Source organism: Salvia splendens, chromosome 1, assembly GCF_004379255.2.
Source record: "Salvia splendens isolate huo1 chromosome 1, SspV2, whole genome shotgun sequence".
Classification (NCBI taxonomy): domain Eukaryota; kingdom Viridiplantae; phylum Streptophyta; class Magnoliopsida; order Lamiales; family Lamiaceae; genus Salvia; species Salvia splendens.
The window spans coordinates 9,257,451-9,327,918 of NC_056032.1; the positions used below are offsets into that span (position 1 = coordinate 9,257,451).

At 39.6% G+C, this 70,468-nt stretch overlaps 6 protein-coding genes across 14 annotated transcripts in view; 2 read left to right on the forward strand and 4 right to left on the reverse strand.

Annotated features, from left to right (window-relative positions):
• Positions 1-23,529: 23,529 nt before the first annotated feature.
• Positions 23,530-27,666, forward strand: LOC121741174 (E3 ubiquitin-protein ligase RHF2A-like). Of its 3 annotated transcripts, none has more exons than XM_042133885.1 (9): positions 23,530-23,767; positions 24,881-25,028; positions 25,113-25,159; positions 25,474-25,536; positions 25,612-25,720; positions 25,821-26,200; positions 26,288-26,392; positions 26,583-26,942; positions 27,301-27,666. In XM_042133885.1, the coding sequence occupies exons 2-8, from the start codon at positions 24,957-24,959 to the stop codon at positions 26,893-26,895; spliced, it is 1,089 nt and encodes a 362-aa protein (XP_041989819.1). In that variant the 5' UTR covers positions 23,530-23,767; positions 24,881-24,956; the 3' UTR covers positions 26,896-26,942; positions 27,301-27,666. The 3 variants fall into 3 exon arrangements, with proteins under 3 accessions (XP_041989819.1, XP_041989812.1, XP_041989805.1); XM_042133878.1 differs by having other exon boundaries at positions 23,532-23,767; positions 24,881-25,009; positions 27,271-27,666; XM_042133871.1 differs by having other exon boundaries at positions 23,532-23,767; positions 24,881-25,009.
• Positions 27,667-28,670: 1,004 nt separating this feature from the next.
• Positions 28,671-33,549, forward strand: LOC121741232 (J domain-containing protein spf31-like). The gene is made up of 9 exons (XM_042133944.1): positions 28,671-28,959; positions 30,574-30,664; positions 30,758-30,818; positions 31,894-31,971; positions 32,122-32,195; positions 32,469-32,582; positions 32,782-32,889; positions 33,022-33,060; positions 33,328-33,549. The coding sequence occupies exons 1-9, from the start codon at positions 28,835-28,837 to the stop codon at positions 33,412-33,414; spliced, it is 777 nt and encodes a 258-aa protein (XP_041989878.1). The 5' UTR covers positions 28,671-28,834; the 3' UTR covers positions 33,415-33,549.
• A 35-nt stretch (positions 33,550-33,584) lies between these two features.
• Positions 33,585-45,057, reverse strand: LOC121741195 (serine/threonine-protein phosphatase BSL3-like). 6 transcript variants are annotated; one of them, XM_042133932.1, is made up of 22 exons: positions 44,237-45,056; positions 43,712-43,772; positions 43,516-43,594; positions 43,349-43,428; positions 43,134-43,228; positions 42,962-43,061; positions 41,178-41,247; positions 40,627-40,728; positions 39,824-39,905; positions 39,247-39,426; positions 37,193-37,463; positions 36,861-37,095; positions 36,585-36,755; positions 36,086-36,324; positions 35,658-35,742; positions 35,465-35,563; positions 35,190-35,389; positions 35,032-35,107; positions 34,476-34,611; positions 34,228-34,367; positions 34,068-34,131; positions 33,585-33,983 (listed from the first exon to the last, which is right to left on the reverse strand). In XM_042133932.1, exons 1-22 carry the CDS (start codon positions 44,655-44,657, stop codon positions 33,970-33,972), a joined length of 3,000 nt encoding a protein of 999 aa, XP_041989866.1. In that variant the 5' UTR covers positions 44,658-45,056; the 3' UTR covers positions 33,585-33,969. The 6 variants fall into 6 exon arrangements, with proteins under 6 accessions (XP_041989866.1, XP_041989851.1, XP_041989845.1 ...); XM_042133917.1 differs by having other exon boundaries at positions 33,585-34,131; positions 35,190-35,563; positions 36,861-37,092; ... (1 more) ...; positions 37,347-37,463; positions 44,237-45,057; XM_042133911.1 differs by having other exon boundaries at positions 33,585-34,131; positions 35,190-35,563; positions 37,193-37,280; positions 37,347-37,463; positions 44,237-45,057.
• A 2,791-nt stretch (positions 45,058-47,848) lies between these two features.
• On the reverse strand, positions 47,849-52,989 carry LOC121741241 (GTPase LSG1-1-like). Its single transcript, XM_042133956.1, has 7 exons — positions 52,614-52,989; positions 51,762-51,863; positions 51,595-51,681; positions 50,960-51,053; positions 50,316-50,372; positions 49,259-49,338; positions 47,849-49,172 (listed from the first exon to the last, which is right to left on the reverse strand). Exons 1-7 carry the CDS (start codon positions 52,832-52,834, stop codon positions 48,167-48,169), a joined length of 1,647 nt encoding a protein of 548 aa, XP_041989890.1. The 5' UTR covers positions 52,835-52,989; the 3' UTR covers positions 47,849-48,166.
• Positions 52,990-62,373: 9,384 nt separating this feature from the next.
• LOC121741251 (glycosyltransferase BC10-like) lies at positions 62,374-66,300 on the reverse strand. Of its 2 annotated transcripts, none has more exons than XM_042133971.1 (2): positions 65,179-66,300; positions 62,374-62,826 (listed from the first exon to the last, which is right to left on the reverse strand). In XM_042133971.1, the coding sequence occupies exon 1, from the start codon at positions 66,256-66,258 to the stop codon at positions 65,191-65,193; it is 1,068 nt and encodes a 355-aa protein (XP_041989905.1). In that variant the 5' UTR covers positions 66,259-66,300; the 3' UTR covers positions 62,374-62,826; positions 65,179-65,190. The 2 variants fall into 2 exon arrangements, with proteins under 2 accessions (XP_041989905.1, XP_041989898.1); XM_042133964.1 differs by lacking the exon at positions 62,374-62,826 and adding an exon at positions 64,678-64,999 and having other exon boundaries at positions 65,179-66,298.
• Positions 66,301-70,274: 3,974 nt separating this feature from the next.
• The window catches only part of LOC121795404 (protein IQ-DOMAIN 5-like), a 4,034-nt gene continuing 3,840 nt past the window's right edge, over positions 70,275-70,468 (reverse strand). Inside the window, exon 7 of the mRNA XM_042193933.1 lies at positions 70,275-70,468. This exon is cut by the window's right edge and continues 237 nt beyond it. The gene's annotated coding sequence lies outside the window, so the exon portion shown is untranslated.

A 70,468-nucleotide genomic window follows, 5' to 3' on the forward strand; every position in this document is an offset into this window, starting at 1 on the left:
TAATCCAATTAGTTGATCTTTTTTGGAGTTTTTGTTGCACTCATTTCGTTTACCTTATTTCAGGGTAATGAACTTCATAGTCAGGGAAAGTACACATTGGCACTGGAGAAATATATGCGTGTAAGTTCATTTTGTGCATGTTATCTTTGTGCTGCACTGGTGTTCCTTTTTGGGGCTGGAATTTTAATCTCATTTTTTTCTGGGTGATATTAGGCGAAGAAAAATCTTAAAGATATTCCTACTTCAAAGGGCAGGAATCTCATTTTAGCATGCTCTCTTAATATGATGTCATGTTACTTGAAAACCAAGCAGTATGAAGAGTGTATTGGAGAAGGTACAGAGGTAAGGATAGATTCTTCTCTTTGCGTTGCATGAAGAGAAACATTTATCTTTCAAATTGATCAACCTGTGTTCTTCAACTCAATCAATAAAGCTCACCACCTTTTTTTCTTTCTTGTTAATCCATATATGCTATCATTATTATTCACCTCTTGGTGAGTTCCAACTTTCTAGCGCTAGGGCCTACAATGCTAAACATAACTGCGATGAGTACTTTTCCGGTAAAGATCTTGTCAAATTAAACATAGTTTTATATATAATTTCGAAGAAACAGTTACACTACAGTTATCTGAACTCCTGCATTGACAGCCTGGAGTAACCAATGAAGAGTAGCTAGTACTATAACTTTGCTGTACTGTAGGTTTTGGCTTATGATGCAATGAACCCTAAAGCTCTCTACCGAAGGGGTCAAGCATACAAGGAATTGGGAAAACTAGGAGTGAGTAACTGTTTCGAATTTCTTGATAAGTATTATGTATTGTAAGCTTGATAATTTATTCACTGTTGATTATGCCATCTCTTATCTTTATATACATTGAATGTTTTCAGGAAGCAGTGTCTGACTTGACTAAAGCACATGAAGTATCTCTTGGGGATGAAACTATTGCAGATAGCTTAAGGTACTGTATCTATCTTATCCAGCTTGCATGGAGGCTGGTTTTCCCCCATCCTGCATTTTGGCCTGGTTCCGCGCCTTTATGGCTGTCTTTATTGGTTTTATTGACTGTTGTTCTTTAATACCAAATATATGCAGGGAAGCTGAGGAAAGATTGAATAAAGAAGGAGGCAGAACTCATTCAAGAGGTATGCTGCTTGCTTGTACTTCAGTTTTCGTGTTTTGATTGATACTCCTGGGAATAATGTGGATTTATGTGCTATTTATCATTTGACTTTAGGGGTGGTTATTGTAGATATAACTGAAGAAGCCACAGTATTGTATGAAAACTGCGAGAATTTGACATCAGAATCTTCATTGTTATCACAAGAAGGAACCACTCAGTCTAAATCTAGGCGATCTGCTAGCATTGTGGAGCCTCAGTCATCTAATAATGACTATTTCAAGGCTTTAAAAGATGACCCGGAATCTATCAGGTTTCATTGCAGTCAATCCCTTTATGCCTTTGTCTTGTGCAAGTTGTAAAACATTGCCACAATGTGGTTGATAAGATCATCTCGAGAGGGGGGGAACCACCTGCGGATGAGGAAATGCCGGCGACGGCCAAGAAGACCGGGAAGCGAACGCAGCAGAAGAAGAACGAGGGGGGTGCGGAGGCGAGATCGTTGAGGCCAAGGGATCGAATCAAACCCCCGCAGAAGATGGCGAATTACGTCGCCAAGTAGCGACGTAATTGCGTAAAAGTTGCTCTGTTTTTTCCTCTATTATTTTCGTTTCTTTCCTTATTTTATATTTAGTTAGTTTTGGATTATTGCTTAAATTATTGTAATCGCGTCGGGCAATCTATAAGCCCCGTTCGGGTTTTCTTCGTTGATTCTTTCCCGAATGTCTAGGTTAGGTCGAATCAACCCTAGGGTCTTAGTATAAATAGGGCCATTCTTTCGATTATTATCATCATCAATATATCATAATATTTTCGGCCCAAAGCTTGAGCAACAAGAAACGCAAACCCTACCGCTGACGACGAGCCTCTCGCTCGCGTGCAGCCTCTTCACCGGAAATCGCTGACGACCCAGACCTCCTGGGCGCCAGATAATTCCCGGCCGTGTTTCTTGATCGTGTGTAATCGACGTTGAGAATTGCATTCTTAACAAACTGGTGCTTTCATTACGTACTCACCATGGACGGCTCCGATAGTGTTTTTCCACCAGCGGGACTGTTGACAGGCGGCAACGCCCAGGACATTGGAACAAATCAGCCCAGTCGTGAGGCATCAGCCGCGCGTCGCGGAATTGGCGGCCCCCGGATACGAGGCGATCCGCAAACAAGCACACAACCGATTATCGAACCAGGTGCCGCGGATCCAGTTTCGCTAGGGTTCGAGAAGATCATGCAGCGCTTTGATACTCTGGAATTTCGCTTGGAAGCAACTGATCGGAGGGTTGACGGTTTGGAGGCTCCAATCCTCCCTGATCCGGATCTACCATACTTTTCAGACGATACGGACGTGATTCCGCATCGCACTCATCGCGAGGTTATGGCTTCCGACGGGGATGCCCCCCGGTATTTCAACCACAGCCGCCGCGCTCGTGGTGGGGACGTCCGCCGACGACGAGTGGATTTTCGCGCTCAACCGCGACGGGAGGGATGGATGACTTCTCAACACCACGGCCCTGCTGTTCGTCGAGGCCGCACATACTCCAGACATGGGTCAGCATGGGATAGACCCCAGACCCGTTTCCCTCAGGAGTTGGATCGAGGTTTTAACGGGTACCGCCACTCTACATCATGGGACCCACCCTCACACCGTCATACAAACAACACGGGCAGAATGGAGACGCCGCGGGATCTTGACATGAAAGCTCCCCGTTTCGACGGCTCCGACGCTTCGAATTGGATTTCTAGAGTCGAATATTATTTCGACCATTTACAGATGGCAGATGAAGATCGCCTACACTACGTGGTGATGTTGTTTCAGCCACCGGCGGCGGAATGGATTTTTAATTATAGAGCTAACAACCCGGTCGTTACGTGGCTCGAGTTTCTGGAAGATGTCCGCCATAGGTTCGACCCACAGAGCTTCCGTAATTGTGCAGGCCCCTTATCCAAACTGGTACAAACGGGCAGCGTAGCGGAGTATCACGATGCTTTTGATAGATACCTTAATCGGGTGCAGGGTATTTCTGAGGAGGCTCTAATTCCGATCTTCATCACGGGTCTCAAAGAACCCATTCAAGAAAAGGTTGAGTTACAGCAGCCAACTTCCTTGGCAGAAGCAATGGCTTTGGCATTGAGGCTTGCATCGACACACGAGGAGCGTCACCCCCAACAATTCCGGAATAAATGGGGAGGTCGAGATTCGCGCTTCATAGGCCCTAGCAGCAGCTCAGTCGCGCCAGCCGCTACCTCAACTCAGCAGCCACCTGCCCAACCGAAAGTGACAGTTAAACCTGGGTTTCAACCGATTCGGGTCTCGAACGCAGAAAAAGCAGAGCGTTCTCGGAAGGGATTATGCTATCATTGCCCGGAAAAATGGGTACCGGGTCATGTGTGTAAATTGAAGGTCTTGTGCTACATAGGCGAGGACGAGCAGCCCGACGGGCTGGATGAGTCCGACACAGGCGAAGACCCGGACACGGTGATCACGGCGGACCTCTCCCATCTCCATACCTTGTCAGGGACCAGCACGTCCCGTCCTTTCAACGTTATAGGCACGATCGGGACGACTACAGTCAGTATCCTCATCGATACAGGGAGCAATCACGATTTCCTGCATCCGAGAGTGGCGGAGCAGTTGCAGTTATCCCTGACCCCGATCCGGCCGTTTCGAGTATATGTGGGCAACGGTGCGTCCCTCATTTGTTCACATATAGCGCGCAAGGCAAAACTTTCGATTCAGGGCATCGACTTCCTTCTGGATTTGCACATCATGAAAATTCATGGACCGGATATTGTGCTCGGTATGGATTGGTTAGAATCATTGGGAAAGATTTCAGCGGATTTTGTAGGAAAAACATTGCAATTTTCAAAGAATGGAGTAGCTGTGGTGTTACACGGGGTGCAACCATCTCCACGTCTTATTTCCTTCCAATCATTGGCTATGCTAACGGCTCATTCTACTGCCAACGAGTTCTATGAGATAGTAAGGATCGAGCCTGGTGAACAAGTGTCAAGCAATGCCAACATCGGAGAATTTCCTCAGGATACACCGCCGGCAATCCAGGCGGTGTTGGACAGGTTCAGGCCGGTATTTGAGGTACCAACGGGGCTGCCACCGCAGCGTGAGTATGATCATCGGATACACCTATTGCCTCATTCGAAGCCTATTAATGTGAGACCTTATAGATATCCCTATTTTCAAAAGAATGAGATTGAAAGGCAGGTGCGGGAAATGCTCGAACAAGGGATTGTCCAACGAAGTCAGAGTCCGTTCTCATCCCCGGTCTTGTTGATTCGAAAGAAGGATGGGTCATTTCGGTTTTGCATTGACTACAGGGCCTTGAACATGGCTACAGTACCGGACCATTTTCCAATCCCGACAGCAGATGAACTCTTTGACGAGCTGGGACGCGCGAAATTTTTTACAAAGCTAGATTTACGGTCCGGGTACCATCAGATTCGCATGCACGGAGCAGACGTGTTTAAGACGGCTTTTCGGACACACGACGGGCATTTCGAGTTTTTGGTGATGCCGTTCGGCCTCACCAATGCCCCGTCAACGTTTCAAGCGGCCATGAACGGGATATTTCAGCCATTGTTGAGGAAGTATGTGATCGTGTTTTTTGACGATATCCTCGTCTACAGCCCCACACTGGAGGACCACTGCTCTCACTTGGAACAGGTGCTCGAGTTATTACAATCCCATCAATTCTTCGTAAAGCTTTCCAAATGTTCATTCTGCAGCACAACGGTGGAGTATTTGGGGCATTTGGTCTCGGATGGTAGCCTCAAAGCTGACCCTGCCAAGATAGAGGCGATGACATCGTGGCCTACGCCTACCACTGTTAAACAACTACGCGGTTTTTTGGGCTTAACAGGATATTATCGGCGCTTCATTGCTAATTACACCATGATCGCGGCACCCCTAACCGATTTGTTAAAGAAGGAGGCTTTTCTATGGACTGACGCAGGGGACGCGGCGTTCGCAGCCCTCAAAGAGGCTATGACTTCGGCCCCGGTTTTGAGTCTACCGGTTTTTGATAAGTAATTTTGCATCGAGACAGACGCTTCGGATACGGGAATTGGAGCAGTGTTGATCCAGGATAAACATCCCATCGCTTATTTCAGCAAGAAGCTTGGCCCGCGTCGCCGTGTGGCCTCGACGTATCATAAGGAGCTTTACGCCATAGTGGAGGCAATTCAGAAGTGGCGGCAGTATCTCCTCGGCCGAGAATTTATTATACGCAGTGACCAGAAGAGCTTAAAGGATTCCTCCAACAGGTCGTGCAGACCCCGGATCAACATCTTTACATCCGAAAATTAATGGGGTATAAATTTTGTATCGAGTATAAGAAAGGGAGCACCAACAAGGCGGCTGACGCCCTGTCACGGCGCGAGGAAGGCGAGGACCATCAGCTTGATACGGGACCGACCGAGTCCTGCCCTGAGCCAGACCGGGTCGAACAGACTGAGGCAGCGTTTTTGGCGGCAGTAGCACAGCCCATTCCTGAGCTGTTACAGCGGCTACGCGAGGAGACGGCTGAGCTCCCGGATTTGCGCGCGCTGGTGGACCAGATCGGGGAAGGAACAGCCCCTGCACATCTGTCCCTTGTTGACGGCCTAATCTACTTCAATCGCCGGATCCTTCTCAGCCCCGATTCAAAGCTAAAGCGTTTGCTATTGACTGAGCATCACTGCACGCCAATCGCGGGACACCCGGGTCTTGATCGGACCTTTCGTCTTTTATCAGCGGGATTTTATTGGCCTCGAATGCGGAAGGATGTCAAAAGGTTCGTCGATTCCTGTGCGGTATGCCAATCCACAAAATACTCGACACAGAAACCCGCGGGTTTGTTACAACCCCTTCCCATCCCGTCGCAAGTATGGGAGGACGTTTCTATGGACTTCATTACGGGTCTTCCCCCGTCCAAAGGATACACCACGATTATGGTGGTGGTGGATCGTCTATCCAAATATGCGCATTTTGCGCCATTACCTGCTAAGTTCGACGCCCTACGGGTCGCTCATCTATTCATCAATACAGTGGTACGCCATCATGGATTTCCCAGGACTTTAGTTTCGGACAGGGACTCAGTGTTCTTGAATGCTACTTGGGAGGAAATGTTGCGTTTGAGCGGGACTAAGCTGCACTTCTCTACAGCCTATCTCCCGCAATCGGATGGCCAGACAGAGGTTCGGAATCGCGGCCTCGAACAATACCTTCGAGCTTTTACTGCAGACCGTCCGTCCAAATGGGGAAATTTCCTTCCGTGGGCGGAACTCGCACTCAACTGTTTTCACCATGCGGCATTGGGCACGTCGCCTTTCCGAGCACTTTACGGGCGAGAACCCCCGCTGCTGGTGGCGTCCCCACCTTCGGCTGCAACACCTCCTAAGGTAGCAGATTTGATACGACAAAGGGGGCAGTTGCTTTCGGAGTTGCGTGCAAGTCTTCTCCGGGCTCAACAACGGATGTGCGAGGTGGCGAATAAGCACAGACGGCACGTCGAATTTGAGGTGGGGGACTTGGTGTGGCTGAAGTTACAACCTTACCGACAGCATTCCGTGGCCAAGCCGCTCTCGGTTAAACTATCCAGGCGTTTCTACGGACCTTATGAAGTCTTGCAGCGCGTGGGTCCGGTAGCCTACCGTCTGCGTCTTCCGGAAGGGAGTAGAATTCACGATGTGTTCCTCGTTAGTTTACTTCGTGAATTCGTGGCGGGTGATGAGGAATCGATGCCGCGCAGAGAGCTGCCTACAACTTTCGTGGGGAGCAGACCAGTAGCGACCCCTGTGGAGTTGGTGGAGTCGCGGGTTTTATGGCACGACGGCAAACCGACGGAGCACGTCCTGGTGCGATGGTCGGACGGGACGGACTCGCCGTCATGGGAGCCAATAGAGGTGATCAAAAGGCACTTCCCGACTCTCCCCCTTGAGGTCAAGGAGGCTGCTAACCCGGGGGGAGTTGATAAGATCATCTCGAGAGAGGGGGAACCACCTGCGGATGAGGAAATGCCGGCGACGGCCAAGAAGACCGGGAAGCGAACGCAGCAGAAGAAGAACGAGGGGGGTGCGGAGGCGAGATCGTTGAGGCCAAGGGATCGAATCAAACCCCCGCAGAAGATGGCGAATTACGTCGCCAAGTAGCGACGTAATTGCGTAAAAGTTGCTCTGTTTTTTCCTCTATTATTTTCGTTTCTTTCCTTATTTTATATTTAGTTAGTTTTGGATTATTGCTTAAATTATTGTAATCGCGTCGGGCAATCTATAAGCCCCGTTCGGGTTTTCTTCGTTGATTCTTTCCCGAATGTCTAGGTTAGGTCGAATCAACCCTAGGGTCTTAGTATAAATAGGGCCATTCTTTCGATTATTATCATCATCAATATATCATAATATTTTCGGCCCAAAGCTTGAGCAACAAGAAACGCAAACCCTACCGCTGACGACGAGCCTCTCGCTCGCGTGCAGCCTCTTCACCGGAAATCGCTGACGACCCAGACCTCCTGGGCGCCAGATAATTCCCGGCCGTGTTTCTTGATCGTGTGTAATCGACGTTGAGAATTGCATTCTTAACAGTGAAGCTAAAACTTCATTAGCTTCTTATATTTTCTTATGGGATCCATGCTGTTAGGGTAGTAATGCTAATTAGTTGTTTTCTTTTGCATTAAATTTTTTTATATATTCATTTTATTGCTTGAGCTTTTAACAGTGTTGAAATTTATGCTTCCCTGAATGTGGCTTGACAGTGTTAGAGCTTGTATTATCTATTGCTAACTGCTAAGTTAAATAAGCTATTTTTTTCTTTTTTATTCTGTTGTAGATCCTTCCAGAACTTCATTTCTCAAACTGATCCTGAGACATTGTCTGCTATGAATGGTGGAAAAGTTGAAGGTGTTTCTCCTGATATGATAAAGACTGCCACTGATGTCATAGGCAAGATGTCACCTGAAGAACTCAATAATATGTTCCAGTTGGCTTCCTCCTTCCAAGGACAGAAAAATGGTGGTAGTTTCACTCCTGGACCAACTCCATCAGATCTATCACCTGACATGCTCAAGACTGCAACTGACCTTATGGCTAAAACGCTGCCTGAAGACCTTCAAAAGATGTTTGAGATGGCTTCATCTTTAAAGGGGAGCGAGGCAGCTTCATCACCGTCAGCAGGTTTCCCTGGATCAGTTCCACCAAACTTGACACCAGACATGCTCAAGATGGCAACTGATATGATGAATAAGATGCCGCCTGATGAGTGCCAAAAAATGTTTGAGATGGCTTCATCCATGAGAGGTCAGGAGCGACCATCATCAACTGCAAACAATGGATTAAGATCAGATGAATTTAAAACCCGAGATAATCTAAAAGTAAATGGCAGTGATGCTGGCGAAAGTAGTTCCTCCCAACATCTTAATTCAAGTTCTTCAGAGTCAGGCGTCCTAAATTCGGGCGGTGATCTACAAGAGCAAATGAGAAACCAATTGAAGGATCCAGCTATGCGACAGGTTTCCCACATCACCCTTTTGCATTTTCTGCTTTCTTGTCTGCCACTTTTCTCAATCCTCTGTTCAGTGTTTATCACATGAGAGTGGTATAAATGTGATAGATCCTATTTGTTTTTTATATTGTAAAATTGTACGAAATTATGATATGATTGGATTATACTTCAATTATTCTCTGTTCCAGTTTGACTTTTAATATTATCGTTTGTAGTAAAGCTTATAGTACGGCCAGTTAATTATCTTTGGGCAGTGTCTGGTTTTACATGTGCAATATGTAATTTGACTGTTCATAGCCTCATTTTTTAATATATGAAATACTTATATGCTTTATGGAAAACTAGTACTCCATATAGCTCTAATTAGACCATGTAATGGAATGAAGTCCCCAAACTCGTGTATTCCTGTCTCATACTTTTGTCCATTGTAGAAATGTGTTCTCAATTCTATTTGTGATAATATTGTGCAGATGTTCTCATCACTGATGAAAAATATAAGCCCGGACATGATGGCTAACATGAGCGAGCAATTTGGGTTCAAGCTTTCACGCGAAGATGCTGAGAAAGCTCAGCAGGCCATGTCATCTTTGTCTCCTGATACTTTGGACACTATGGTATGCACCAAACGGGGTTTATTGGTTACTTACCCGCTATGTTTCTTTGACATATTTTCTGTTAACCTGAGTGCTATCAGTTTGTCATTTAGGATCATATTCTCAAATGGAAAAAAAATTAGCTGAGAGGGGTTTTGTGTGGGTAATGAGTTGTTTGTTTCGTTACTGATTCATAATGACAATGAGTGCAGATGAAATGGGCGGGTAGGATTCAAAGCGGTGTAGAAGGTGCAAAGAAGACAAAGAACTTTTTCCTGGGAAGATCTGGATTGTTGTTGGCCATATTTATGCTCCTTTTAGCAGTCGTTCTTCATGGGTTTGGGATGGTTGGCAGGTAGATGGATGCTACTATATGTTAGGGGATCCCTAAACAGAGGGACTCAAACTCAACTGGAATTTTAATTATACTAATAAATATGTCCGATTAGTTGATTATATACTTTTTGTTCTTGAGCTCTTGGTATTAGTTTGGTGAGGTTTAGGTAAGGGCTACATAACAGTTACTATGTACTATTCATTTATAAGGAGGAAATTATTAGACTATGATATATGGAGTACCTATTTAAATGACTGCTGGAATCCACGGTAAAAATGCATATTACCAATATTTGGTCTGGTGCCGGATAGTAAGTAAACCCATGAGATTTGAATAAAAATGTCGTTCGTCTCACAGCTTAAAAAATTAACAAGAGAAATCATGGTGTTTCACATTGTTTGCCATTGTCACAAATCAATTTAATTAATTCGTGAAATGTTATGTATTATGATCAGTTGTTTGGGATTAATAAACATAATATTGATGTTTATTCCCAACATACATTGTAGTTAGTGTTTTATGTCCATATGATGGTGCATCAATTCTCACAAAATTTAATTTTACTTTTTTCGAATATCTTGAAAAAAATTTTATTACCAACTTTGTATTAATAGATGCATGCGTTAGGAATAGATGTGAGTACAATACAAAATTCAAGATTCAACTTTAGATTGTGTATTTTTTTTGAGGATTCCTTCCTGCAAAGCAGTTTCCTAGATTTTGGGATTTAGTGTTATACTAATAAATTACTCCATATTTTAAAATGCAAGTAAATAAATAGGAGTAAGTAGTTGGAGCGGATTTTGAGTTCCATATATTCCGGGGTTTCGGTTTTCACCAGTTTTATTATTTCCTCCATATAATATAACGATTCTGAATCGCATTTTGAATTAGGGATATTAATGTCGATGATAGCGACGAGCAGAAGAGGCGGGAAGAGCCGCGTTGGGCTAACGGCGGGCGCGTGCGCGGTGGTGCATGTCCTTGTCCCCGCCGGCATCTGGAGGAAGAAACAAAGGAGAAAGAGGAACAAGCATAAAATTTCAGCGGCTAGATTGGAGAATCGGCGGGAAGAGAAACAATCACCCGCCGATTTTGGGCCCGGATCCACTTTTTCTGCCTGCTTTTAGGCAAGAGCACAACTTTTCCGCAAGGACGAGCACAAGAGTCTCACTATTCTATTATTCAATTTAAATAAAAACATTTCTACACTATTAAAATTCATTAAAAATACCCAAAATACTATTACTAATTACTAAAAAATTAAAAATTACATAATTAAAATCCTAAAAATTAAAAATTTCTTAATTAAAGTCTTAAAAACTAAAAATTACATAATTAAATTCATAAGTGGTCAAATTTCGTCAAAAAGGATGATGAATGTGTGTATTTATAGATGATTTTGGGATTAAATTTTTTTTAAAAAAATTCAAAAAATGATAATAAAATGGCTATATTTTTTAGAATCCGAAAATATATATTTTTTAATTTTTTATATTATTTTCAATTTTTTTTAAAAAAAGAAAATATCAACGGCCAATAGAAATGCGCCATGTCGCCCTGCTCGCTGGCACGGACAACGTAATACAACCATTGCGGATGCTCTTTATCTTATGTATCTTAAAATTTTGCGTTTTGGGATTTTAATCTCAATTACAACTTCTCATGCCTCAAATTAAGGATTTTTTCTTTATTAAAATTTGATATTGCGCACTACAAATAAAAATAATCATTTGTAAATCCTTGTTGCTGCCTAAACTCATTCAAGGCGGAAAAATCAATTTCGGGTAAAATAATTTATTTGCAATATAGCTCAATTAAAGGTACAGTGAATTACCTATTTAATCTTTTTGAATTTGACCATAATTCAGTGATGAGTCTTTTTTTTTGCATAGATATATATGGTGAAGGAAATACAGTAAGTAGTAATATTTATGTTTCTGTTTACTAATGGAAAATCGATGTGATTTACACAATTTCGAAGGTGCATCCCTCTTTTATTATAAGTCACAAGCTATTATCTTAGTTTTTCAAAGTAGTAAGCACAACCAACAGGCCATTAATTACTTTAATCAGTATTTATTTAGTCTAATTTATTAATATATTAATCTCTGTAATTAATGAAAGCTGTTACTTTTTAGGGACATGAAGCATACTCAAAATATGAAGTCGTAGTATATACATATGGTATGTGTTAGTCATAATATGAAGTCATAGGTATATACTTATTGCAGCAAAAGGCGATTATGTCGCTTTGGTGGCCCCCACACTCCGGCCCGACATCATGTGAGAGGATTCAATCAGGGTACGCAGTAGCCCGTTAAGGGAAAGACTTTAACCCACAGGCTGCCAGAAACCCATATTCCAAGGCATCACACTTGTGTCTGAGAAATGAAAGCAATTACACGACAGCAGTGAAATTTGAACTCAGGCTCATTGCAGCAAGATCTACCCCTCCGTTGCCAACTAGGTATATATTGAGGTGGCGTTCGGTTGTCATGACTAATATCATGAGACTATCCATCTAGAATTAAGTTGTGGGATTATTTTAGTTGGAGTGAGAGACTATGACTAATTATCATGAGATTATTCATTTAGGATTAAGTTGAAGGGTTCAATCTTATGAACCAAACATGATACATATTTAATCATGAGATTTAATCTTGTCAACCGAACACCCAGTACTATGTGTTGGCGTAGTGATTAATTCATGATATCAAAAATATTGGATTCTAATCCACTATGATTGGTGGCTTTTAAATTTTCTTGTATATTAGTATTATTTATAAAAAAATCCAAAGCCACAGCTGACATATGCGACTTTTTTTTTATAGCAATGTACATGATAAAGATGTTTTAATAAACCAACTTGCACCTAACTCTAAGATTTAAGATGAACTAAGGCATTATAGTCCAATAGTCCATAACGAATTCTGTCATTTTGTTACCTTAAAAGTGGATGGTTGAGCGAACTCCTATTTGCTTATCGCAACCAATTATAACTACACGAACTTACTACTCCTTAATTTATGCATACACAGTCCGCCGAGATTTGGTACATGCATGTGGGTCCGGACCCACATTTATTCTTTTTTACTCTCTGCTTTTTCGCAAAAGCACAACACCCACATCCATGCTCTTCCGTAAAAGTATGCTCAAGGGTCCCACCATTTTATTATTCAATTTACATAAAAACATTTCCACAATATTAAAATGCATTAAAAATACCCGAAATACTATATTACAAATTACTAAAAATTAAACATTACATAATTAAAATCCTAAAAAATAAAAATTACGTAATTAAAATTCTAAAAAAAAATTACATACTTAAAATCCTACAAATTAAAAATTACACAATTAAATTCTAAAAAATACACACGTGGAACTTTAAAGAAGACTAGCCCGATGGCGGTATCCCCAATTGAGCTCGGAGAGCTCGTATCATTGGGTGATTTGCAAGTTGCTCGGGAGTCATCCGAGATGAATCGGCCATATTGATTTGACCCAAAAGGACCCACAACGAGTTGGTGGGGGTGGAGGCGGCACAAAGGGAGCGGGAGGCCGCGGTGCGGCTGGGGTCGTGGCGCGACGGAGGTTGGCCGTTGCCTGTTTCCTTCCTTGCGGCCGGCGTTGGGAACTGCTCGGGCCGACATCGGGGCTACCCAAGTGAGCTCCGGCAAGCTGGCTAGCCACCTCATCCTCACCGGCGTCGGATAGGGATACCGACCTCGATCGTTTGCTGGAGAAGCTGTAGGAGGATGCGACGCCTCCCCTATACTTCGGATGAGTACGCACCTCCTGCCAAGCGTTGAGATACTTGAATGGTTTGTACTGAATTGAATGGTAGGTCGACATGGCGGCCGTGATGATGTCAACCTCGTTCGTGCCGCTCCCTGCCGACCGCTGTTCCTGGAGGTAATACCCCTGGAACTTTTGGATTTCATCGTTGGCTCTTCCGATTGCACACCATACTCTCATTGCGCTCGATGGTTCCATCCAGTCGGTTGACATTATACCGGCGAGAGACGCGCCACCAAAACCTGTCCCCGGTTTGGTTCGTGTCGGTTTCCGCATCTTCGGAGATTTCCAAGTAAGCTTTGAATAATTTCTCCATCTCCCTCGGAGTGTATGGGGTGCGGACGTTGATGTCACCCCTGGTACTGCCACGAGTACGAACACGGACACTACAAGGACGAGGAGGCGCGCCGGACCCGCCCTCCGGTGGCGTCGGGTGGCTCCCTCTCGAGCCTTGTTCGGGAGCCCACCAGCATTGCCCCTCGGGGGCATCTTGCTCGTCCAACGGGTAAGGCCAGTAGCCACCCGGAATATGCGAACCTTGGGTTTGAGTAGGAGGCAAGAAATCCGTATCCGGATTAGGGAATGGCGATGAGCCGAACCATTCGTGGTTCCATCCGCGGGAGTCAGAGGGGTGATCGCTGAAGGCGGACATTTTATGCAAGAGTGAATGAGTGAGAATTTAGATGAGAATTCATGAGAAAATTTAGAGATAATTGATGTGTAGTGTGGTGTAAAAAATTTTGTGTGGAAATGAGGGTATTTATAGATGAAAATGTGAATTTTGGGATAAAAATAATGAAAAATAAATTAAAAGTGGAGAAAAAATGGATACATTTTATTGGGAAGTAGGAAAATATATTTTTTAATTTAAAATCGATTTTTAAATATATTTTGATTTTTTTAAAAAATGAAAAAACAAAAATGCCAACGGCTTTGTCGTTGACCAATCAGAACGCGACACGTCAGCCTGCTCAGTGGCACAGCGGTGCTCGATGCATCGAGCAGGGCCGTGCCGCTGGCAAGAGCACAACGGCGAGCAGGTGCTTGCCGCTCCAGCGGCACGGCGGCCCGCCGATGCATCGAGCACCAATGCAAGTGCTCTGGGCATGCACAAACCGAACCGAACCGGCGGTTAACCGCCGGTTCATAACCCGGAACCGGCGGCGGCGGTTTGGACGGTTCGGTTCAGGTTCACGATTTTCAGAAACCGGGACCGCCAGTTCAAATTAAAAAAAAAATTATTTATTATTTATAAAAATTAATTTTTATATTTAAAAATTAATTTTCACAAAAAAATAAATACAAAAATTTCATAATATCTCATATTTATTTGTTGGGCCTCTGAATTCTAAGAAACTATTCTTGGTTGTTTCTCTTTTATAAAGACATCCTTGAATATTTTATGTTTTACTTTCGATGTAGGACAAAATATATTGAAGTATTTTCTTTTATAACTATATGTTTAGATCATTCATTAATCTTTTTCCAATGTAGAAGAAAAAACTTTCTTTATTTTTTACATTTTATTATTTACTATTTTTATATTTATTTTTGTCATAATTCATTTTCTAAGACAAATTTATAGTTAATAATAGCATTAACTAGAATAGTTTAATTAAATTTGAACGTGGCATGTTGCTCATAATTTGTATATTTATAGAATGTGGACATGTTCAAATAATTGGATTTAAATGTAGGTATGTTACTCATTCTTCTCAATGTATTGATTAAAATGTGCAAAAAAAGCAACAATTAATATAATTTGTATAATAATGATAAAAATAGACGATTAAAGAAGCAAAAATATTTAAATTTATTGTTTAAGACTTCAAGTCTTTTGTGATTTGTAATTGTTGTAACTTGTAGCCTCGTTTAAATTTATATCAATAAAGCAATTTTCTTCGTGATTTTTTGAATTTTATTTACGCACATTCCATAGATAAATAATGAAGAAAATGCAAAATAATAAAAAAAAATTAATGAACCGCCGAACTGGCCCGGAACCGGCGGTTTTGGCCGAAAACCGATAGTTTTGAACCGTCGCCCGAACCGGCGGTTTTTTGAACCGGAACCGGAACCGCTTAAACTCTTGGCGGGCCGGTTCAGGTTCATGATTTTGAACCGTGTGCATGTCTACAGGTGCTCTAAGGGCCCTAATTCTATAAATCCGACACCAGTCACAACCGATATGAGACATTGAGTCCGTAACACAAGTTCTGTATTTACGAGTTGAAATTCGTAAAGTAGATAAAAACACCATCGAACTTATAAATAACTACTTGATCCTTCAAAATTTCATCCATATGGTAACCCACTATCCCTACTTTTAGTCGGGTTGTGTAGAAAGAATTGTCACGCGGTGAGTTGCAGTCATATATAATTATTTTAGCTATATTAACAAGACCACTATCTAATGCATACCGGTCCACGAAATTTAGGTATTTTCAATAAATTATGTCAATTGTCCAAATACACCGTCAAGAGCATTTCACGTACCAAATATCCACCCGTCCGTCCAATTATAAGTGAGCAGTTTTTTTTGTCATTGTTTTACAAAGATGATAATAAATAATTAAAGTTGAGTGAAAGTAAAATAAAAAATAATAACGTAGAAGATACTCTAATTTAAATTATTTTATCCACTTTAACTATTTATTATCATTTTCATAAAATAACGTCCGAAAAGAAACTGCTTACTCATAGTGGGACGGTCCACAATTATTTATCTTACTTCCCACCATTGTTTTAAAAACCGATTTGGACCGGCCGGTCGGACCGGTCCGGCTGCGAACCAGTGATCATGCCGGTCCGGTTCGCCGTATTAAGCCGTCAGGAGGTTGACCCGTTTTGAACCGCCAACCGGTTGAACCGGTTATTTAAACTCTCAGTACTTTTTTTCAAAAATTTGTGTAAAATGAGATTCAAAGCATAGACCTCATGTATGTAAGTCCAACTCCATTACCACTCCACCAATTAAATTGTTGTGCCATTATAATAACTTTATTTGTTCTTATAAACAATAAATAATTTTTCATTCGTTCTATGATTAGTTATTATTTTTAGAAATTGATTAATTGTAAATAAAGTAGGTTAATTATATTTGTTATTTAATAAACTTTAATCGTAATTTATCAAACTAAATTTGAATATTATTATGTATATATTTAATTAAATATACGTTTTAATATATTATACATATACTATACTTATATAATTATATTTATATTTCACTAAAATTTAATTATACTTATACTCAAATCAAGTTTAATAATATTTTATTTTTTAGTAAATTATCAAACACATATGTGAATTTGATCAAAACTTATTTTATTATATACTCCCTCCGTTCCCAAAGAATATGCGCTTTGGTTTAGCACAAGTTTTAATGCAAAATTGGTAAAGTAAAAGAGGGGTAGAGAAAAAAATAAATAAATTATTGTTAATGGGGAATATGTCCCACCTCATTAGAGAAAAAAAGTTTCTAAAATTAGAAAATGTATATTCTTGTGGGATGTAGTAAAAAGGAAATAGTGCATATTCTTATTGGAAGGATGAAGTAATAAATTTGATATAATTATATAATATATATTTAATTATATATGCTACAGTAAAACGGTCCGACCAGTTGAATTGTAAACCAGTAGCTTCACCGGTTCGCTTGTCGGTCCAGTTTTTAAAACATTGCTTTCCACGCAGTTTGGGTTTCAACTTTCAAAAGCGAAAAAAATTAGTAAACTCTGTATAGTCTTAAAACAAATTGTTAGTGAAATAAGATACTTCTATGAATTTAGGGATTGACCGAAAATGAAAGACGACAACTAATCATGGACAAATGAAATATTAGTGTTAATATTAGGGTATCCACTATGGAGTGGACGCGGCTATAGCCGCTATAGCCGCGTCCACGGGCGGGCGGCGGGCGGGCTATAGTGGGAAGGTTGTCCGCCCCGGGGGTGGACGCGGCGGGCGTGGCGATGGGGGGCGGACGGGCGATCGCCGGGTGCGGGGCGAGGACGCGGCGGGGGGGGGGGCATAGCCGCGCCTATAGGAGCGGCGACCATAGTGGCGGAAACCGCCGCGGCGCATGCGGCGCCAATTTCAATTTTTTTTTTATTTTTTTCCTCTATAAATACCACTCCCCACCACATATTTTTCACAATTTTCACAAAATCCCTCCACTCACTATCTACACAACCACTGTCTAAAAAATGCACCGAAGAGACGACGAATCACCCGACTCTCAGGAATCGGGATATGGCAGCAATCCATCAAACCCCTCGGGCTATCCTTCGCAGCCATCGGGTTTTGGCGGATATGCTTCTCAGCCGTCGGGCTTTGGCGGATATGCGCCTCCGTCCCAGCCTTGGACTTGGAATCAATCTCCCCCACCGTGGGCATCGAGTCCACCCCTTCCTCCATCTCAGTCGTGGAGGTCTTCTCCAACTCCGCCACCTTTACAGCGGAATCTGAGTCGTTCCGCATTTGGAGATTACAGACCCAACCTAGACATGCTTCACCAGCCGCGTTCGGGTTCCCCTTTCCAAGCCAGCCAATCTCCGTTCACCGAGGCAGATCAAGACGCATTTGATACTATGATGGGTCTGCTCAGTTCTAGCATCCCTGATACGCCGGCAGCACGGGTGGAAACGCCCGTTCCGACCCGAGGAGGTAGCGGCAGTCGGGGCGGAGGCGGCAGTCGTGGCACCGGCCACGTCGGTGGGCGCACGGGCAGCGGGGCCGGTATTCCGAGTGGCGAGGGCAGTGGCACTGGCGGTAGCGGTGGCTCTGGTTCTGGGTCCAACCGGGGCAAGCCATACACCAAAGACGAGAGCATTGCCGTGGCGAAGGCTTGGGATGCTATCACTTCAGATCCCGTGGTGGGCACAGATCAGGCCGAGGGGAGCTTTTGGAGACGCGTCATGTTTGCATACGAGGAGTTCAAACCCGACGGCGCCGAGAGGCGCAACCCAGAACAGCTCCGGAAAAAGTGGGGTAGGATTCTCCATGCGACCAAGCGGTTCGCGTCCATATACGAGAACAACCTTCGCCACGCTGAGAGTGGCCGCAACGCAGCAGATGTCAAGAACCTGACTGAGGGCCAATACCACACGGAGGGCTGGCCGAAGTTCACCTTGTGGGAAGAGTATCTTGTCCTCGCGGATTGTCCGAAATTCAGGTCGATCGTGGCGAACGTGGTGGGAACAGCTCCTGGGCCGAAGCGCACAAGGCACAACCTTGCCGGCGACTACAACAGTGGAAGCGGCTCGCACGAGTTCGAGCAGTCCGACGAGCAAGTCGAAGAGCCAGCCGATACTCACACTAGGCGACGACGGCCCATGGGACAACAGACCTCTATCCGCAGCGCCAGAGGGGGTAGAAGTGGCTCCCGCCTATCGGCGGGCGCGTCCGGATCGCGCATCCACCAATCCACCCCAATCCCACAGCCCACGGTGCAACCCCACGAGGTTTTGTTCAATACCATAGACGTGCAGTTGATGCAACAACTGCAAGACGTATGCAGCAAATACGCAGGGGAAACTGACCCGTACGTCAGGAACGTTTACAAGAGGCTCATCACTCGGATTGAGAGTCGATTGGGGTAAGTTGATAATGCGCCTAGGGATACCGCGGCCGGCAGCAGCGAAAGAGGAGGAGGAGAAGAAGAAGAAGATGAAGACGAGGAAGCCGACTCCGACACCGAGTAGACGGTGGCGGAGTTTTGTAGTTGTATTTTATTTTAATTATTCGTTGTATAATTTTACCGGTTTGCAATACAACGAATATTCGGCCCTAATTACCTCGTATTCTAGTTATTTACACTGCGATTATTTAAATTACACTTGATTGGAATTAAAAATATTTAAAAATAAAAATTGATTATAAAATTTGGGGGCTATTGGAGGTGTCCACTATAGTGGCGGAAATAGAATTTTGGGGCTATGGACAAAAACTGGGGCGGAGCTATTGGGCGTGTCCGTCTTATAGTGGACACCCTTCGAGGTCTCCAAACCGAACCAAACCGGACGAACCGGCCCGGAACCGTCACCGGCGGTTCCGAACCGGAACCGGAACCGTCGGCGGCGGTTCGAACCGGGACCAGAACCACCCAAACCGTCGGGCCGGTTCAGGTTTGCAAAATTTGAAGAACCGTAACCGGCGGTTCCGAACCGCCGGTCTCGCCGGAACCGCCGGTTCGGAGGTTCCCGACACCTCCCGACAGCTTTTCAGGCCTACTTCCTAGCCTTTTTAGAAACCGCTCCCACGACCGCCGGTTTGGTCAGAAACCGTTGACGGAAACCGCCGGTTTCGGCTGAAAAACCGGCGGTAAACCGGCGGTTCCGGCGGCTTTTTTAAAATTTTGAATTTTGAATTTGATGAAAAACCGCAGGTTCCAACGAAAACCGGCTGTTCCGGCGGTAAACCGGCGGTTCCGGCAGTAAACCGGCGGTTCAGCCGTTTTTTTCAAAAATTAATTTTTTTTAATCACAATTTTCCCCTATAAATACCCCCCTCCTCTTCATTTCTACTCACACCATTCTTGTGTTAATAAGAATTTCTCTCTCAATCTCAATTTCTCTATTCTCCATCCTCATTCTCTCAAGTTGTTTACGTTATTTGCGCTCATACTTTACTCTCACGTTGTTCACGTTATCATCTTCACACAATCACACTACTCTCTATTCTCCACTTTCAATTTCCATAAATATTTATATCATGTCTTCATCTCGCCGTGGTGGTGATCAGGGCAAGGGAATTGCCCAAGATCAAAGTGATACTCGTCGTCGACGTGCCCCTTCTAGAGCACAAGTTGCGGAGGAGGTGGGAAGGCTAGCCGCTTTTCGAGCTCAAGTAAGTTATAATATGTTTTAATTTTTTGTTAATTCATTTTTATTAAATTCATAATTTCATTTTTCAACATCTATGTGTCTATGTGTTTTATTTTTGTGTTAGTATTTTTACTTAGTTGTATAATTTTCGTAGGAGGAAGAAGATCGAAATGCGGCCTTGTTACTTGCCCTCGCCGACGACGGCCAACAAGGGGGGCATTCACATTCGGCTTCGCGTTTCGAGTATGATGTGAATCTATCGTCGGACGAAGGCGATGATGGATCGCATCAATTCCCCCCTTCTAGCACCGGCCAAGTTGGCGACAATGATGAGGAGGAGGCCGATCCTCCTCCTTCCGCAAGACGACAAAAGAAAAAGATGCCTCCCAAGTTGAAATCCGAGATTTTCACCAAACATTTCAAGAAGGTCCCGGTGGTAATTTCAAATCCTAATGATCCGACCACTACCGTGGAGACAAGTGAGTTCAAAGCATATTGCAACTATTGCGATAAAGTCTATCCATTTGTTATCGGTGGGGGATATGGTACTCTCCATCGCCATTTGAAGTCAAAACACCCCGTGGAATATGGGCATACTAAGTCCCAAAGCCAAATAAACTTCCCCGCCGGCTCATCGTCTCAAACAGGTACGTCGCTATTTAAATATGATCCGAAAAATGTTATCTATGCTATGGTAAGATGGGCGGCAATGAAACATTTGCCGTTCAATTTTTTTAATGACAAAAAATATGAAGTTACTATGCAAATCGCTTTTAATGTTGCTACAAAGAGAATTCCCCCCTCTACTGCTCAAAGATCTAACAACTGTCAGTTTTTTGACAAAAAACGAGAGGTTGGAAAATTCCTCTCCACCTTGGGGCACAAAGTTAATATTTGCTCCGATGTGTGGACGGATTCTTTCCAACGAAATTCTTACATGGGAATTTCATGTCATTTTATAGACAATAGTTGGTCTTTAAATAAACGTTTAATTGGTTTTAGACAATTTCCTTCCCCACACACCGCACAAGCAATTGCATCTTTAATTATTCAAGTTTTGAATGAGTATGAGTTATGCAACAAGATATTTTCGGTTGGTTTTGATAACGCAACCGCTAACACCGCAAGTATAGCCGATTTAATTGCGGCTTGCTCCCCGGTGATAAGTGGTAAGTATTTTCACCAACGATGTATTTGTCATATTTTAAACTTATGTGTACAAGATGCTTTGTCTTTATGGCAAAGACGTATTCAACCTATTACTACAGTTGTATCATTGATCCACTGGAAGCCTCAAATTGGCAAGGCGTGGAAGAAGTATTGCCACTCGAAGAAAATAAGGTACACAACTTTTACTTTAGACGTGTCTACTAGATGGAACTCCACATATGATATGTTGCAATCTACATTGGAGCATATAGAATATTTAGTTGATTTTTATAGAACTTACCCTGTTGATGATTTATATCTAACATCTTCTTGTTGGGATCAAAGCATGAGCTTGTTTAAGTTATTCAAAGGTTTTCGAAATGCCACTATTGAGTTATCGGGTGTGTATTATTGCACATCCGTTCGTGTTTTAGAACATTGCATGATCATATCACTTGGTTTTAAAACTGCAATGAAAAATTCCACAAACAATCTTGAATTAATGTGTGTTTTATATTATATGGTTGAAAAATGGCTCAAGTATTTCAACGAGATCCCCACGGTTTTTTTGCTTGCCAAAGTTTTGGATCCAAAGTGGAAACTAGTTGGTACTTTCAAAATTTTAGAATTTTATTACAACAATTTGGCTTCTATTGATCTTGAACCACTCCGAGCTTTGCAAACTGACGAGGACGACGACAACTACATAAACCCAACCCAAACATTCCAAATAAACATCCCCCACCTCCCAAGCCTCCAAAGAAGTTTTGAGTTCAACTTGCGGGCTCTCTTTCACGATTACGAAGCCAAGTACAACCGTACCCACCAAGTAAGACCTAGACCCCCCCGTAAAACACATAACTTTGGCTTCTTCCAAGCGACGCCCAATCCCAATTGGCGGACCTATACGGCTTCAGCAGCGGAGGAAGGACGACTTATTCGACAAGTGAGTTAGACTTATATTTTGACTCACACTTTTCATTCAATGAGGAAGAAGGAGGTCCCGTTCCCCAACAAATCGACGTCCTAGATTGGTGGGGATCACACAAGAAAGATTTTCCCATCCTTGCATCAATGGCAAAGGAGATCTTTTCGGTTCCGGCTTCCACTGTCGCCGTCGAGTCCGCCTTTAGTGTTGGAGGCAACGTCTTGGACGACATAAGAAGTAGACTCACCGGGCAAAACATGGAAGCCACCATGTTACTTGATGATTGGTGCTCCGCCGAAATTAGAGACTAAGAACCGGATTGGAACAATCAAGTAGTACAACCCGACCAAGACTACTTCCCCGACGAAGAAGAGTAGGCGCGCCGCCAATTCCTCCGATCAAGCCAAATAGGTAAGCAAGGTAAGAGAACTACGTGGACTTTGATTCCAAAATGCAATTGAGTATTGAGGATACGTAGGCATCTCAACTTAAATTTTAAATTTAAGTTGAGCTCGAGTCCTTTTCCTTTATTTTTTTTTCTCCCATTTGTTTCGAATATGTAATTTGTAAATTGTAATCAAGACTTTAGGTCTTTTGTAATTTTTAATTTTGAAAGTTGTAATTTTAATTTTAATTTTTAATTTATAATTTTAAAGTTGTAATTTGTAATTTTGAAATTGTAATGTGTATCAATAAAATTGCATTTGTATATTCTAATTTTATTTATGCAAATATATTTACATTTTTTACTTGAATTTCAAATTTACAATTAAAAAAAAAATCGAACCGGCCCGGAACCGGATTTGCACGGTGGTTCCGGCGGTTCACGGTTCACGAACCGGAACCGCCGAACCTTGACCGGGCCGGTTCAGGTTCATCCAAATCTTGAACCGGAACCGGCGGTTCCGAACCGTGGTGACGTCTAGACACCCTTAGCAGTTGGTAGGAAATATTAGTCCATGGCATACATTTCAACTGTAAACTTTTATGTAATACTCCTATTAAGAACTTTTGCACTTTTTAGAACAAAATGGCTGCAACTATTAAGAGCTGAAGAGCAATTTGGTCCAAAAAAAAGTGAATAAGTGCAAAAATTAGTCTAATATTATTATTGAAGTTTACAGGATCGAAAATTTAGTTGTCTCCAATTATTTGGTAATCCTGTTTGATTTATTAAAAGATATTAAAATATTCATTAAATATGTTTATTCTTTTCCGCGTTAGATTTACAGTTATTTTTACAGATTTACATATGCAATTGCCATAAAAGTCCATGATCACCGCCATTTGCCGAAAGAGTAAATGTAGAAAGAAAATGGGAAGATTGTTAGACTTCTCCAAAACCCAACAAAATTAAAGTCAAAAGACTTTCTTCTTATTCTCACTTCTCTCACCCCCAAATTCCTTTTTTCTCTAGAATCTAATTCGTCTCTTTTCTCGAATCATCTCTTCCTCTTCATCTGCTGCTCGGTTTTGATCTGCTGTTAAATTTCCCCAGTCTGTCAAAGTCTAAATTTATTTTGGAGGTAATTGACTAATTGTTGCTTATCTTTTTAGCCATAGCTATTTAGAAAGTTAGTTTTCTCGCCCTTTCATGGGCCGGCTGTTTATCTTGTGTTCAGTTTTGGAACATTAAATGTCGTCTCTTTTTCTGGGTTTATGTTTATTTTGGTTGGATGATAGAATTGGGCTTCTTGAAATCTTTTGAATGTTTTGGATTTTTTTTCATCCAACTAATTTGTGGTGTGCAGATTTTTTTTGGGGTTTCTGATACTTCTGCTGAATGTAATGGATTTTGTTTTCCTTTTATGTGTTTGGCTGTGTTAAATTTGTTGGTGTAAAGACTTAAACTTGGATAGGTGGAATTTTTGGGGCTCATCTAATCTTGGTTGAATGTATGGGAATTTCTTTTGCTCGCTCATTTAAGAGCTTAACACTGGCTTAACATAACCATACCTTTTCTCTTTAGCCATTTTGTTGATGACAATTGGTGGTAGGTTTCAAGTACATCTCCTTGGTACCTCTCTGAACATGACATGAATTATAGCTGATATATTTTATTTGATTTACCTTTGGTATGGTGCTGGTGTTTAAGTTGTTTGGTGGCAGTGGTACTGGATTTTTGGTTAAGATATCATAGTACTATAAATTACTTTGACACAATTCACTAGACCTTAAACATAGTTTACTAGTGAAGTGATTTCATGTTGGGTATTAATATATATAAGAAATAAGTGAAGGAGCTAACCATTGGCAGGCAAGATACTACAAGACTCTTTTCTCCAATCTGTTGAATCCCCCATTAGGAAATATTTTTCTGTAAACCAGCTCTAATCGGCGATCTATTTAGTTTCCCTATTCCAAATTGATGATTGGTACCTTAGAAAGTTGATTTATGCTCCCTTTTCTGTCTTCACTTTTTTATATGGAGTATGTGATTTGATCTCCTTGTAGTCTAGTGTTGTTTCTTTTGTTTACTATTGTTTTACCATCACCTCTTAATTTTTATGTTAATGATGAAGCTGCATTCTCTAATTTTTCTTGATTGAGCTCTAATGTCCTTTTTTTTTGGATTTCTAAAATTAATGCTCGGACATTTTGTGCAATCTGATTTATTTAAGATTTCAACTTCGTGACAGATGGAAGAAGGAAATATATCGAGCAGTTTGACTTCTGCTGCAGCTTTTGTGGAAGGTGGAATCCAGGAAGCATGTGATGATGCTTGTAGCATATGTCTTGAAGCTTTTTGTGATAGTGAACCTTCTACGGTATGAACAGATCAATAGGGTACATAACACAATCTATTACTCCTTTGATGGCAGAGTGTTGGAGCTAACCTATGCTTAACTGATTGATTTTTCTCTGATTCAGCTGACTACTTGCAAGCACGAGTTTCATCTCCAGTGCATTCTTGAATGGTAGTGAACTTCCTCTCCCATAAATAAAGTTCCTAGTTCCTACTGATTTCCATAGCAATATTGATATCCTGATATCCATGGTTTTTCCATGTCTGGTGATGAGACTTTGATTTATATTTCCTACCAACTGCTAATATTATACTGGCATGACAAGAGATGAGTGAAGCCACCTGCTTCCAAATTTTTTCTCTTTTGAATTACACGTAGTTCATTAATCTTTTTCTAGTTTTCCCCATTTTCTTCTTTCTTGTTTTATTTTATTGAAATTTGACTACTGGCGGATGGATTAGCCATAACATTAAAAATATTCTTAGGTGCCAACGAAGTTCCCAGTGCCCGATGTGTTGGCAATCTATTGGCTTGAAGGATCCTAGCAGGTATACTTGCCATTTATTTAATGTGCTTTAACTCCATGATACTCTCGGGGTTCTCATTGTGTGCTTATTTGGCAGCCAGGAACTGCTTGATGCTGTGGAGCAGGAGAGGAATATGCAAATGAATCCACCCAGAAATACAACTATGTTTCATCATCCAGCCTTGGGGGACTTTGAGTTGCAGCATGTTAGTTACTCCCATAACTTTCTACATCGTTCTCATTTTTTATCTTCTATAAAATGGCTATTATAGTTACATCATGGTTTATCTGAAATTTCTGATTCAGTTGCCAGTTAATGCAAGTGAGTCTGAACTTGAAGAACGCATTATTCAGCACTTAGCTGCTGCTGCTGCAATGGGGAGGGCTCGTCAGCTCTCTAGGAGAGAGGGTCAGAGGCATAGACCTTCTCAAGGCCGACCTCGTTTTTTGGTATTCTCAACTCATCCTAACGAGGCTTCAGCTGCTTCTTCCCTTCCTCAGAGAGAAGGCAGTAGCCCCCCACCTGAAGTTATTGCCACTGGCTCTAATACACCATATATGGCCGTTGGAGGAGATTCTGACAATTTTATTTCACGGTCTTCTACTGCTCAAGCTGAACAGCTTGGGACTCCACCCTCGGGATCAAGTCCTGTGACATATCAACATGGGACATCTTCAAGCAATAGGTATGCACAGATATTTGTAGTTTATTTCTTACAGTTTACCTTTAAAAGTTCACTCGGTCATACTTACAATCTTATTCTCTTTTCTAGGTCTCCTGCCCACACTTCTCCCAACAGTCAAGAGAGAGCTGGACCTTCAGATTTCCAGACATTTTCAGATTCTCTGAAATCTCGGCTAAGTGCTTTTTCAAGCAGGTACAAGGAATTTTGTCTATATAGTTCACTTTCTAAATCATTATAAGGAAAAGCATCTAAAAAAAACTGGATGCCTGGTGTTAGGAAATTGTAATACTCGAGGAAATTTGGTCTAAGGCAGTAATTATTTTTTGGTTGGATGAGTATATTTACTGAAATTGAATAGTAATTTTTTCTTCCGTATTCATAGATACAAAGAGTCCATAACGAAGAGCGCGAGAGGTTGGAAGGAAAGACTGTTTGCTCGCAACAATTCTACACCTGAACCCAACAGTGAAGTTGTTGAAGCTGGCCAGAGGAATACTAGCAGTCCTGGAATCGCTACTATGTCACGAATGATGGATCATCTTCAAATAGCAGAACATGGTGGAACCAGCACATCAACTGCCTCACGTACTGTAGAAGATACCAGGTCACCAGATTATAGTGAACGGCAGGTCTTTCTTTCTTTGAATGAGGATGAGACACAAGCCCCAACTGCAGCTAGTCTGGCATCATCCTAAGTGTTGATTCAACTATCTCATCAACTTCATTGCTCTTCTTCTGCTCAGTGAGTATATATTTGGCTTGTTTACTCTGCATGCTTAACATATGCGCTTCAATGAAACTTTTTAGATGGTAATCAACCTTAGGCTTAGGTCATCTGTGATTTTTCTCTGTCTCCTTCAAAATTTGCATTGCTGTTGGATTTCCATGAAAATTAATGGTATTTTTGGTTTCATCCCGGTATTATGATGACGATCTTCCTTTTATATTGGGATCCAAGGCAATAGATTGGTTAGCCTTGCATAATTGGTTCTAGAAGTCTGGCTTGTGTTTTCTGTTAATAGTGACCCAACATTGGTTTGTAGTGATGTTTGCTTGATTTACCTCCCTAGTGTCGTTGATCGAATGCTATGCTGCTACAGTGACGTCTGGCTAATTCTACCTCTGAGGATGCCGCTACAGTGAGTGATTCATGGGGCTAGTGGTAATGCTAAATCCATCATTGCAATAAATTAAGGATCTTGAATTGCGATGGATACACAAATATATAGAGCTGTAAATTTTGGCCTGTAATCCCCCCCCCCCCCCCCCCCCTATAGTTTGTGTTTTTGGTGAACTCGTGCAAAACAAATACGTGAACCATCCATTGAATTGAGCAGCAAACCATCAAAACTTGTGGTTGGTTGATGCTTTGTTTATGTGAAATTCGGCACATGTACCTGCCATTGATATGCTTTAGTGTTACTTATACGCTTAAATAATCAACAATTAAGTACTATATAGTAGCATAACTATGCAGTCAATTCAAGATAAATTGTTGGGCATCATATCATGCCTAGCAAATCATGTACAATTTTCTTCTCTTCTCTTCTCTTGCTTGCAAATTGCGTCGTCGATTGATCTTGAATCAATTCAATTAAGCCATTCCAGTCTCCACAAAAAAGATGTTTCCCTAGTGGTGTGTATGGTTGAATTGGAACTGACCATTCAATTCGGAATTAGATTGGCAATCGATAAATTGAAACCGAAACCATGTTGAATCAACACCAAAACTGTGAATTAGGAGGTCTGATTACCATTTCAAAATTTTCACACAACTAACTGATGATTAAAAAAATATAAAAAAATCAAGAAAAAGTCATTGGTTTCAATTCAAAATCGGAACCGCTTAATTCCGATTCCACCTTTGGTAATGAAAACACTAATTGCTCACTATTAGACATGAACAACAAATGCCGTTATGAGCCTTGTATACACATTATGGAAAATAAATGTATGCATACTACAAAAGATCTATCACGAGTACACATAACACGTCTCTCCTTAATATGCAATGCAAAACATTTTCATGTGTTTTACTATACATTTAAGTTATTTTGATTTTATGGCAAACAAATCATAATCAAATTAATGCTAATATGAGAATAATCGATTTTTCTTTATTTATAAAAATTACAAGATGAATGGTGTATGTGTATGGTTCAAAATTTCGAATTAGTATCAGTATTCTCTAAAAAGTAAACAAAACACTTCACAAATAAAAGTTAGCACATTATTATTGTTGGGCGGTCATACATAATACCTAAGTTTTAATGCAATATTAGTAAGCAAAATATAGAATAAAAGTAATTGAAATATTTTTAATAAAATAAAAATAATTAAAATATTGGTATTAATGAAAAATGAGTTCACTTTATTAAAATAGAAACTTAGCACAAATTTTTTTAGCCTGATACAAATAGAAAAATAAAACTATTAGTTGTAGAAAGGAAATAGTAGTACTCTCTCCATCCACCAATAGTAGTATTAATGAAATTAAACTGAAAGCCCTAATCAGGAGATCCAAACCAGAAAACCTGCAGAAACTCAACCCCAAATTAAAGTGTTTTATTTTGTCATTTTTGTGAGCCTTTTTTACAACGGGAATTCGGGAATTGAGAAGATCAGAAACGCCCGATGGGTGACGTCAGTGAAGCCACCTCCTCCGCAGCCGCAGCCGCTGCTTCCGCCCTCAACGATGATCTTCTCAAGAAATTCTTCGCCGAGGTCAGCGAGGTCGAGCGCGATAACGAAGTCAGCAGGTTCATTTTTAAATTAATACTACTACTTCGCGGTTGGTTAAACAAAAATTAAATATTTTCATTTTTGTTTCTTGTGAGATGAAATTGGTTCTCAATATTGATAGAGAGAGCTTGGAACTTGTTGTGTCATGTACCTTTTATGTGCATTATTATGTTCATATCCACATGGTTTTCAACCTAGTTGTATTTGTTCCTGAGAAATTTTGAAAATGGAATCGTGTAGTGTTTCTAGTTTCAGTTGAATTTCAGTCTGATGAAATGGGGAATCTTTGGATGGTGGGATCTAATAGTCAGCAAGATACATTTTTCTGCTGGAATTGTTGTAAAAACTTTTGTTTGATTTTTTAGATTGCCTCCGAGGTGATTGTCACGTTCGCTTAAAATTCCTGGTCACCTTTTCCATAGCCAAAGCTAGGCTTAGGGGTGAATGGTACTTTTGAGTTTCTTGATATATGAGCTTTATATGATTTTGCATTGGTTTTTGGATGGTGTGTAAGGAACCGATTTACCCCTATCTTCATGTCGATGATGGTCTTATATTCATTACATATTCTTACATATTCTTACAGGAAGACGACTAAGCTAACTGGTATCTTGCAAAGATTCTTGTCTTCCTAGGCTACCAATTTGTATTGGTTCTGATACTAAATCATCTATTATTCTATACCTTAGGGGCCTAAGTCTTCATGTACCAAATATTATTGATCTCTTATTGGCTAGTGGCTTACACCCCTGACTCGTTATGAAAGGCCAACCAAGGCATGGTGCAGTTGGGTTTTCATGTTTGATTAGCTTATATTTTGGTTGTTGAGGACTTGAGGTACATGATTTTTCATCTGTGGGAAATGTTCTGATGAGAGGGGAATAACTAGTTCAAAATGCTCATCGCCTTTCTTTTTTTTATGTATTTATATCCCTTTGTGCGTCTATGCCGTTATTCTCTTGTAGGGCTTTCCAATTTTGTCACTGACATAAGGAACAAGTGTATAGCACCACTATAAATAATTAAGGGTAGAGAAGCTTTGGCTGCTCAATTGTCCATCTAGCTAATAGTTATAGCCTTCCTTATTCTTCTAAGAACCTAGATCTCTTACTGAATACTGTCTGAACCACTGAATCTAGTGCATTAGAATCAGACAAAGAATCTAAAACAGCAGAGGATGAACCAATGAAACCAAGATTGCCTGACTTGCATTTTTTAGTAGGTTTCTGATTCTTTGTTCAGAGCAAAGATGTTTAATCCAGTAAATTTGTGCTATGTATGTTTTGAGGATGCTATTATTATAAATATGTTATCTTTGTCGGTGACATCATTTATATATGCATGTCATCAATTGATAACACATGAACGGACAATGCGATGTGACTGAGGCAGATTTCAGAATTAGTGCTTACCTTTGCTGAAAATGTTTATAGAATGGTTACTACCAATATATAATATGAGCTCAATTTAGCATTTTGGGCATGATATTTAGAAGTAGAGCTTGTTGTTTTTGTCGAAGTTATTGACCTATCTGCTAGTAGGTCTTCTTATTGTCCATTCTCATTCAATTTAGTTACATATATTAGTTGTTTACTTCCAGCTGACATATCATTAATGTTTGGCTGATGTAGGATCCTTTCATGTTTCAAGTTAAATGCTTTTGAGTATCTTAACCTTCCATTTACATCCTCTGTAGAAGATGTGAAAAGGCAATATCGTAAGGTGATTTTCTAGTTTTAATGAATATGCTAAGTACAGGTTAATTGGTGTATGTGAGAAATAATTGCAGGTTTACTGCTATCTTTTCTCTTACAGTTATCATTGCTTGTTCATCCTGACAAATGCAAACATCCACAAGCTAAGGAGGCATTTGGAGGTAATTTTTGCTGTTATTATTTTTCTGAAGAATTCCCTATGTATCCCACTACTTTATTTTATGTTGGATGCAAAAAGCACAAACTTGTACTGAACTGCTTTTCATCTCCCTTTAGCTTTTATTATGCTGAAACTACTGATGTAAAGCAATATGCCAAAATGGAAAGTTACTACTTAGAAGTTTGCAAGTGAAAAGTACTATTTGATCATGTTCATAGATCCTGCTAATGCTTCATAGAATATTGTTGGACTGTTGGTTACCTTTTATTATGAGAAGATTGGAAATTGTTTCAGAAACAGTAATCAAGTATCGAAGTTGAGCACATAAGTCGAAAATATTTTTAGCCAACTCTAATATGTAAACACATACGACTTATTTGAGGACCTTTATTCTGTTAAGTTGTTCTCATATGGAGCATAACTTTGAAATCTTTGATATTTATAGACTATGTTATGAGTAGTTTAGAGTTGGAGTTTTTCAGATTCATATGCTTTATTATGCGCTTTTTCATATTCATACGCTTAATTCTTGATTGACATGTCTCCATCAAAGTCTGGTTAGTAACTTAGTACAGTGCGTAGTGGTCCCTCCCTGTTAAAGATGGTAAAGTAATACTCCCTCCGTCCCCAAAGAATATGTATTTTGGGTTCGGCACGGGTTTTAATGTAAAATTAGTAAAATAAGAGAGGGGTAGAGAGAAAAAGTAATTAAAGTGTTGTTAGTGGAGAACGGGTCCCACCTCATTAGAGAGAAGACTTTTCAAAATTAGAAAGTGCATATTCTTGTGGGACGGATTAAAAAGGAAAGAGTGCATATTCTTGAGGGACGGAGGGAGTAGTACTATAGTAGTACAAACACAACCCTTAATCTTGGAAGGAAAAGATATTGTTTGATCAGTAATATACCAATTTCCACTTCTGACAATGTGGCCTTGATCAGCACCACGAGCTTAATGCAACATTGCAACTGTTGACCAAACTCTATACTTAATATTATTCCATGTTACTAATTTGATACTCCTTTTTTTTAAAAAAAACATTCAGTTCTGAAGTTGGACTTTTGTTCCTCTGAACAGCTTTAGCTAAAGCTCAGCAACTATTACTCGACCAACAAGAGAGGGATTATATTCTGAACCAGGTTAATGCTGCAAGAGGTACTGTATTCTCTCTATTTTTTTCATCCTATTCTGTGATGGAACAGTTTCTCTTTCTCACTGTTCATCATGCTATGACCTCTTCTTTGGCTTGTTATAGTAGTCTACAAGAATGAATATCTGAAGATCATGATCTAATATGTGTTGCAGAGGAACTTAGAACAAAAAGGAAGAAGCAGCTGAAAAAAGACACTGCAACCAAATTAAAATCATTAGTGGATGAGGTAAAACCATTTGGCTCAAATCAAGTAACTTTCCTGATCATCTAAGTATGCTATTGAGCTATTGAATATGTTAGTTATACTTGTATTCACAAAAGTAAATACTCTCCGTTCTCTTTCAATGAGTATGTTCACCTTTGTCCCTCACATGCCGCTATTATTTCCAGTTGTAATGAAGACAGTTCTTTGGCTACTTATATAATTGAACTCATGCGCTATAATGAAGTTGAACATATTACCAACATATTTTGTGCTTGCACTTTTATGCAACAACAGGGAAAATATGAGCAGGAATATGAACGATCGGAAGAATTCCAGCAGCAGTTGAAATTAAAAGTTCGAGAACTCTTAACAGATCAAGAGTGGAGAAGGAGAAAGATGCAGATGAGGGTATGCTTCTCTGTACAATCTAATACTTTATGTTTTGTGCTAACTACAACCATATCCTTTCAGTTTAAAGGGGTTATATGTCGTACCTCCGGGGATTTGTTATATCAAAACTTAGCTCAGTTTCTCCGCAAATTTATACATTGCTGTTATTGGATTCTTTTTCGGTTTAGCACTGAAGAGTGTCATCTTGGTATGATAGATATCAGAGGAAGAAGGTAGATTAAAGAAAGACGAAGAAGAAACAAAGGAGATGTGGAAACGGAAGCGCGAACATGAGGAGCAGTGGGAAGGGACAAGAGAAAAGAGGGTTAGTTTCTCATACATGTATTATGATTGTCTGCGATGCAGAGTAATCAATCATGAACAAAAGAGTCTTCGATTTAGATTATTACAAAGTAGATCATTACACTTCCAGTGCTTAGTTTTATTCAATCAACAGGTTTCTAGCTGGAGGGACTTCATGAAAGGAGGAAAGAAGGTAAGATCATGCTTCTTACAATTGCATTTTGTTTTATAGATACATCATACATGCATATCTAGTGTTCATTTTCCAAAGTGAATCGATTCTATTCAATTTTTCTTTGTTAAAAGAGAGTTCTTGGATTTCCATCTGTATTAAGATTAGGTTCTCGAGTAAATTTTGCTTTTTACATGGGAGTTTTTATATTTTCATCAAAGTTTTATTTAACCCTCAAGTTTGATCGTAGCACGTTAAGTTGAGAAAATTGTCTTGGTACTTTTACAGGCTAAGAAGGGTGAGCTTCGACCACCAAAGCTCAAGACAGAGGATCCAAACAAATCATATGTTCAAAGACCACTCAAACGAGGGTGACACTAGTTACTGTTTTAACTTGTCTCTGTTGTGCCCCAATTTTTAACTAGTCATCTTTCAACAACAGATAAACACCCTTTATTTGAATGTAACAATATTCATTCCATGCAATTTTTTTATCATACATTTTCATCATATTCGTTGCGTAGTATTATTCGAAACAGAAAATGTTGAAACGACAAGAAGCTCGATTTCCCCTTTCCATTAGATAGGTGTGAAAACAAAATGTCAACCAAAAAGGGGACACTTTTTTATATGATACACAGTATCGAATAAAAATAAGAATTCCACAAGCACAAACACCCTCTATTACACATAGAGAAAACATATCATACCTCACCAATCATGGAGTAAAAAAAACCCAATAATACATCTACATGGACCAAAAACTTAAAGCTAACGAGACTCAGCAGCTATAGCACGGCTCAACTTGCATTCCAGAGCAGGTCGTTCTGGAGCCCCGATTTGCCTGCATCACAGCCAAGTGCAGTCCTGACTTCTCCAGTCATCGTGTGTAGTCCGCGGAATAGATTCCAGAAGCACGGTGGGATCATGCTATGTACAAGCCACTGGAAATCCCAGGTGTTAGCATCAGCTTAGAAGAAGAGTTAGAAAACATTCTGCAAGTGGAACCTAAATCCAAGCGAGAGAACCTCGGTCATTAGCAACTTGAGGGCGGCCTCTGGTTGGTGTCGGTGGTCTGTTAGCATTCAGCTCCTGATTCCAAAGGGAGAGATGATCAAACTTGATGCATATGCTTTCAAAGACATGTTGCCGATTAAGAATGTATGCATAATTATTAAAGTAGTGCACCTGCATCCACGTGTCTTCTATCTGGCGTTCGGGAGAAGTTTCAGGAGATGAAATTGCGGGCGGCAAGGGATGAATTAGTTTGGGTACAACCACTAAATCTCTACCCAAAACCAAAATTGCACCGGCATTATTTGCAGTACCTACAGATATTTTAGAATTAATAAAATTATAACCCCAATAAGAACAAGCCAACAACTGCATAGAGCGTATAACACAGTCCATAATCTTTGTATTAAGTTAGAACATACCACAGTAGTTTGTTGCTGAAAAAAGTGTGATTAAGTGCCCCTGAGCAAATCTTTCAAATCCATCCATCACACACTCATGTGCTCGAACAATTAACTGGAGATCATTGTTATTGCAAAATTCCATAACACGGTCGGGCTGAAAAACAAAGAAACTTTTATTAACAATAGAATAACAGAGATCCTATGATGAACACTGTACCATTCTATACTAGACTCTAGACTTGAATAACAAAACATTATCAAGGAAAAAAATTGAATACATATAAAATTTGTACGAGATAATTACATACTGAAGAGTTAATATAAAAATTGATTCCGTGTGATCAATCAAAACATAACTTGAACTCATGGGAATCTCAAGCTAACGAAGTTGATAGCTCTTGTAACTGTTGTTTGAATTAAATTAGATAATAGAAGGCGGCCCTACTGCAGATCTTAAAACCATTTTAAACAGATATAGGTCTCTTCACAAGTAGAATACAAAGTCCCCACACATATATTGTGCATGCACAGAGAGAGCGAGAGAGAGATAAATAACTGTTGTGGCGATACGTACCCCAAAGGTTACCAACCCAGGACCTCTAGCATTTGGCCGCAGTCCTTCTACACTGTCATTTTCAGTAGGATCAGACCTACAAGGAAACATCCACATAAATGTAACAAATCAAGAAATTATAATAATCATTAAACATATGAGCAAATGCATGTACTAACCATAACAAGTCCATAAGAACTAAAGATCCCGCTTCCATTGCAATTGGGCGTTGAATACTCTCAATCTGTTCTATATGGTTTATCGATCTCCCAATACCACCATGCATACAAATGATCTTTTTCTCGATTAGAGCAGCAAGAGGAAGCCAGTTGAACAATCTGTTTATCCGATGCCATGTCCATATTCCATCTCTCTCACCCTGGTTCAGGAAACCATTAGAAGGCCTATGTGTTAATCCCATGTAAAGAAGACAGTATAAAGTGCTGTGATTTACCATACGCTCAATGCACTCGATCCTAAAGCCAAATAGTGCATTAATATCTGCAGCTTCATGATTACCACGAATTAAATGAATTTGATGGGGATGCTCAACCTATATATTTGTGAAGCCAGTTTGTCAATATGTACAAGATGAATTGTAAGTGAGAAGATAGAACCCAATTGAAAGTTGACAAATTGACTAGTACCTTCATTGCAAGAAGAAGGGTTATAGTTTCCAAGCTATGTTGGCCACGATCAACATAATCTCCCAAAAACAGATAATCAATATATCTGATAATAGACGTTACATAGTCAACAGCTTAGTATCAAATGGTACCAAAATTTGATAGATGGAAGATTTGCAAGTTCTGTGGTTTGTGGGTATGCTTCATGAATTCATGCATTCAGACAAAAAACAAATGTGCTGCAATACTATACACACATGTATACTTTAACTCAGAGGGAATGTGTTCATGCAGCAGAAGTTGTGCATTAGTGAAGAAGAGTGTTAATAGTAATATTGGGTACCAAATCGGCAAGGCATATTAACAGGATATGCAGGTACATGTTGCAAGATCTGAACAGTCAGGATACTGTAGCAGCATAATAAAATTTATACAGTATAAGAACATACGCTATGTCTCCAGCAGTCGAAGGTGATCCATACTCATCGAAAAGTCGCATTAGATCCCCAAATTGACCATGCAAATCACCAAAAATCTTAATAGGGGCCTTCAGCTGCAGTACACTAGGTTCACTTGCAAATATCCTTTCAGCGCTATCACAAAGATCCGCAATCTCATTGCAATCCAAGAAAAATTGTCTACGAACTGGAGGTTTCCAACCACGAGGTTTCAAAAGATGAGCAATCACCTGGTCAGGTGATCTTCAACTTTAAGACTTCTTTTATCATTTATCAATATAGAATATAGGATACAACTACCATGATCTTAAATGAGTTAAACCAGTAAAATGTCAGGCCAAGAAAATCTTAGGGGAACTATTAGGAATGTAAAAAATGTAAATCTCTAACATATTTTGTCAATCATTTGACAGTTCAAGAAATATGTTGTTCATTTTATTAACCAGATGGCATACCAGTGTATATTTTTAATATCTTATGGAAAATATACCTTCTTTGGTACACTGTTAATTGACATTTGGCGATCTAAAAGTTTTCTAGCTGCTGTTGCACTTTCTGGAGTTCCATAGCTGACACGCCGGCCTTCATTTTCAAACTGATCAATTGAAAGCTGTCTCACCATACCACCCAAAGCACCATCAGTCTCCGCAGCTACAACCACCTGGAAATTATCAATAGCATATACTTATAAACAGATTAAACAACCCTATACCCAAAAACCACTAAACATTGTCTAAAGTATACATTTCCTTATAGCGACACTTACTGCTCGATGATGAAGCCTAACTCCAGGTGGGACTGAATCATTTGACATAGAATCAGGCTTGATCAGAGAGGATATTTGCTTCCCACTGGGGGTAGCCTCAGCCCCACGATCTCTATCAGGCAACTCAACTTCTCCGTTAACTTGTCGAGCTTTGGCAGCTGCTAGTGCAGCAGTGATAGCCTCAGCTTCTGCTGCTGCAGCCTCAACTAAGTACTCAACACCTTTGCAAGATCTTCTGACCAGGAATACCATAGTTAGTCACTGAACTTGAAGTAACCCAGATAGGCAAAGTACAGAATGAGATCATCACAAAAAACAGTTCATATAATTACCGGGAAGCTTGGAGCATTGCATTTTCTGTGCTTATATCTGTATAAATATCACCATTTACAGGAGGGGCAACAGGATTTCCAACCACGACTGCACCATCGGCAGCAGCATCAGACAAAGGTTCCCCATTTCTGTACTCAGTGAATTCATATCTACCTTGAAACCTCCCATGCTGTACATTGGATGCTGCTGCAGCAGCAGCATGAGAAGCTGCACTAGTTGTCTCTGCAGCAGCAAGGTCTTCAGCAACAAGCAAGTCATCTAGCAGCACCCCTGTGGCAACAAATATTTCCAACTATTATCATAAACTGCATTCCCAACCATCACAAATTTTTATATATGAATGACATGCAGTTTGAAAGTTTATACAAGAATTTCTTCCTGAACACCTTCATGATCTAGGGGCCACTTACCTGGTAAAGCAAAGGAGGCAAATAAAAATCCCAATACTGTAATAAAGAAGCAGCTTAACATTTAAGTTTACAGCCTTGAGTTACATCATAGTACATGAAATCATCAAAGATTTCCTTTATTTACATCAAACACAAGCATAATATAACTTGACAGCATAGCAAATACTAATTAAAGTCGTGTATCATCCAATGTTATTAAAAAGCGGCCATGGCGCCGCCGTGGCGCCATTGCGTGGCGGGTTTCGGAAAAAACGCCATCGCCACGAGCTGCCACAAAACTTTTTTATGGCGACCGCCATTTGCCGCCATGAGTGAGGCGCCATGGCGGTGCCATGGCAGTTATGGCGTCACTTTTGGTTGGGCTGCCCCAAACCTCAGCCCAATTACCAAATAACACGGCCCAAATGATGTTTAACCCTTAACCCGGCCCAAATAATGAAATAAAATGCCAATTAAGTCAAAATCTAGGGTTTTTTTCATAGTATCTCTTTCCCTCTCAAACAAACCCAACCTGTTGCGCCCCAGTCCCACTGCCCTAGTCACGTCGCCGCCGCCCGCCGCCGACCGCCGCCCGCTGCTCGAGCATCAAAAGATGCATGATTTGGTTTACGTAAAATATAACCAAAAATTGAATGAGAGGTACGACAAAAGACATACACTCGATCCTATTTCACTCGATTACATTGATCACTGTAATGAGTGGTTGGTTGGAGAGTTGGATGGTGCTGATGGTGAAGGCAGTGATAGAGTTTTTGATGGAGATTCACTTGATTGGGATACTGTCTACGAGTCGTCGGGGATTGGAGAGCCTATCACATATACTAGGTCTAAGAAAAGAAAAGAAGCTTCTACATCATCAAGTTCTAGGAAAGCCTCAAGAACCACTACCACATCTAGAAAAGGGAAAGACCAATTAGGGAAAGGCAGATTGGCGACATTGGTTGAAGAAAGAGAGCTTGTGGATGAAGAATTGGAAGATGAAGAAGTTGGGGATGAAGAAGAAGGATCTACTTCGTTGGAGGACGATGATATCGATGAGGATGAGGATAACTATCTTGTGGAGGATGACTATGTTGGGGATGGTGATGATTGAGGATGGTTTTAATTTAGATTTGATATGTATTATGAATTTGTGATGATGACTTTATATTTTGATTGTTGAACTAAGACTTATTATGGTAGGCATATTATATAATTGCTTATGACTTTATGCTTTATTTATTGTTTTAATAGTTGATAACTTGATATATTACAATTTTTTTATTATTCTCTAATTTTTTGAATTTATATATACATATATTACTAATATTTTATTAATTTATTTATCGACCGCCATATCCCGCCATACTGATACGCCATATCCCTGTGGCGGTTTTTAGGCTCACCGCCGTAAGCCGCCATACGCCATCCATAACATTGGTATCATCTACTATTGACTAGATATAGAAGCCATTTCAGTTTTAACTTTAAATTCCAACTCGAAATATGTTAACTTCCTCAATAGAAAGGTTAACAAATTTTGATTCCTTACGGTAAAAAAACATTAAATAATATAACAATCGCAGTTAGCATAAATTTATAAAAAGTCAGGATGTCAAGCAAATAGTGTACAGCATTTCTTTGCGGAAGGTATCTTGTCTTACCACCACGCAAACCACCATAGATGAAGATCAAATCACCAACAGCAGAAGCAGCATGCCTACATCGCCTCGTCAATTCAACTGCTGCATCCCCACCAGCAGCATCAGCACTGAATTTTCCAGTCCTTGGACTAGTAACTACAGACTTTGTATCACACCAGACTCCAGCAGCAGTATCCAAAACTACACAGAAAAGTAAGTAAGAAAGGTATGCTTGACATATTAACTTCATCACCTTGTTTAGAATAACTCAAGTTTCTCTTTTCAAGCACCTCTTTCAATTTTCAATTTTGTTAATAGTCATTTATCATAAACCTCTGTCAGACCCACAAAAATAAAGTGACCCGTCAACAAATAAATATACAATCAACCACATATTTTCAATTTTAATCAACAACTCTAAAATCTCAAGAACATTTAAACGGTCAAAATTGATTAATACACTTCTGTAAAATCCAATACAACTTCCCAACCTGCAGTAGAAGTACTGAGAACTAAAAGCTTGGAGCTGAATAAAACCAAAAAAACCCCTCAATTATAAGTAGACGACGGACATATCAACAGCAAACTTAGTAGGTACCAGCAATGCTTGATGAGTCCTCTACCATCCGTCCACCGCCAAGGGCCCCACCAGATACATGAAGGCGTGCATTAACAAAAACCTAGTTACAAGATTACAGCTATAAGTTTTTCAACTGAGATGATGAAAGACAAGTGATATGAACATATAATGGCACAATAACTTTGTTTTATGTAACTGAAAGCAAAATCAAGTGATATGAACTAGGGCTGGCATTTTCGACACGACACGATAATCTGACACGAATCCGCACGAAATTATTGGGTTGGGGTCAAGTCTTATTGGATCCGTGTCCTTATCGGGTTAACCCATTAAGAACCCGATAATTTCGGGTTGGGTTGGGTTCGGGTCGGATGCGGGTCGGATACGAGTAACCCATTAAGAAATAATATTATTATTTTTATTATTATTTAAAAAAATATATATTACTTTAATTTTTTAATTTCTTATAAATTAGGTTTAAATAGTATAAAACGAATTTTAATTGTATAAATTAGGTTAAAAATTAAGGTTTAATCGTGTAATATTATGTTTTAATCGTGTAATATCATGTTCGGGTTGTTATCGTGTCGTGTCAACCCATATTATATCGTATCGATAACAGGTTCGTGTCGGGTGCTGGTCGTGTTCGGATTTGAAGGTAGCAGGTCGGGTTCGTGTTCGGATTTACCGTTTCCTTAACAGTTCGGGTTCAGGTTAGGCCTTATTGGGTTGGGTCATTATCAGGTTGACCCGATAACGACCCAATCCGCACGATTTGCCAGCCCTAATATGAACATATAATGTCACAATAAAGAACTTACAGCTGCATGTTGATATCTTGGTGATGGAGAAACTCCAGGAGCAATGGCCCACTCCCAGCGACCATCTCTATGTTTGGCAAGGCCATATGCACTAGAAAGTGGCTGCACAAGAGTAGAAATGTAAATGGACCACCAGTAAAATGAGGCATTCTCACTGCAAACAACCTTTGTTAAAATATTATTACAACAAACAATTCGATGATTCATTCAGGTAATTGACTTTGTCACGGCTACTGTATATATTATAATTAGTCATATGCTCGTTTTTAAACTATTATTATACTTGTTCATGCATCAGTGAGGAGATAATGGGAACTACTAGCCCTCCCCCAAGATTACTTTGTCACCATCGATATCGGCAGCTCTACCAAAACAGACTGGACATGATTACTGTAGTTCGCACCTTGTGCAGTATGTACTAGTCAAAGATAGCATGCAAGTACATCGTTTGAGTGGACAATGCAAATGATATTATGATCAAAGCTGCCACATAAAGAACAGAGCATGATGGAAAAAAATGAAGCAAACACTTCCATGGTTGCCATACTAACCACACTGCTTGCATCCCTCCCACCACAAAGCAGAAGAAGACCATCAGAGCGTGCACTTGCAGTAGCATACCTGGACAATCGAGATGCAAGACAAAATATTTTTGATAAGTCAGTTTAGATAGGAGTGAGTTCCACATGTGGCACACAGACTATAGTTCCAAACTTAGATGGCACCAAATATATCTTGAGCCAATTCAGAATGTACTTTTTCTGAGTGCATATAAGATCTAGTTCAACAAGCACAAAATAACCCAGGTAGTACGCCCTCAAATTTGCCACATGCAACGGATTCTCTAACTTGAGAGTTGAATAAAAAAAGAGGCATGAATGTCAGACACTTAAACCAAACAAATCACATAAGAGACGCGTATTAAAGATGTAGTTAGTATTCCAAGCATAATAACAAGCGCACAAATCTCACAGAATGATAAATCTGATAAAACTGAGTACAGATGAAATGAAATGTAATAGTAATTGAATATTTGGGGCGAGTCCCTGTCAAATAGACTCTATATAAACTAAAGCATAACCTTGCATAAATAAGAGTTAAACAAAGTCATTACATTCAGGTCCATGAACAGTTACAACTTCATAAATGGAACTGATTTACTGATCCAGAGGCAATAAAAACCAGGAGAGGAGGGATATTACCTAACATTTCTATTATGTGTGTGTATCTATTGGAGCTTATTTTCTCTCTGAATAGAAAATTAAAGGAGTCAGAAGAAGATATGCTTTTTACTTAGTACCAATGTTTGGCAAGCATACATGCAAGATAACATAAAACTCTATTTGGGAAAGTTTTCCAAATGATGTACTACATTAGGTAGTATGACGCTTGATTTAAATCTGCCAAAGTGGCCTTAAGAAACATTTGATGGAACACATAGGGGTGTTTGGTTTATTTCCAATTACAATCCCAATTTTAGTGTATTATGCAGTTTAAGAAGTAAATTGGTCTATGGGAGAACATGATTATTATGGCATGATATGTATGTTTGATAAACTTTCAACTTTTAATTTGTGGTATGAATATTTTTTTTGGTTAAAATATTTTTTGTGGTTAAAAGATGAGTTTAAGTAATATATAAGGGGTGTGTCCACTGTATATATGATTATGATAATAAAAAAAAAATTAAGCAAAAATCATTAGTGAGTAAATTAAGCATGCTTTCAGTCTTTGCATAGAATTGTGAATTGTGAATGGGAATGAAAACAAACATGCCCAAAATGTTAAAAAATGACCCAGAACAACAGACAACGATTAATACTTATGACAAGAACTTGAGCGCAAACTTGCATGTAAGTTAATTGAAAGTAAGCAGTGTGCCTTTAACAATAAAACATATAGCATGTCATAATTCATAGCAAAATCACTAGCTCCAATATTTCACCGACCAGTTGTCTAACTTGTAGTTTAAATAAAATATTGTGGGCTATAGGCCTTCAATGTAGTAGAAACAAGAAATACTAGGCCCCTGTTGGATACATCCTACTCAAATATCAATTCTAAATGAAAAGTACAACACTAGTTCTGAATTCTGATGATCACATGACTTCAATAAGCAAACGGTAAGAAAGATATTAGAATTTTTCTCTAACGGGACTGCTTTCTTACGTAAGCCAGTCAAATTAAATAAACTCAACTAATGACTTCAGTCAATGTTAAGCAAGATCAAACAGGACGTCATTAATTTAGATAGAAAATGTGAAGGACGAAGGGAAAGAACATGAATGGAACGAAAAGAAATTGAGAACTAAAGGGTCACAAGTAACAAACTCACATGCAAGGTGGCGGACCTTCACCCTCAGGTTCCAGTTTCCGCCATTCATAAGGCTTTGCAGCAGTGTCCAGAGCCCATACATCAGCTAAAGGACGTTTACCTAAGAAACACAGTTAAAATTATTTTCTTACAGAAATAACAAATTGGAGAAGGACGAAACCAAAATGCTAACCATCATTTCCGCCAATTGCCATAAGATATCTTTGACCAACCAAAGCCATGACATGGCCATAGCGAGGCCCTGGCCCAGGACCTTGAACCACAACCCTAAGCAAAAGGAAAGTTCAGGTGACACAGATGAAAATAATTTGCTAATAAAGAAGGAATGTGTGAATTAGTTTTAAATGCAGATATATGTGCATAACTTCAATTGTAGAAAATACTAACCTATGCCATCTCGGCCGTTGTTGAGTAAGGTCCAAAACATGAAGATCTTCTGCAGACAAACCTGCTGGACCAATCCCACCCTGCAAGGAGAACAATGATAATGTGAGAATGTATGCATAATTGAAGAAAATGAGGCAACTTTTAAAACAAAACATCTGTCTACACACCTGGATAACAACCATGGTACCTACAGTAGTTGCCACATGAGCTGCCCTAGGCGTGGGTGGTTCTCCAATTGGAGTAATTCTGTAAAGATTTGAAGTTATAGCCTTTAATGGAAAGTCCAAAGTAACAGGAAACATGCCCGAAACAATCAGAAATGAAGAGTAGAGAACATGATGATAATTTAATAACTAAACTTACCGAGACCATTTATTCGTCAAAACATCATAACAGTGTACATCAGCAGTGGCACCAGCCAACCCTACAACAAAAAAACCATGCTTCAGTATCATTGATAGATTTGAATTCAAGAATAACAGGAGAACCAATTTCAGGTACATTGATGCTAACTTTGTGTCTTCCCTGTTACAACAAAAACATGGATAATGTGCAACTACCTTACACAACCTACAGATCTCGAACCTCCACTGCTAGGTCTTGTCATAAAATCCGCGATAAACAAATCACAAATTCACATTTCTACTCCAACTTTCAACAGCACTCATCAAAAATTATATCAGCTATCGTGGAGGTCTTAGCGACATTCAAAATCAAGAAATCCATTTCCATCCATAAACAAACATGAGCAGTAATCAAACCAAGCACAAGATTAACGCAAATTACCATCTTTCAGCATATATAACAAAAAAATTAGACATGCCGATAAACCTTTGAAATGTGCAATCTGAAATCAACGAAAACATTACAAAATTAAATAGCACATACGAATTCCTGCACTTCCGGCTGACGAGGGAGTTCCTGATGCGCCAGAATTCCCTTCAAGTGCTGTGGCTCCTCCGAAAAGAATTAGTCTGGGGCCTATATAACCAGGAGTCCCCTCCTCCCCAACGGCAGGTACGGCTGTCAGTGTATGGCCACACCGCGGCCCAGGACCATCCTCCTTCTTCTCCATTATAGCGGTTACCACAGTATAAGTAGGCGCCCAGCGTGGGCCCGGCACCGCGGCGCCTCCGGCACCACCACTAATACTGCTATCATTAGCTTCATCGCTATTACTACTCTGCTGCTGCTGATGATGATGAGACGACGAGGAATCGGATTCGGTGTGGTCCCCACCATTAGCCGTGGCGGGCTGCTCCGATGGATCGTGATCGGGCTCTGTAGCCATAGCCGCATCCACGTCCATTTATAACTTAAAACCCTAAATTTCAAAGCTTTACACTAAGATCGGAGCTCCAATCCTCAACAATTCGCACTTTCAATCTTCATTCTGCCAGAAGAAAAAAGCAAGCCCTAGCTCCGACCCTTGAAAAATTTCGCCCAGAAAAAAAAAATCTATGTATACAGGAAGCGTGATGAGGAATTCAATTGGAGAGGAGTTAATCCAAACGCGCACACATCATAATATCTGGTCTGGAATAAAGAGATGAAGAAAAAGAGGAGAACAAATTGAGTGAAATTGGTATGGGTTTTGTAACAGTAGCGGTATAAATGATTGGGTGAAGTGCGTATAATGTGTGTACGGCCCTCCGACTAAACACTGCGACGGCGGAATAACGACATCTTCGGAATGCCCACCTTGGTAACTTCGAATAACGACCTTCACTCAACATAGTGTTTTCATATGTTGAACTAATTACTAGGATAGGTGTTCGGTTTTCAAGATAAAATAATACAAGATACAATCTAGGATTGAGTTGTGAGATTATTTTAGTCATAGGAGTGGTTAGCTATGACTAATTATCTCATGATTATCCATCTAGGATTGAATTAGAGAACTAAATCTTATGAACCAAACACACTATTAATTTAATCCTAAGATACAATCTTCCAAAAATGAATATTTTTAATTACACCATTATGATACTCTATTTACTATGCGAAAAGAGCAAACATAATACGTCACTTTGGCATGAAAAATGCTGCCAGGAAATTGAGTTTAAATAAAATAAAATAAAATAAAATAAGCGAAATTAAGTGTGACTTTATGTTTTAAATACGTATTTAGCCTACACGTTTTAAAAAGAAGGAAACAGGGTTCAAACACAAGAACCTAGAATTCATGTAGTCAAACATGGTTTTAAATCACTCTTGATCTTGCAAGCCATTTGTCCTTTGCTCGAGTCATTTTACCTAGCAAAAGAATAAAAATGGTCCCATAATTTAAAACCATTAAATAAACAAAAACAAATTTTTGAGTGCCCAGATGAAATATCCCTCCTACATACGCATGCATTCAATGCACGGGATACAAAAATGATATACTCCTTCCGTTTCATAGTAGTAGAGTTACTTCTTTTCATCATAACGATTAAATATATTAAGTAAAGAGAATAATAAAGTACTTAGGAAAGAGAGAAAAGTAGAAAAAATAAAATAAGAAAGAGAGAAAAGTAGGTGAGAGAAAAAGTGTTATCTTTTGCTAAAGAGGGAAATGACTCTATTAATATGGAATGCCCAAAAATCGAAAAATGACTCTACTACCGTAGAACGGAGGGAGTACTACTACAATGCAACTAGAACTAGTGTTTTATAAATCGGATTGGATTGAGGGTTGATCAGTTTCAGCCGTGAATTAGTGCATTGTCCAATGTGTGTTAGTTATTTTAGTGTAATTGGATTAACTTGATTGATCAATATTATCATAATGAGACATCATATAAGTTTGGAAGTGTGGAGTGCACGCTTGTTTGAATTCATTATGATTAGACGGGGGTTCGGGGGGCAGCGCCCCCGAGTTGTGGGGTCCAAGGGGCAGAGCCCCTGGCTCTGGTCGAGCTGTGTAGAAAATTCATCCGAAAATATAATTTCTGATAGTCGAAGGACTGATTTGCAATTTTGAAACTCCTTAATAACTGTTAAAATCAGTTAAGAAATGGAAGAGACACAATGCTTCGTGAAGAGACGCGATATTTCGTTTCAGGCCTGTTCTTATTGATCTTTTTCGGTTCAAAGTGTTATAGCATAATCAACATACAAAACTTCTAAAATCTGAATTGTATCCGATCAAATATTGGTAGAACCACCAAATTGATTTGATCTGAAAGTGTTGTTCACGCCTTTCAGTATATCCAGTTGTTCATGTTTCAATAAATCTCCATAACAATGTGTAGTTCGGTTTAATTGACTTGAGTTGCATGAATCTTCAAATTTGAAATGATAGTACGAAAGAGAAATACAAATTCTTTGGGTTATAATTTTCAATTTGATGTTACGTTTAATTAAAATATTTTGCTAAAAACTTGTGTTCTTTACTATAACTTTTTGTTTTTTACCATTCATTAAATTTCAATATATTGTATTGTATATATATGCTATAGTTTTCAGTTCTACCAATGATCAAATCGATCCGAAAAGTGAATTATGCACTGATAAAGTAACTATGAAGTGGAATTTTTAGAATATTGTTTGCAACTTTGTTCTTTGTGTGTTGTTGGTCAAAGATACATTTTGATTCCGCTGCTGAAATTTGATTTTTCTAGCTATATGTAGAATATTCTAATACTTTGACTATCTACATAGTACTACTCCTACTATTCACAAAAATCAAAATAGTTCTTCCAACCAAGTCAATACAAATAATTTATAGGAAACTACGAAAGTCCTGTGATTTCATCTATCGACATGTAACGGAATTCCGAATCATACGGTACATTTATAAGACCCTACTCTAAAAATGAGTGAGTTTTGATGTAGAAATCTTCTCCAACCATACATCAAACTCAAATTTATTTTTGGTGTTTTTCGTGAAACAACACCAAATATGGTATTACTGCAAAAATTTTATAAGATAAAAACTCAAAAATGCTGTAAATTTTAAATTTTGTGTAAATGGTTGGGATAAAACTACTTTTTGGTGTAACGTATACTCAAAAATAGGTTTGAGTTTGGTGTAAATGGCTGAAGATAGTCTAACTATATACCACCAAATTACAAACTCTTTCTAAAAACTTCCTACATCTGCTATTAATAATTTAATAATCTTAATAATAGTAGACATAAAGTTTAATACAAATTTGATAAAAATATGAATGAAAAAGATTAAAAGAAGAAGAAGAAATTTTTAAAGTTTTATTAATGGAGGAGTCAAGTTTCATTAGAAAGAGAAACTCATTAAGAATAAAAGAGAAACTCATTTGGAGCTAAGCTCACTGATACCATCAGGATTAGATCTTCCTCAATCTAGGACGATTGGAGCTAAATCTTCCATCACGATTCTCTCTCTACTTCAGCACTCATGTTAGGACGCTTTTCCCTAATTTCATAAGACTAGATCTTCCTCAATATTTCATGCTCTAATTTTCTGTAGAACAATCCAATTTTTTCCCCAATCGACCTAGAGATCATGACACTACATATACAGAGAAGACATTAATATATACAACAAGATTTTTATTTCCCACAAATAAGTAAATCCTATAAATCAATACTTCGGAATACATCATCAATAAACATGTTTTCAACCATATGTCTGTCTCTACATGATCTCATTTTGTCCTAAGAAACCAGAGGCCCTCTGGAAAAGTGAGTTAATACATCCCACACAAAACAAAGTCGTAATTTAGTAAAGAATAATGAGGTAGAAGACGGACCCTTTTAAGCAATCACAGGGCTCTTTTGGACAACCCTGACTACTGCCATCCCATCCCCGTCGTTGTCTTTTACCCTCCACGTCCTGTCCTTTGTTCTTTGGGGCTACTTATGCTGTTTATGAGGTTTACTTGCCCTTTTCTTAACAGCAGTCTTGGCAGAGGCTAATCCATTGTCAATGTCGAAAGAATTCAGATCGCTCAGCACGTGCTCCAGACCGATGGCAGGTTCGTCTGTGGCAATTGGAGGGTCTTCATCATCAGATATGTCTGATTCATGTGGAGAGCTGCATTCGTCTGCACCAACTTCATCATTTGAAAAGTCTGGTGGCATTTCATAGTGCGGAAGCTTCCCATCAATGTAATCCTTCAATATTTGACGTGTAGCTTTGGTCTCATCTGGTAGTCCACTCGAGGCTACGTACCCACGAGAGGCACAATATGATCTCAAAAGCTCTGCTGCCAAAGGGGGCCGTGATTGTGGTTCGTACGGCTTGGGTTTTGGCAATTTGATTTTGTAGACACTCTCAATAACGGATCTTGGCACTCGATCTGCAACCACCTGCACAGCCGCGCGGTGCTCTGTCAAGCGATCAATAGGCAAGACCCCAGATGCAATCATCTCATATCTTGAACTAGTGAAGGATGGAAACACCAGTCCAGGGCAATCACATAGAGTAAATTTCTCGGATATTATCAATGTCTGGAAATGTTTGGTCTTCCCAGGAGTAGAAGTTACACCAGTCCTCTTCTCTCCCACCAAAGCATTGATTGTGGAACTCTTTCCTACATTGGGATATCCAACAAATCCCACAACTACATTTCGATGTGGTGTGAGCCCAGAAACACTTTTATCATCACAATGCACATCTGACAAGTTCGTGTCAATCGACTTCGATTGGCTTTTCAATGAGACAATCTTTTCAGCTTCAGCTTGCAGCCGGGCAAGTAGCTCATCTCTGCCATATACTCTTGTTCCAGCATCAGCTAAGTCTTGCTGAGTACCAATAGACAGACTGAACTCCTTCCCCTCTAAAGCAGCAGTGGCAGCTTTAGCTGACCAAAAAAGAAAGAGAATGCCATGTTCATGAAAGTAATTAGCCCATTGTTCCCTGCACAAAATTCATGTAACAATTCTTCAAAGGACTAAAGAGTGGACAATTCAGGAAATCAACAGAAGCACTGTAACAATACCAACCTAACAGAGCACGGCAGAAGATCTGCCTTGTTCACAAGGAGCACAGTCTTTGTGTGTTCATCAATTTCTCGTGCATATGCCTATAGTTTGGTAACATCCATGACAGGTTAGAACAATTAGTCAAAATATTGGCAAGTAAAATGCTTAACTTGGTAGTGAGATTTTATAAATATCGGAAGATAATAAGAGGTGCATCTGTTTGAAACTGTTCTTGATTAGCAGCCAGTGTTGTTAGGGTCGCGGGTCGGTCCGGGGCGCTGAGGCTGGACCCCGGGTCGCGGGGCGATGGGGCGCTGGGGCGAGGGACCCACGAATCGGGGCGCAAAATTATTTATTATTTATATATTAGTAATAATAATGATTAAATATAATTCACTAATATATAAATAATTATACTTACATAATAGGAAGAAAAAAAATTAAATTTCAAAGTTTATATTGGCTAAAAAATAATTATTAAAGGAATTACAGTCTATTTAGTTGTTTTGATAATTAAAATGAATTTTATAATTAATATAAAATTCATTTTGAGGAAAGTCGAAAAGTTGGCAGTAATAATAAATTAATATTATAGAAAATTGAAAAAGTAAAAGCTGAACGATTGTTGGTAAAAAGAGGCGGTGGTGTGTGCCTAGGTTTTATCAAATGAAGTTTCATTGTATTAAAATATTAATAAAAAGAAAGGATCAGCTTCCTCTCTCTTCCTCTCTCTTTACACAGAAATTTCGTCGCTCCACCGTCGCTCCACCGTCGCCTCAGCCGCCCCAACCGCCCCGGCTCGCCCCAGCCCGCCCCAGTCGCGCCCCAGCCCGCCCCATGAATATCGTTCGGCCCAGGGTGGCTGGGGCGACTACAGCCGCGCCCTGACCGCCCCACGCCCCAAGCGCGCCCCAAGCGCGATTTTCACAACACTGTTAGCAGCTAAAGCCATCACTATTCAATTCAACACTTTTTTTTTTAATGTGGATGACTTCCAATAGAAATTACATAAGGTATAGAATTGAAGAGAAGAAACCAAACATTTAATTTTATCTAACTTCCAGACTTCCAGTAATACCTCTAGATCAGGGCAACGGTAGAAGAGTGGGTCCCTTGCATCAACAACCATCACTATCTTCAAGAACAAACAATTGAAGAAGGGGTCAGCACACAGCAGGAATTATCAGCATGGTACGATTCAAAAGGTGAACATTCACAAAAGCAAGAGATATAAACAGTTACTTTTCTGATTCTCCCTTTTGCCTATATATTTAGACATCTTCATTAGGTTACACATATAGGCATTTATCACCTTAAAATCCATAGACATAAGAAAAACATCTGTGGGGTATTAGAAAATCATAGTATATTAATAACTATTGACACATTCTCTTTTGAGTTCAATGCTTTATGCCTATTGATTAAGAACACAATTGTTCCCAGTTAACATTGTCGTTGCTTCTTTTTTTACAAAGAATTGTGAAGAAATCTTCTCTTTTTCAAAGAATCGTGAAGAAAGAAATACTTGAAATCGGTAATAAGTGATTAGAATAAAGTCCTCAGTTTCTATCACAAATCACAATAATCTTCAAAATATCATGCAGCTCCTCACATCCTGAAGCACTTAGCAGAATATCTAAGTTGATATAAATGGCATATTAAGGAAACATAACGCTTTAAAAAGTTCAGAAAAGAGCAGCTTTTTGGAATCTACTATCTCACCAGGTCACTGCGTTCAAGCACTCTCCAAAGCTGTCTCCAAATATCCAGATTTTTCTCAAATGGAGTAAGAACTAGATTTTCATTCTCCTCGAGCCTGCCATGAAAAGAGTACGACTTTTAGAAAATAAAATAAAATAAATAACATATTAATTTCACAAACCCTGCAGGCTGAGAAGCCATGCACATTTGAAGACTAAGATTCTGCCAGAGAAAGTTGCCTAAATTATGTAGAAGTGGGGCATGCCGAAGTGTGATAATTTTTTTCAGAAAAAGTCTAATTTGATGATTGTGAGATTGAGCTAGAGAGTCAAGAGGCTTAGAGCCATGAAGTATCAACCACCCCAGTAAATGTCTACATGTAATAAGTGGGGCATGCCGCATATGTATGATTAACTTCGGCAAAAAACAGCTAAATCAACTAACAAACATTCAAACACATAGAAATAAATTAACATAACCTACATAAGATCGTGTCAGAATTCAGAAGCATAAGATGGTTATAATATGATCAAACACATATGAAGGATTCAAAAAGAAACAGCAAACACAATAAAATATTAACACCTTATTGACAGAATGGATTGTGAATACACTACACAAAGTCCTATTTGTGCTATTATCTCACAACTGCTGACCTTGCAAGATTGCGGCGCCACTCTAGAAATGCTCGTTTTTCATTATCGTCAAGCTCTTCAACGGACATTTTAGAATTCCATGGCGGCCTGTATAAGACCTTTTTGCATTAAACCCTGTACAAACATAGGACAACAAAACAAAGTTTAGATAGCAGAGCAAATCATACCTTCGAGGAATACGGAGGCTGCTGGCATGCAAAGCTTCCTCCTTCTTCTGTTGTTCTCTCCTTTCTTCCGGCGTCATATCAATTGTGCTGCAAGCGGAATCCCTGAAAGAATACATAAAATACCCACAAGCCTAATTAAAAAACACGAACATATAAGAGAAGAGGGAAACAAAAGAAAATTTCAGAGACAATGACCAAACAATAATAATTTTGCCACAACTAGTGACTCGAATAAGTTATATGCATGAAAATTAGCGCATCCAACTAATGCAGGAATAAGCAAAGGCGCATATAATTGTCAAGTCGGGAGCTTGTTGAAGCTGTTAAGGGGGTTATATTTCAGTAAATGAAGTATCCTTCCATCAATCATAGCCGCTGTCGAGGAAGCGTATATATAGAGGCTCTTATCCTCAATCAGTGGCTGATATATCCTTCGAGAGCTGAGAGATATTATGTATTGTATCCATCGAGTGAAAGAGGGTTTTATACACGAGTGGGAGAGGAAATTGTTTGCGGCGTTCTCGGTTGAGTTTCTGGGGTAAGGGTAGAACATCTCAAGCTACATTCTTGAGCTAAATTGTCTTGTGTTCTTGCGTGAGTTTCATTTGCCGCATTAAATTACAACAATGCAACTACTAATCAACCGTTAAGTTCTTCTCACAATTACAGAGATAAAAAAAAACGTGATCATGTCCTCTCCATAGGTAACAATTCAAACAAGCACGAACAACCTAGAGTAGCTCCTCGACAGAATTAAATCGCATGTAAACAGCGAAACCAAAACCCCTCGAAATACTTGGGAAGTAGAGGAAAGAATAAAGGAAACCAACAAAAATTAAATGGAAATCTCACAAATTGATGGGAAATTGGGCGGGATTGAGAGAGGAGTAGAGGCGATGGGCGTCGTCGGCCTGCTCAATGACGGCTTCGATGTCGCTGACCTCCGTGACGGACTCGAGAACCTTCTTGTGCTGGCTACGGTACAACTTGCCTTTCTCCTTGGTCTGCTGTATCATCTGATTGTGGTGCTTCACAAGAGCGCGTCCGAGGACGCTTTTGTCTCCCTTGGGCATGTTAACTGAAACTGAATATGCGGAGAAGAAGGGCGGTGGGGGGTAGAAATAGGGTGCAGTCAGCGAGCTTTGGCGGTGGCGGCAGGGTGAAAGGAGGGGGCTTTCTGCCTTTCTCAAATGAAAATCGTCACCGCTGACGCCACCACTAAAATCCCGACTTTGCCTATGTTTGGTTAGCACTTTTTTGACCTTGGTCCAATATCTCCTGAATTTTGACATTTTTTCTTTTTCTTTTTTTTTCGTAAACTTTTAAAATACTCGATAGTGTCAACTTCTCATGACATATTTTTTAATCTTGGATCAAAAATTTTAGCCAATTATCATCTGACATCTTTGATTTTTATCAAATCATCGAACAAATAAAAAATGTAGATCATTAACTTATTAGAGTATTCAGATACGTCATTTATTAGAGTATTCAGATACGTCATTCCATTGTATAGAGATAGGCCTTGTGGATAAATTCCATTGCATGGAGATAATCTTAGTGGATAAAATGCTGATGTGAAAATAGGAAAATAGATAGGCTCTTGAAATGGGCTTATTCATTGTGAGTGTTCTTATGTGTGTGAAGAAGTAACATTAAGATTGATGATTGAAGTTTTTAAACTGATGCTTAGTTTCCAAAATTTAAGGAGGTTGTACTGGATGTTAATTGGATAGAGAACTAGTGAAAATTCCTTGGCAAATGGTAGCCACTAAGTTGATCAAGCAGGAAGTTTATAGGATATATTGGAGGCCAAAATATGAGGGTATAACAGTGATATGGCTTGTTGGTATGCTTTACTCATTTTGGATATATTAAGAGCATCATTAACGGTAGGGGCCGGGCCGCAAAACGCGAGTCCCAGCCCTTCCTAAGCGTTGGAGGGGAGGATGTTCCGGCCTAGGCCGGTCCCGGGGCCGCAGTTGCGGCCCGGTGACGGTCCCGCGGTCCGGCCTGGCCGGCATTAATCGGGCACGGGCTGCAAAACGCGAGTCCCGGCCCGGCGTTGCATGCCCTCCGGGCCGGGCCGCAAGTCCCCAAAATTTTATTTATTTATTTACTTTTCGATTTTGTGTCTATAAATACGGAGCTATTGTGCACCATTCTTACGTACATTATCCATTTCAATCCTCTTTTACTCTCTTTCTTTCGGCGTCAATGGATTGGTTTAACAGCGATGAACGTCAGATGGACGAGTTCGTCAACGCGAACAATTGGTATATGCCGGCATCACCACCATCGCAGCCGACGCCTAGTCCGGGAGTCGGTAGCAACATCGACGTAACATTGCCAGTCAGCACCGATGAGTTCGAGATCAGTGAGATGGAGCTCGCTCAAGGGCGGGGCAAGGGCAAGGGCAAGGTCGGCACGGATGAGGGGCCGAAGAAGTACAGTCCGCAAGAGACAATGTGGCTTGCCAGGAACTACGTCGACGTCGCCGAGGATCCTATCATCAGCAACCAGCAGTCCGGCAAGGTGTTCTAGGAGCGGATTACTGAGAAGTATAACGTTGGGCGTCCTAAAGGGTCGTTCGAACGTAGCTACGTGAAGCTGCGCAAGCACTGGGGTCGGGTCCAGGCGGATATGAGCAAGTGGAATGGAAAGTGGGCCAACGTAGTCCGGATGTGGCCGAGTGGGCACAGCGAGGCGGACCTCGTCGAGAAGGTGAAGGAGGCGTTCTTCGCTGATGGGAAAAAGCACTTCAAGTACTTCGACGTTTGGAAGCTCGTCGAGAAGAGCCCAAAGTACACCAGTGGTGCCGAACCGACGACAACCGAGGCAGCGAAGAGAACCAAAGTTTCCGCCTCCGGAAACTACTCTTCGAGCTAAGGAGGTCCGGCGATCGACCTCAACGTGACGGACGACGACGTCTTCGTCTCATCTCCTAGCGTTCAAAGCCGCCCGATAGGAACAAAGACGGCAAAGAGGAAAGCAAAGTGGAAGGCAACTGCGAGCAACTCCGCTATGGCGCCACCGCCGCCCAATCAGTCTCTGAATAAGATCTCCGACTCTATGTAGGAGATGAGTATTACCTGGCGGATGAGCCAGCTGACGGAGTTGACATCAAGGGATACCTCGACCATGTCTGAGTTCGACCTCGAATTGCACCGTGAGATGATCGCCTACCTTCGCGCACAAATGAAGAAGTAGTAGTTGTGGCCCGAGTTTCTAGGACTTGTATTTTTAATTTGCCTTGTCTAGGATTTGTAATGTTAATTTCTACTGAACAATGAATTTTCCCGGTTTCAATTGTTCAACGTATTGCATTTACGAGTCAAATATGTTGAAGTTGTGAATAGTGTCATTTATTAGTTGCGGCCCGGGTTGGGGCCTACAGGGTTAGAGCAGTTGTGGCCTGGGCCGCAACTGTAGGGGAATGATGACGTGGAGGGGACTTGGGGCCTGAAATGGGGAAGGGGTTAATGATGCCCTAAGAGGGCAAGACAGTTTTGGTGGAAATGTAAAAGAGTGAATTACATAAATGATACCTGATTTTTCACTTTCGCACATAAATGATACCCAATCTTTATTTTATATCGTTTTTGGTACCTATAAATCACATTTTTGGTACCTGATGCAATTTTCACCCCAAAATACCCTCTAAACAAATTCATTTTTCCATTTGTGTCATAAATGATATTTTGGGCATTGGCAAAACTAGACCAAAAGTGATATTATAATATCTTCTATCATTCTCCTCACTCTTTATACTATTATTATTAATCAATACTAATATTATTATTTTGATGTTATAAATTAATAATTAATTTATTTTTAATATCATTTAAATATACTTAATCATAATAATAGTTATAATTATATTTAATTATTATAATAATATTATTGTTATAATAGTAAAAACTAGTAGTAATTAATAAATAATTATTTTTTTATTAAATTAATAACTAATCAATATAGTCTTAATCATAATTTAAAATTGTGAATTGTATTCATAATGATAAAGAGTTGAATATTTTTAGTTAGGTGTTTAACCCTAAAATAAGTATAAATAATTTAATTAAAAATATTCAATTGATTTAATTACTTTAAATAATTAATCTAATTAGGTATTTTGTTATTGATTTATATTATGAATGCAATTAGATGTATGTATAAACACTAAAAAGAAAGAAGAAAAAGAAGAGAAAAGAAAAAAAGAGGAAACATAAACTAAGGAGAAAAAAGAAATAAGAAAGGAAGATAAAATACTAAAAAGAAAGAAGAAAATGAAGAAAGAAGAATAAACTAAAGAAGAAAAAAAGAAATAAGAAAGGAAGAAAAAAAAATCACATATTTGGTTCTATTTAATCGAAATTTCCAAAAATATCTTCCATAACAAAAAAATCACATGTTTGGTATTCAGGGTTATTTTTTTCATGGGGTACAAAAAATGATATAAAATAAAGATCAAGTACCATTTATGTGCGAAAGTAAAATATCATATACCATTTATGTAGTTCACTCAATGTCATGTATCATTTATGTGCGAAAGTAAAAGATTATGTACGTAAATTGGTTGATTAGGTATGGAATGTTCATATTGTTTGTGTCTGTTTATAAATCTTTATGAAAATCCTACTCTACTTACCCTCAAGATATTGTAAAGTACATTTCAGTTGAATTACTGGCCAAGGTTATATGGAATTGACTAATCATTTCAAATCTGGGATGGATGAAAAATAACTATGGATGTAACATCCCAAATTTTTGTGACTCTTCTTATATGTTATTCGAATTTTGGATTCTTGGAATTATGAAACTTTCGTTTCTATGTGATTAAGTGTTTTGCGTGAAATAAATTTTCGTGGTTAATGTGGGATGATGAGCTTGATGTTTTATATTTTCCAATGTGGGGAAATAATTAATAGGATCATGCATTTATATTCTTCGAGCCAATTCATTGGAATTTTCGGCCCTTCCTAATTATTGAAATAGTATTTCATTTCTTGGATTTAATTAATTGTCTTGGGATACTTATCCAAATTAAATCAAAACCAAATGACCCCTAAATGGTACTACATGGAATTCGAACTCCATTTTTATTTTCCTTGGGAGTTTTCGAAAATCTCCTATAGGAGAGAGAATTATTTTCATTTGATTTAATTGGTGCTTCATTGACTCTCTTCCTTTGAATTTAATCCAATTAAATCATGTTATAATTTATTTCTTCACCTAAAATAAATAGAGAGTTGGGACATTCCTTGGTTAGCAATTTTCGGTCCCTCCACTAAATTTTGGAGGATATTTTATTTGTTTCCTAATTTGTGGAATCCCTTTTTATTCAAATAAATTCCTATGTCTAATTAATTGGGGATGTGAATATTTTTCTCATACTTTTCTTCCATATCACACGCCCCCTATGCAATATTTTCCTTGTGGGAATTTAATTAATTGTTGCCTATTTTATGGGAGCCTTTTTCCTATAAATAAATTGCCTAATTTAAATCCTATTCTTTTAATTGGGGATTTAAATAATTTCCTTGTGCAATTCCTTATGGAAATTTTCGGCCCCCACCATTATTTTCATACTTGGAGATTTAATTTATTTTGTTCCCTTGTTTATGAAATATTCACTTTTATTTCCTAAGTTGTGAATATATTCTCTCCAAGTAAATACCAAATAAATTCCTTGCTATTCCTACATGGAATTTTCGAAAATTTCCTCCCCTTCCCACATGCTTATTTTATTCTTTTAATTGTGGGATTTATTTAATTGTATTTTTTCCCCACAATTAATTAATTAATTGATTTTAAACCTAACCCTAATCCTATAAAAACACCTAAACTAAACCCTAGCCCCCATTCTCCCTCAATTTTCATGCCTCCCTCCTCCCTCTCCACATTCTCTCCAAAAAAACTTCTTCCACCATTGTTTCTTGCATCCATTGAAGTTTATTTTCAAGAATCTCCGACGAATCACCTCGTTTCTTGGTTCTACCGATTCGTTTTGTCAAAGAAGGTATATTGGCTTCACTTTTCCTCATTCTTTTCATTTGAACCATGTTCTTGAATCCTACATGCATGTAGTGGGTGTAGGAATCGTAGATCGCAAGTTTAATCGGGGGGAAAAGTGAGTTTGCTTGAAAACTTTGATAAATATGCGTTTTCAATTGATTTGTGTGAAGTTTGATTTGAATCTTTGGTGAATGATGTAAGTTTATGTGCAAACATGTTTAAGAGAGTCTTATCAAGCATGATTGTGTGTTATAAGCATGAGAATTGGTGTTTGGATGATTGAGAAGGAAACCCTAATTTAGAAATTGTGTATCTGTTATCTGTGATGTTCGACCAGTAGCTTCTGATGAGTAATTGACCTATCAAACAGCCGAATTTTGATATGACAATTTTACTGAGTAAACATCAAGGTGTTACCTGTGTCTCGTGTGAATTTCAGCCCTTTTTATCGAAAAATGAATTTTTAATAAATTTTTGAAGTTGACTGCGCAAATCTGCCAGAAACTCGTGTTCTCGCCAAGAATGTTTCGTTTTCTGTTTGACTGACCAAATGACCTCCGATTGATGTGATTCTTAAACTAGATGAAAATTTGAAGTGTCTTCTGAGTCGTGTTAAATTTTCAGCCTTTTTAGACATTGGATGAATTTATGGTGAAATTTTCAAATAAACTGCGCAGTGCTATCAGAAATTTTATGTTCCGACCAGAGGGTTTAATATTTATTTTAACTGACTAAACGACGTGATTTCAGTGTGAAGATTTGTATGGATGAACTTGAATGTGTCTTCTGTGTGGTAACCAAAATTTAGCTTCATATGAGGTCGGGTGAATTTTTAGTGATTTTTACAACACGGTCGCGCAGTTCTGCCAGTTTTCTGCCTTGATAAAATGACACTTATTTTCAAGTTTAAAAGTATTATATGATGCATGTATGTCCAAGGAACGTGTTTAATGATGTGATCACGTGCGATAAGTTGAAATATACTACGGTGTGTTTTTTCATCTTTGTGATGAACGTTGGGTTGGGTATTTGAGAAAAACGATGAGAGAGAAACGATAGGACATGCATAGTAATATGATTTTGTGGAAGGCTGACTTGTGTTGTCGTTGACAAGGGTGATTGTGTATTCGTGAACTCGAGGAACGAGAGTTGCCATAAGTTGGATTGTGAATTGTTAAGCGAACGAGGTGGGCTTTCTTTTCAAACCTCTTTATTTTTCCGAAAATATGATGTGGTGTTATAAGGGTGGTTTAAAGTGTTATGTCATGCCGTGATTGTTTTGATGTTGAGATTTTTGCCTGATGCCTAGTTCGTTTGAGCTTGCTCCGTTAGGCTATAGGGCTATGTTGAGATTGTGCTTGATGCCTAGTTTGTGAGTTCGCTCCATTAGGCTATAGGGCTATGATAAACGAATTCGGGTCTGAGTAGGGCCGCAAACCCTATCAGGCTGTGTACACAGAGGGGATCGTGAGCCGTCCTTGCTAGTCGGCCGGTCTCGTGGGCGAATAGTGTGGCCACACTTTCGTCGCACTATGGTAAGAGGATGTGATTGATTGATTGATGTGGAAAATGAGGAGATAAATTGTCTGGCCAGACTTGGATTTTTTGTGTTCTTGTGATATTTCTTACTATATAAAACTCGAGATCACTGGTATGGATGACATAACTTATTACAATGTTTTCGGCATACATCAAGTACTCAGCCCTGAATATTATTTTCTTATGTGCAGGTTGAGCAGGATGTTGCGGAGGATGTTGAGCTAGCCTTAGGATGCGTCGTGTCTTCATACAAAGGCGTGATCTTTGACTCTCCCTTTGAACCTTATTTCCGCTGCTAGGTTTTTGAATCATGTTTCAATACTTAAATCTTTTCGTATTATGATGAGCATGTTTTGGTCACGTTAGGTTTTAAACGTCTATTTATATTATTGTCTGAAAATGATGTCTTTCACGTGAGTTAGACTACATGTTTTTCTTAGAAGTTGATTGGGTCTTAAATAACTATTTTTCTCCGCTGCTTTTTTTAAAAATGTTTATCATATGTTGTTTTATTTAATAGCAAAGTTATAATTTTAAGTTTCTTTAAAACAAAAAGAAAATTTTTTTTTTCCTTCAAGTTAATTAAGTTTTCAATAGAAATCTACCCTTTACATGTTGTATCACGACCGCCGCGTTTGTAGTAACCCTAGTATGGGCGGTCGTGACAATGGACCAGCATAATTGATGGTCTATGCAATTACAGATCAACTATATTTTGAATTGAGCGGTTTCCATTTTCCTTGCATCATTAGTATATCATCAACAATATTTTTTGGAAACAAGCTTTTTGTTCACGCCTTTTTTTTGTGTAGCAAATTCGGATCCTTCATTTTTGTGTACAAATTCAAATCTATAGAGAATAGAGATGGCTTTTGATCCACAAACTTCAGATTTTTGGTCGTTTCCAAGGGACAAATTTTTAACGTTTTGAAAATTAATAGCACCCTATCATTATCGTTTGTGAGAGAGATCCCTACAGACTACTCTCAACTCAATCAACTTTCCCTTTTCTAATATCATGTAAACTTATTTGTTGGAGTGGAAGTAATTCCACTACATACTATATAGTATAGCAAGATGAGTCATTTTTTCGTCATTACCATGAAACATTTTATGAAAAATGTTGAAATTGAGAATATTTTAAGAAATATGATGACATTTTATGGCATGCACTAAAAAAATTGAAAGACATAGAACACTATTAAGAAGTCTCATCAAATAGACATTTAATAATTAAATTTTTTTAGTTACTAGTAGTTTTTTAAACTATTTTTGTGTAGGTTATTTTAATTGTAATTAGGGCTTTTTAAGAAAGGCCCACGAAAACTGAAGTTACTTTATTCAAGCCCATTAGATAGGAAAGCTACTTAGCTGGAAAAAGAACTACTCCAGCTGTCTTAGCTGAAAAAAGAACTACTCCAACTGCACGTGAATAGAAGTCCTGTTTTTCCATTTTAGTCCTTCCGCGATTAGTAATTCCGGTTCATTTTTACCATAAATGGTAATAGGGTTCCCACATTCCACTAACTCATTCCACTCACATTTTATTTAAAACTAATTTATATAAGTGGGATCACTGTTCCACTAACTTTTTTCCACTCACTTTTCTTAACATTTCTTAAATCTTGTGCCACCCATAAATAAAACTCCTAATGACGGACGGAGGGGGTAGTAACCTATATCGAAGTTTGTGTGATGCATAGTGATTTAAGATGGTGGACTGATTCTAGTCCATGTTAATTATTTTCCACTTCCATAGGCTTAAATCTGACCATAAATAGACATTTTTTTTTGTAAAAATCACATGGTAAAAGTAATGAATATTTTTGTATCAATTTTTGAAGATTGTAGTATTACTATTATAAATCGAAAATAAATAAATGTGACTTTATTACATACAGTAATCCAATTTTAAATCATAAGAAACGGACAAAACCTCGGAAATAATTTTTGTTTTTTTACCACAGGTGTACCGAATCCTGTTCGACCGGGTTTGCAGATTAAGGCCGAAAGTTGGGAGGCGGTGTTTTTAATATACACTTGTTGAAGACTCGAGTTAAGGTAGATATCAACATCCCAACTAATAATACCATACTTATTCAACGCCCTTAAAATCAATCATAACCCTTTGATTATAAATCCAAACAAATCTTTTCCATCCCCTTATTCTATATCTTCTACCTTGGTTTGTGTCTGGTTTGGTGGATTGTTCATCAACTAATCTCTCTCTCTTCTTTTCAATTTTGTTTTAACTTATTACAAATTCATTTACATATAATGGTCCCATAGTTCTAGCGTATTTGTCGGTGGCTTTTAAACTTGTTTTTTCCCTCAAAAGAGAAAGAAAAGAGTGCAACTCAATTTTTTGTATATTGTGGAATGGTTGGTTTAATTCATTGCTGGGTGGCATAATTGGTATAGTTATTGTGATGTTTTGATAGTTTCATGTTTGGAATATTGCAATATAATAAGGCACGTATAAGACACTTGGTTTGGTTGTGACATTGTATTTTATGTCTCTCTCTATATTTAGCATTTTTAATCAGATGATGAAACTTCAATAAGGAAAAATTATTACGATTGTGAAATGTGATGGTGATGTTAATGTATTCGTAGGAAATTATGACACTGTGAAAACTTGTCCCGTTTTAAAAAGTTTACACTTATTAAAGGTGTTTAGGGACTTAGGAGGTCGTTGTCACATAATATTACCGCATCAAAAATATTAGATTTTCAACTTAATTAATTACATAGCTTTTATAGTCTGTGGAAGTCAAATGTTTGAAGTGGTCAATTTTCTCAAGTAGGAGAAAGACTAAACCAGATAAGTGAGATGCAAATGCAATGCATCATTTATGAAATACTCCTAACTCCCAAGTACTACTTCCCCAAACATATTTTGCCGTTAGTGTCAAAGTAAAGTCATATTAAAGCATCCAAATGGGAAACTCCAAAGGCAAAGGATAATCCAATCCCAAAGCAATGGATTGTCAAAAGTTAGAAGGAAGAAGAATTTCAAGAACACACAAAAAGGTCCAATTTAAAAAGGAAATTCACATATTTGCAATTTACAAATGCATTGAATTCCCTAAAAAGGGGTAGCAGAGTTGACAATTTTGCATCTCTTTAGATGCAAAGCCAAGGATCTATGAGAATGAACACCTCATACATATGTACAATAATGAACAACAACAAAAAGACCAAATTGTCCTAATCACAAACAAATCTCCCCCATTTTTTCTTTTTCTTTTTCTTTTTCTTTTTCTTTTTCTTTTTCTTTTTAAATTTGGTATTGAAATTCAAAACATTCAACCACCACTACCAACATACTATAGTTTGGTTCCCAGATATTTTAAACTTCGGCCATCTTGGATTACTGCAGATGGAACACTTGTGGGTTGCTAAGGTTGAGGGCATTTTATTTTCATAGCCACTCAAAAACCCTAATCCCACGTGGTCACTCCATATCCTCACGTTTCACAGCCTCAAAAAACTCTTGCCTTTTTCTCATCTGCACAAATTAATAAAACAATGGCAGATTAATTTATACTACTGTGGATCAGACATGGCTGCATCCTCATCAAAATATTCTTTAGAGCATCGGGCAGACGATAGGGTCCGCCCGATGCTTCGGGCGCGTCATCGTCGGTCCAATGTGGGTGAACGGACGATGCGTGATGCATCATCCACTCATTGTGGGCGCCGCGGACGATGCAACGCATTTTCATTTTTTTTTCCTCAAATTTTTGTCTATTTAAACCTCGTTTGTCATTCTATTTTTCATACGAACATCTCTCTCATCTCTCACATTCCATACGAATATTTCGATAATCTCTCACAAACAAAAATGAACCACGGCAACGACTGGAGTACCTCGGAGGGCGTTAGTCGGACCTTGTCGCGAGCCTTATTCGATACCGTCAATGACGCAATGACGGATTGCTTAGCCGAAATGCAGCGCGAGGAGGAGGAGGCGGAGCAGATCCCAAGGCCTATTCGACGTCGGACATTTGTCCGTCGCGAACACGCCGTAGCTCACGAATGTCTATTTGCAGACTATTTTGCCGAGCAACCACGGTGAAGCCCGACTGTTTTTCACCGTCGGTTTAGAATGCATCGTTATTTTTTTCTCAGCATTGTCCAGACGTTGGAGTCACGTGATGAATACTTCCAGTATCAGGAAGATGGCCTCGGTAGACCCGGACTTACGCCGTTGCAGAAGTGCACAGTCGCACTCCGGCAGTTGGCCTACGGCACCACGACGGACATGTTCGACGAGTACATTCACGACGGAGAGACAACTGGCCGCGAGTGCCTGAAGAGATTTTGTAAGGGAGTTGTGGTGGCTTACAGCGACACATATTTGCGAAAGCCGACTGCTGTGGATTGCCAGGGCCTGATGAAGATGCACGAGACGGTGCACGACTTTCCTGGGATGCTAGGGAGCATTGACTGTATGCACTGAGAGTGGAAGAATTGTCCGAGGGCGTGGAGAAGCCAATTTACTAGTGGATATAATGGCAGCCACCCGACGATTCGCTGACTATCGGCTCTGGATCTGGCATGCTTACTTCGGTGCAGCGGGGTCGAACAACGACATCAATGTCCTCAACTCATCCACCCTCTTCACCGAGCAATGCAATGGCAACGGCCCGGCCATCGAGTTCACTGCCAACATGCACCAATATCACATGAGGTATTACTTGACCGATGGCATATACCCAAGGTGACCTGTTTTTCTGAAGACGATCAGCTGTGCCCAATGGGTGAGAATTGAGTTTTATTTGTGCAAAAACAGGAGGCGGCGCGGAAGGATGTGGAGCGGGCATTTGGTGTCCTCCAATCACGATGGGCAATAGTGAAAGGGCCGGCGCGTCTCTGGTTCAAGGAAGTGATCGCCGATGTCATGTATGCGCGCATAATCTTGCACAACATGATAGTCGAACACGAAGGTGGAAGCATCACCGATTGGGCCGATGATGAAGGTGGATCTAGCTCCAGCACGGCGACCGCGCCCCACGCTCGAGGATTACCGACGGGCTTCAATGAAGTTCTGTCTAGACAGGCCTCAATGCGCAACCAACAAAGACCATGCTCAGCTCATAAACGACATGGTTAAAGAAGTTTGGGCCCGTAACCGCCGTCGTTGAGAATGCATATTTTTTTTAATTCGTATTATAATGTATTAAGTTTATATGAAATGAATGTTTTTTTCAATTTTTGTAGTTATTTAAATATTCAAATAAAGAAAATGCTTATGGCGGCTTATAGGGCGCCCCACTGCAGGTGGAAAGGTAAGAGGATAAAATGCTGACGTGGCGATGCATAGGGCGGGCTTTAAGGCGCCTCATTGCTAATGCTATTAGGGAAATGAGGATTTTTCAAGATTAGCATTTTGGAGCTGGGATTATACAATTATAAACATTACTAAGTTGGTGACAAGTGTTCAACCAAGAAGAAAATAAAATGTTGGGATAAACATCATAATCTCCATTCCATCAACTAAAGATTTATAATATCCTCTAGTGAAAAGGGTAAATCGGTAATTCAATAGAGGATATAGCACATGACAAAGTCGTACTCTGAAGTTCTTTTTTGTACTGTAGTCCACATGACTATATCACTGTAGACAGAGTTGGGACAGAGGCCATTGGATTCCCATCATCCTTCCTCAGTATCACACACTAATAATCCCACCAAAAAATATGGCCATCACTTTATACCATCTCTCAAATTTCAAAAAGATAAGATTTTGGATGTAAAATTAGACTAATTTCCTTGCACAAGACTCGGTAAACGAATACTAACAAGTACCAAAATTAGTTAGCAAATGAATCAATTAATCCCTAATTTAGCGACTTACCAGAGCGAAAGATCAGTCGTTGAGGATAACCGAATCCGCCATCTCCATCAACGGATTCAAGCAATCCGGCGAGAATTTCCTGGCGAACATGTAGGAATAAGTGGAATTGGATTCTCTGAGGCGATGGATGAGCTGCGGCGAGATTTCAGGGGGGTGGTAGGTGTGGGGATGGCCATTCACGGTACCGGTCCAATTAACCCTAGTTAGAGTGTAATGGCTGCAGCCAGTGGGATCCTGCATCGACAGCATTGTGGGGAAATAATGCTCTTCGGGATAGCACGACTGGACATTGATGCAGGGGAGCTTGAATTTCCGCCATAGCTTCCTGTCCTTGATCACCATCAGCGCGTGCTTCCGGGCGAGAACGAAGAATTGCGATCCAACTCGGAATTGGTCGAAATGCACCTCGGGAGGCATGCTGTTTCTGCCCCTGGCGTTGTAGCGATCCCACAGATGGGACTCTTTGTCGAGGATCTCGATGTAGCTGGGGAATTCGAGATCCGGGGAGAGGCGGGAGAGATCGAAGAGGAAGGAGTGGAGGTAGTTGAAGGACCGGAGGGGGATGCAGTGCTGCGAAATTAGGGCGAAATAGGTGTTGGCGGGATCGTCAATCATGGCGGTGGCGAGGAGGCGGCGGGCGGCGGAGATGAGGGTGGCGGAGGAGCGCTGAGTGCGCTTGGCGGGGATGAGGCGGTCGCGGAAGACGCCGTGGAGGGGAGGGAGGGGGGAGAAGGGGTCGGCGTGGATGTAAATGTTGTAGAGGGAGGAGGGGGGAGGGGAGAAGAATCGCTCCCAGAGGGGGGCGAAGTGGAGGGGGGAGTTGGTGAGGAAGAGGAATGCGATCTTGGGGGAGCGGAGGGGGGCGGAGAGGTGGGATTTGGCGGCGGGGAGATGGTGGGGGGAGCGGGTGGAGGATTCCATGGCGATGGCCTTGTGGAAAAGGGAGAAGTCGTGGAGCTCGTCGTCGGGAGGGATGGGGATTTGGCGGGGGGAGAGGAAGCGAGGGGCGAGGAAGAAGTAGAGGAGGGGGAGAGAGAGGAGGAGGGGGAGGGCGGAGGCCATGGCTGAGGCGGAGCCCATTGAGGGTTTTGGAGTGGTCAAGGTTGTTGCAAATTGCAAATACAAGTGAGGACTCGGTAACACTTGCACACACATATAAATGCTTTTTCTATTTTCCTAAATTGGGAATTTTCAATTTGGCGCTTAATTTACTGTAGTCAAAAGCTTGGTAAGACTAGACATTAATTTTATTTTCCATAATATCTAACGGGTAATAAAAAATTAACGGGTAATGTATTGTGAATAAACTTTATGTACAAGTGAATGATCTGTAAAATCAGAAAATACAATGATGATTGATGGGGCTCGAATACAAGAATCAAGTTTGAGCATTTAGGTTTGATTTTAATAATTTTGAGTTCGTCATTTTGAAAGAGAGCAAGGCAGATGAAATTAATTTTGTTATTCCATCGGTCCCAACTTTAGAGTAACTACTAAGCACGAGTTTTAAGAAATGTAAAGAAAAGTGACTGAAATAAGGTAGTGGAATATGAGTCCCAATTTAGAATTCTAATAAGTTGGTGGAATGTGAAGTCTAATTAGCCTTTACGATAAAAGTGAAATAGGACTCTTAAGTTGGAACGGGCGGAAATGACAAAACAAGACTTTAAGTTAGGACGAGAGAGTACGAATTATAGTAGCTGGATTGCGTAATCAGTAGATTTATTCCATTCTACTTGAAGGAAAACGTGAAATCAGTTACCAAAGTGGCATAGTACAAGAAACAAGTTGTTCATTTTGTCATTAGAATTTTCGATTCTTTATTTTTGTTATATCTACACCAGCTTTGATTATTTATTATATTTATATCTCATTTTAGGTTTTTGACAGCATGTTTATTCTTTACACATCAATTTCGTTTGTAAATAAGAAAGGTTTGTTTTATTTGAGCCTTGGAACAAATATAACTGTTGAACAATAAAAAATAAGCTTATTTTACCGAAGGTATTTATTTGTCATTATTAATAAAATACTCAAATGACAAGAGTCTCTCTTTTAACAACTGGATGGCCTAAAACTCAAACCTTCACAACCTCGACAGAAGCAGCTGATTGCCGTGTATCGGGAGCGAAGAAGAGGAGGGAGCTTTCCCACCGGTGGTGATCAACGTCAAAGGTTCGCCAGAGAAAGAGTGGCAGACGACAATTGAGAGTGTGAAGTATGAAGAAGTTAATTTAATTCAAAATCAACAAAATCAGGGGTTTTGGAACAAAACTGGTGCCTCAGTTCGAGATTCTGAACCAATTGGACCCTTTACGGCATCCGCATCGGTGATCTCCGGGACGGACGGCGGCACGGTAATGCGCTGTCCGCCGCTGCGCTCTTGCCGCTACTCGATGCATCGAGCACGTCCGTGGCGCGACGGGATTGGCCAACGGCATAGCCGTTGGCATTTTCAATTTTTTTTCTTTTTTTTTAAATTCTAATTTAATTTAAAAAATCGTTTAAAAATATTTTCCCACTTCCCAATAAATTCTATACGTTTTCTCCCCACTTTTAATTTATTTTTCAATTTTTTCCCCCAAAATTCACATTTTCATCTATAAATACCCTCATTTCCACACAAAAAAATTCCCACCACACTACACAATTCTCATCTAAATTCTCTCATCAATTCTTAATCTTTCACTCTTACAAAAAAGAGGGAACATCTTTTTTGGTTCACAAACTTTGTCATATCAATTTAGGTCCGTGAACTTTGAAAATATCATTTTAGGTCCGTCAACTATGAGTTAATATCATTCTAAGTACATTTTTTTATTATTTCCAAGTTTTTCTAGACGAAAATACTCTCAATACCTTGAAGGGTATATATTTTTAATAAACTTATCATATACTCATATTTTTTATGAATATCTTTACTATATAATTTTTTATGAATTTCTAAATATAATTTAACCTTCAATATTATCACTTCATTTTGTGACATGCAAGAAATGTTCCTTATACAACTTTTTATAATTAAAGAATTTCAAAATATTTTTAAGATATGTATACTCGTAAAACTAATGTCACGGTCAATAGATGATACTTGAATATTAATATATTATTTAAAAATAATATCAATATATCAGTATTCAAGTAAGGTCTATTGACTGAGACATTAATTTTACGAGTACACATATCTTAAAAATATTTTGAAATTCTTTAATTATAAAAAGTTGAATAAGAAACATTTCTTGCATGTCACAGAATTAAGTGATAATATTGAAGGTCAAATTATATTTAGAAAATTCGTTAAAAATATGAGTATGTGATAAATTAATTAAAAATATATATCATTCAAGGTATTGAGGGTATTTTCGTTTATAAAAACTTTGAAATAGTAAAAAAGTACTTCGAATGATTTAACTCATAGTTGACGGACTTCAAATGATATTTTCAAAGTTCACGAACCTAAAATGATACTTTGACAAAGTTCGTGGACCAAAAAAGATGTTCTCTCTACAAAAAAATGTTCGGCTCCGGCGATCACCCCTTCGACTTGTGCGGTTGGAACCACGAATGGTTCGGCTCACAACCATTCCCTAGTCCGGAAACGCAATTCTCGGCCCCTCCTCAAATCCAAGGTTCTCAAATTCCGGGTGGCTATCCGCCTTACCCGGTGGACGACCAAGATGCCCCCGATGGGCGATACGGGTGGGCACCCGAACCCGGATCGGGAGGTAGCAGCGACACTCAAACTCCTCCTACTCCTACTTCTACTCCTCGTGGTGTTCGTGTTTAGGGTCGTGGTGGTGACAGTCATCACGTCCGCAACCCGTACATTCGGCGGAGATGGATCAGTTATTCAAAGCCTATTTGATTATCTCCAAAGATCTGGAGATTGGCACGAACTAAAGCGGGGATAGGTTTTGGTGGAACGTCTCTCGTCGGTACAATGAAAACCGACCCGATGGAACCATCGAGCGCAATGAGAGTATGGTGTGCAATGTCATCTTCAGAGCCAACGAAGAAATCCAAAAGTTTTAGGGGTATTACCTTCAGGAAGAGCGGTCGGCGGGGAGCGGCAGGAGGGAGCTCGACATCATCAGTGCCACCATGGCGACCTACCAATTCCAACATTACAAACCATTCAAGTACCTCAGCGCTTGGCAGGAGGTGCGTGTGCATCCGAAATATAAGGGAGACGTATCATCCTCCTCCAGCTCCTCCAATAAACGGTTGAGGTCGGTATCCCTATCCGATGCCGGCAAGGATGAGATGGCTAGCCAGCTTGTCGGAGCTAACTTGGGTAGCCCCGACGCCGGCCCGAGCAGTTCCCAACGCCGGCCGCAAGGAAGGAAACATGCAACAGCCAACCGCCATCGCGCCGCTCCCGCTCCCTTTGAGCCACCTCAACCCTCCACCAACTCGCTGTGGACCCTCTTGGCTCAACTCAATATGGCCGAGATGTCTCACATGTCTCCCGAGCAACTTGAAGCGCATCGGGCAATGATACGAGGTCTCCGACAAACATTGGGGATATGGCCGGAGAACTAGTCTTCCACGAGAGTATTTTTTAGCCTTTAATTATGTTTTAATTTGTAGGATTTTAATAATGTATTTTTTATTTTTTAGGATTTTAATTATGTAATTTTTATTTTTAAAGATTTTAAGTTTGTAATTTTTACTTTTTAGGATTTAATTATATAATTTTTATATTTTTTAAATTTGTAATAGTAGGTCGAGTATTTTTAATGTATTTTTATATTGTAGAAATATTTTTAGTAATTGAAATATTTAAATTAAATAATGGAATGGTAGGACCCTTGAGCATGTCCTTGCAAAAGAGCATGAATGTGGATGTTGTGCTCTTGGGGAAGAGCATTGAGTAAAAAAATTAATAAAAATGGGTCCGGGCCCACATCCATGCTCTTGCCAAAGAGCATGGATGGGGATGCTCTTACCGTCCAGTTCCGGTTCCACCTCTCGGATAGAAGGAATTAGCGGTTCCAAAACCGATCTCCAGGCAGTTGACAGAAATTAATTCCACGAAATATGAAAGGCATAAAAGAGCTTTGTGCACATGTGAAAACTCCACACGCAAGACAAAATCGAGGGATAAAATAGTGGAAATGATATACAACTTACAACATATATATGAATCTCAAGGCAAGGCAGCAATCATTCTACCGATAAAAACAAGCAACCAAACATACAGCTACCACAAACCCAACAGCTCTAAACAATGCTAATTAACCAATAAATACAATCATTTTTCACTAAACAGTCGCACTCCAATTCTTAT

Excerpts from the sequence above, each read along its gene's own strand:
- LOC121741174 (XM_042133878.1), top strand. The coding sequence starts at position 24,881 with ATGGAAGAAGGAAATATATCGAGCAGTTTGACTTCTGCTGCAGCTTTT. Across the intron at positions 25,537-25,611 it reads GGCTTGAAGGATCCTAGCAG|CCAGGAACTGCTTGATGCTG; the intron begins GTATACTTGCCA and ends CTTATTTGGCAG. Across the intron at positions 25,721-25,820 it reads GGGACTTTGAGTTGCAGCAT|TTGCCAGTTAATGCAAGTGA; the intron begins GTTAGTTACTCC and ends TTTCTGATTCAG.
- LOC121741232 (XM_042133944.1), top strand. The coding sequence starts at position 28,835 with ATGGGTGACGTCAGTGAAGCCACCTCCTCCGCAGCCGCAGCCGCTGCT. Across the intron at positions 30,819-31,893 it reads AGCTAAGGAGGCATTTGGAG|CTTTAGCTAAAGCTCAGCAA; the intron begins GTAATTTTTGCT and ends TCCTCTGAACAG. Across the intron at positions 32,583-32,781 it reads GGAGAAAGATGCAGATGAGG|ATATCAGAGGAAGAAGGTAG; the intron begins GTATGCTTCTCT and ends TTGGTATGATAG.
- LOC121741195 (XM_042133896.1), bottom strand. The coding sequence starts at position 44,657 with ATGGACGTGGATGCGGCTATGGCTACAGAGCCCGATCACGATCCATCG. Across the intron at positions 36,756-36,860 it reads TTAGGCTTCATCATCGAGCA|GTGGTTGTAGCTGCGGAGAC; the intron begins GTAAGTGTCGCT and ends GATAATTTCCAG. Across the intron at positions 35,564-35,657 it reads CCCTTCTTCTTGCAATGAAG|GTTGAGCATCCCCATCAAAT; the intron begins GTACTAGTCAAT and ends ACAAATATATAG.
- LOC121741241 (XM_042133956.1), bottom strand. The coding sequence starts at position 52,834 with ATGCCCAAGGGAGACAAAAGCGTCCTCGGACGCGCTCTTGTGAAGCAC. Across the intron at positions 51,864-52,613 it reads GCCCAATTTCCCATCAATTT|GGATTCCGCTTGCAGCACAA; the intron begins GTGAGATTTCCA and ends GTATTCTTTCAG. Across the intron at positions 50,373-50,959 it reads TGCTTGAACGCAGTGACCTG|ATAGTGATGGTTGTTGATGC; the intron begins GTGAGATAGTAG and ends TTGTTCTTGAAG.
- LOC121741251 (XM_042133971.1), bottom strand. The coding sequence starts at position 66,258 with ATGGGCTCCGCCTCAGCCATGGCCTCCGCCCTCCCCCTCCTCCTCTCT.